The following is a 72,089-nucleotide window of genomic DNA, read 5'->3' as shown; positions in this document are numbered from 1 at the left end:
TGTTAGGGAAAACATATGTCTGTAAGCCTGCAGAACTTGTCTGCAGTCCTGTTGCTGCTGGTCAGTGAGGCTGCCAGCTCAGGCCCGTCCATCAACTGAACCATCATCAGGGTTCTGAGTCAACAGGTCTGGGAGAGGGTCACTCTCTTCCTCCTGTCACTCATCTGTAGCCATGAGCAAGCCCATGTCTGCCCTGTCAACATATGCCTTCAGTCTGTTTACATGGAGCACCCTGTGGGGGCTCCTATGGGTGCCAAGGTCCACCAAGTAGGTAACCTCTCCCTTTTTCTCAACAATGGTGTGGGGTCCAGACCATTTGTCCTGGAGTGCTGCTGGGGCCACTGGCTCCAACACCCACACCTCTGTCCTGGCTGATACTCAGTCAGCACAGCCTTTTGGTCATGCCAAGCTTTCTGGAGTTCTTGGCTGGCCTCAAGGTTTTTGGAAGCCTTCTCCATGTATTCAGCCATCCTGGAGCGGAGACCAAGTACATAGTCCACTATGTCTTAGGCTTTTTGAGAGGTAACTCCCATCCTTCCCTCACAAGACATAGGGGTCCCCTTACAGGGTGCCCAAACAAAAGCTGAAAAGGGCTGTAGCCAACCCCCTTTTGTGGGACCTCTCTGTAAGCAAACAGAAGGCAGGGTAAAAGGATGTCCCATCTCCGCCTAAGCTTTTCAGGTAACCCTTGTATCATCCCTTTGAGGGTCTTGTTGAACCTTTCAACAAGCCCATTGCACTGTGGATGGTAGGGTGTAGTGAATTTATAATTAACACCACACTCCTTCCACATAGCAGTCAAATATCCTGACATGAAGTTTGCACCTCTGTCAGAGACAACCTCCTTTGGAAAGCCCACTCTGGAGAAAACTCCAAGTAGGGCTTTTGCCACAACAGAAGCTGTTGTGGTCCTCAGGGGAATATCTTCTGGATACCTGGTGGCATGATCCACTACCACCAGTATAAATCTGTGCCCAGATGCTGTTTGGGGGTCCATTGGGCCAACATTGTCTATCCCCACTCTTTCAAAGGGTACCCCCACCGCAGGTAGTGGTATGAGGGGGGCCTTTGTTGTGCCTCCTGATTTGCCACTGGCTTGGCAGGTCACACAGGAGCGACAAAACTCCTTGGCATCTTCTGACATATGGGGCCAGTGAAAGTGAGGGACAAGCCTGTCCCAAGTCTTGTTCTGGCCTAGATGTCCTGCTAAGGGAATATCATGGGCTAAGGTAAGAAGGAAACCCCTAAATGTCAGAGGTATGACCAACCTCCTGGAAGCACCAGGCTTGGGGTCTCTAGCTTCTGAATAAAGGAGCCCATCATCCCAATACACTTTATGGGTACCTTGAGCATTCCCAGCAGCCTCAGCAGCAGCCTACTGTCTGAGGGGTTCAAGAGAAGGACAAGTTAGCTGAGCCTGCCCCAGATCTGCCCTTGAGGGTCCCCCTGTCCCACGAAACTCAACCTGATCAGGTTCAAGCTCTTCTAGGACAGTTTCCTCTTGGATCACAGAATCATCCTCCTGGGAGGGCTGATCCTCAACCTGAGGGAGGGGGAAGGCACTGCCTTAACCCTCTTGCTCTTTCTCTTGGGTTGTGTCTGGTCTATAGTTTCAAGATCCATCACTGGTTCAGGTAAGCACTTTTTGGCCTATGACCTGGTCACAGCAAGGACATGTGCTGAAATACCTAGCATCTCTACATGAGTCCTATACTCCACTTCTGACCATAGTGAGTTCTCTAGAGCATTGCCCAAAAGACATTCAACTGGGAGGTCTGCACTTACCACAACTCTTTTGAGGCCAGTTACCCCTCTCCAGGAGAAATTAACAACTGCCACACTATGTGTAGTAGTGACATTGCTAGCATTGGTCACTAGGTAATTATCACCCAGTAAAATCTGTTCAGGGTCCACAAAGTTAGGTGTCACCATAGTGACACTGGCACATGTGTCCCTGTAAGCTTGAGACACTTTGTCATTTATTAAAGGAGTCTGGCCGTACTTGCCCAAAGTATTGGGACTCACAGTAGTGGACATAGCCATGTCCACATCACAGATCAGAACAGCCTGAGTTGGTTCCCTGACTAGGCCAGGATCCACCTCAGAACCCAGGGTTAACCGCACTATAGCCTTGGGTTGGGTACTACCACTGCTGACTGTACTAGGGGGTGCCTGTGCCTTAGGGGCTGCAGTGGTAGGGGCTGTACCTTTCTTGATGCACTCACTAAACCAGTGAGAGGCAGGTTTACAATAATTACACCAAGGTTTCTTGGGACCTTCTTTCTTCTTTTTCTTGAAATTTTGGGACCCCCCCTCCCTCAATAGAAGTATTTTGGGGGCCTGAAGAAGACTTCTGGTCTTTTTGTTTTTGATCTCCACCCTTTTGGTCTGCCTTTTTCTGGTCACCACCTTGGTTCTGGGGGCTCTGCTTAACCCTGGTTATGACCCATTTGTCTGCCTTCTTTCCCAATTCTTGGGGAGAGGTCAGATCTGAGTCAATCAGGTGTTGGTGCAACAAATGGTTCTGACAATTATTAAGAATTTGTTCTCTCATTATTAAATTGTACAATCCTGTATAGTCTTTACCTTTACTTCCCAGTAACTAACCTTCCAGAGCCTTAGTGGCACAATCAACAAAGTCAGTCCAGTACTGTGTCTTCTGGGTGTCTCTGTACATTAACCTGTACTGTTCAGTGGTTAAGCCAAACCCATCAATTAGAGCATTCTTCAGGACAGTGTAGTTTTTAGCATCCTCATGACTAACAGTGAGGAGCTTGTCTCTTCCTTTTTCTGAAAAGGAAAGCCACAAGATTGCTGCCCACTGACCTTGGGGAACCTGCTGTACCATGCAGGCACTCTCCAAAGCAGTTATCCACTTGTGGATGTCATCCCCATCTTTGTAGGGGGGCACAATCTTACTCAGGTTTCTATTGTCATAGGACCTGTCTTTATCCTTGGGGATATTGCTGCCACCAGTGGAATCTAATCCACTTAACTTTTGCTCCCTTGCTAAAGCAAGTTTAGTTTGGGCCAGGGCTGTTTCCTCTTTCTCTATCTGAAGTTGGGCAGCTCTCATCCTAGCCTCATGTTCTCTTCTCTGGGGGGAAGTCATTCTCCTTTGAGAACCCCTTGAGGCATTAGAGAGGAGAGACTCCCTGGAAGGAGACCTTTCCCTTCTATTGCCTGGGTTAAACCTACTGTTAGGTCTGGGAAGGCGTGACCCCTCTCCATCCCCATGTAAGCTTAGGTTAGCCTGGCTAAGCCTCCTGACTTGGGCCTGGCTATCATCTTCATCTGATTCTTCCTCTTCCTCCTCCTCCTCCTCTACTTCTGGGGTTAAGGGGTCATCTTCTGTGGAGGGGACACCATCACCTGAATGATCTGGGGGGCCTGGTTTAGAGGCCTTCTGAAGATCACCTGCCTCTAGGACTTCTATCAGGTGCTGGCTGGTAGGGTTGGAACCCTGTTTCAACTTCCTTGCGGTACACAGTGACCTCATCTCTCGGAAGTTGAGCATCTCATATCTGGAAGGTGCCTTGGGAAGGTCACCTACCACAGGTAGAGAACCAGAGGGTTCACCTGTGCCAGACATGTCTAGTGAGGTGTGGTGTGTGCACCTACCTGAACTGAGTGTTTACCTACTAAACCTCCCTAGGAGTTGTAGTCAGGGTGTGCTAGGCCCTTTCCTCTAAAACAACTAAGTTCAACTTAAGTATTTTAAGCTTTGTTTTATGTACCTATGGTACCTAATGTGATCTTTCAAATGATATAAAAGATTACAATGGTAAAACAACAGCAAGCTCAAATCCCACCCCCTGCACACCAATGTGAGAAGTTGGCCTGGTATATGATGTTCACTATTCTAGTGAGCCCCTTGCACCAGTCCAAACAACCCTTATGGTGATGGTTGTAATCCATGCTATCCTAGTGGTAGCATGGACAAAAGCAGTCTTAGGCTAAACTCAAGAGGGCATGTGAAGCCAGCAGTTTTACCATATGCAAACCTTTTAATACCAAATGAAAGGACACCACACAGGTTATATATTCAAAATATATATGTATTTATTTCTAAATAAATCCCCTTAACTCTTTATGAGCACAGGAACACAAGCGTATAACAAGAAACTTAATATAGCATACAAAAGTTGCAAACATGGATAGGCCCTGGTGGCCCCTACAACCATATACTAAAATAGTGGTATAAGAACCACTTCATTAACAATGGTAAGGCCTAGGCCCTTGGGAATCGCTGGGGCGTCATTGGACTAACAGGAGTTAGGGAGCAGGACGCCCACAGGATGCGGGTGCAGTGTCTAAATGCACACGCGTGCACCTATAGAAGTCAATGGGTGCGTAAAGTTAGAAAGTTGCAGATTTGGAAGTCTTCCGACTGGACTAGAACTTAACCACTTAAAAATAGGACACTAGGGATGTAAATCTCTACAGGAGCACCGCAGTACTCGCGTTACCTCACCCACAGGAAGCGGGTGCATAGCTGTCAAAGTGTGTCGGGTTTCGTCGTGGAGTTCGATGGAGCCTTGGCGAAAAGATGCTGCAGGCGACCAGGAGAGAAGAGTCCGGTTGTATCAAAGGGTGGATCAAAGATGTAGAGTACCTGAAAGCAGAGGGGACAGAGTCTGGGTCACTAGCCAGTGACCAGGAAGGAACCAGTAAGGAACCAAGCGATGTTGGGTTGCAATCAGGAGATGTTGTGAAACTTGTCTCCGCTGCCACGTGGACCAGGAGGTGTCGACAATGACCAGGTGGTGGACACAGACTGTCACACGAAGGCTCTCGCTGTCAGCGGTGTCGGTTCTCGATTCGGAGTCAACAGGCCTTGGCAAATGCAACCCACGCAGGAATCGAAGATGGCTTCTGGATCAGATCAGCAAGGTCTGATGGGCTGCTCCTTTTCAGGGGAGCAAGGGACAGTCTGGAGCAACCAGACCAGCGTTGAAAATTTGAAGGTTCATCGTCACAGAGGCCACGAGCCAATGGGCAAGTGACCGGACAGACGCGTCAAGCAGGAAAATGCAAAAGGGCCCCACGCAGCACTCGGTGAGTGTGGAGAGGTGATCAACGGTGCAAAAGCTGCTCAGGGCTAGCGCTTCTTAATGTAAATGTAAATGTAAATGTAAATGTCATGGTACTTATAGAGCACACTGTCACCAGACGGTCACCTTGCGGTGTCGCCTATGCGGTTTCCTGGCGCTGATACTCATACCGCTGTGGAACCCCTCCTGGCTTTACCTGTGAAGTGTCCACTCCTGGGCACCCCCAGGGTGAAGCCAGGCATCCTTAACGCTGTTGGGGCCGGTGTGGAGGCTAAGCAAGCTATTGCCCAGAGTTGCAGTGTGGGGCCCGTGATTAGAATAGGCACCGAGGCGAGAATTAACAGGTCCGAGGAAATTGAGCCCAAGACCCCGCCGAGGCGGAAATTGAACCCTGGTCCCTGGCCAGAACTCTGCATCAGGGTCTGCCGCTCTAACCATTGAGCCACACTCCTCCACTCAATCCCCAATGCACAGCTTCGAGGGTGCCTCAGGAGCTGCACAGAAAGCACTTCGCTGGCTTTCCAAGATGGCCAGTCCCACGTCTCACGTCGCCTCCACGGGTCTCAGCTTTGCTGTGGCTGTGGATCGGGCTGTTGGATGTCTGGAAGTCCGGTTCTTGTCAGGCTCTGTTGTTCGAGCTCCGGCGGGAGCAACGATAAAGCAAACCGTTGAGCGCTTGATGGTGCCTGCTTGCACAGGGTGGTCACTCCTTGACCCCAAGGGAGATTCTTCAGTCTTCTACGTCGAGTAGGATGTCGAAGGGTCCAGAGTTCAGTTTCAAAGTTTCAGTCAGGATTATCTAAAGTCTATGGACACAGCTCCTACTTTTATTCCAAATCAAGGGGCTGGATTACCTGCTAGGTCCCTCCTATGGGTGGGGCCCAGGAAGGGGGTGGCTACACCCCTTTCCCTTTGTCCAGTTTCGCACCAGAGCTGGGGCTAGAGTGCCCCAGCACCGGTTTGAACTGGGCTATGCATGGGACACCTTGTGTGCCCCAGGCAGTGTCAGGTTTCGTTCAGCCCTCCCTGCCCCAATCCACTATCTCCTGTCTGGGGTGGTGCTAGCACCTCCATGTGACAGGAAACCTATTGTCCAGGCCTCCCCTGCCAGAGTTTCGGTAAGCAGCAGGAGGCCAGACTTGTGTCTGTGGCAGCAGCATCCATTTTGTGATGCTGAGGCTCTGGTTAACTTTAACCGGGATTAAGGTTAGTAACATGTCTTCTCCCTCTAGAAGGGTGGAATGCTACCCCCGTCGCCAGAACTGGTGAGGGGGTAGTATTCTAGAGCGTATGACACCTTACACGACATGTTTTGATGAAGCCAAACCAAAGATAGCATCTAACACTGAGGATTATAATGCCCTTAAGAGTATATGGTATGGCAATATCCCAGAACAGCTATAAGGTCATGGATCCGAAAGCTGCAGACAGGCTCAGCTCATGCAAGAGCACCATCTCACATAAACCCAAGCACTCTGCCTCCAGGATTGTTGAGGCCGGCCATAGGTGTGACTTATAGGTGTATATCTGTCCAGATATAAGGTTAGACATAGGTATACTATATCTAAGCAAGGGGTGATTACACGACCTTGCCCCAGCTGAGTGATCAGCCAGTTGTGTCAGTTTGGATTGCCAGCCATTGGTGGCAAAAGATATGCTGCAGCCCCTGGTAGGCCTTGGATGCACCTATGCCCTGGGTACCTGTAGTACTCTGTACAGGAGCTCAAAAGGTGACCCAATCCCAATTAGTGATGTACCTAAAGTACATGGTTGTGAATTTAGAGAGAGAACAGCAGGGCTGTGGGTCTGATTAGCAGGCCCACAGCCACATTAAGTCGAAAACCAGTGAAGCAAAAGGCAGAAAGAAATGGGGTGACCATAGGATAGCAGACCCTACTCTCCTACACATCATCCCTAAGCAAATTATGTTTTTGAATGACACTGTCCAACAGATGTCTTATCTTGGGTTAGCCAAGATAAAACCTTGAACAATCCGTCTATACCTACACCTACATCTGTTAGTGATAACACTTCAGAAGGGGGAGTCGACGTACATACTATTTTGCATCACAACAGAACAGATCCAGATTGGAATAAATGGTTGATCTGGCCCACAGACACAAACAACTGTAAAGATAGATTCCTGAATAAAACAAAGGGGTTCACATTCATTAGGCCAGAACCAAGATATGTTCAAAGACAGCATCCAGGAATAGTAACAACATACAGTGTAGGGAAACTTTGCCTTGATTGGATACATATATCTACACTTAAGGATGTAAAGCAACACATATCTTTACTTAAAGATGGCGCTGATCTTAGGGAATTGTTGCTAGGACCAAGAACATCACCTCATAAACATTTTATATATGCCGGTATCTTTGCTGCTTATAATGAAGCATGGAAAATTAAGCAAGCAGAGACTACAGAACGAATACGAGAAATTGATCGTATTAATTTTGAGAAATCTCTCTCAGTGGTTGACAATGGGTTAACGACTCAGTGGTCCAGGATATATTCTTTATGTAGCATAGTGTTTTCTGCCATAGACATCATGGAACAGGACTTGGTCATATTGCAACATGGGTAGTCGCAATTACGTTCTATCATGCTATTAGGCTGGACGTTGCAAAATCTTCATTCAGGCTATGTGCCGTGACATTTAATCAATACTACGTCACTGTTTTCAGAATTCAATCTCACTGATAAACAGATCAAATTGGCACAAAGGAGAGCAGACAATACGGTGCTGAGCATTGAAAAACTGGAAAGATTGTCATTTACTGTCGCTGAAAAGCCAGTTATGGAATGCATTATACATGGAACAATCACTCTGCCTGTTACAATTTTCTATTTTCAATATTGCCTACAACATATACCAGCAGGCACATATAAAAGGTTGGGTAAAGAATACATCAAGACATCCTGGGAATTGCCGTACACATACAGATGTTGGAGTGGGGGTAGTGAAGTGTTTCTTAGCGGGGAAAATTGTGAAAATCTACCAAGCGGTTCTCTCCTATGTCAGGGTATAAACTTACACGGGGCCTCCAATAGTTCCTCTAAAAACTTATCCTGCCACCTGCAAGTTTCACCAGCCGCGGTGATTGATCCAATTTTTAGACAACTCTCAAATGGGAGTTACCTTACGTTGAATGATCGCAGCTGCTGCGGCATGCTGCCAGGTTTACCATATCTAGTAACTGTGTCAGCCAGGGTCACTTGCTGTATGCAAGTATTGTTTCCTAAAACCAAGACAGCCGGGAATCGCCACTTTGGCCTTACTGAACATCTCTACTATACAAATTGATACAATAAATTGATACAATAAAAATGCTGTAGTTGTAAATACATATCAACTACCATTTGTTGTGTTTGAAACATTTTATTGAATAATAAAACCTAATAAACATAAGCTGATTATTAAAGCAAAACAAAACATCAGTTGCCATACACATAAGAGACAAAAGTAGTACATAAAAATCAACATACTGTAACACAGCAAAGTTATGTAGAGCACAATTCCTAATTTCGGGCAATCTTTAAAGCAGAATGAAAGCCATTCTTTTTAAAAAAAAATGTGGGACTGACCTCGGCCAAAGAAACCTATGATCTGCAAGTCGCAAGGACTTCTGCAGAGTTACATGCCCTCTTAACTACAAATTGCCCAATACATTTCTCAGAAATGTTAAGTCGTATCTTAAACATGTCTGATACGAGTGGTATTCTAAATGTATTGAAGACCATATTTTCTGGACTGTTAGCACCTTTTGAAGCAGTCCTAGTAATATTTCCAAACTTTGTGCACTCTGTGTTTGGCGGATTGCCTCTCATTTTGGGACTCGCTGTAGGAATACTATTTTTGCTCCTATTGCTGCGATATGGCAAGTCATTTCACAAACGACACATAGTTCTCCATGGAGACAACTCTACTAGCAATTAAGTGCCGTGAGCGCATCGTCTAAATGTTGGGACTACCTCGTCTAAGAGATATAAATACCACATGGTTTCTGTCATTCAGGCCAATTTGGCAAGATTGCATCCTACCTGTTCTACGCTGCCTGCTATGCGGAGAAGAATGAGTGTTAGACACGTCTCACACTCCCATCAGTCAGCCCAACGGATGTTGATACTCTGCTTGAACCAGTAACGGCCCATGCACTGTGTTGTCCCCAGCGGCTACTGATTCTGATGACGGCATTCATTGAGATCTCAAAGACGCAAAATGCTACTACTGTAATTCATGAATTTTTATCTTGTGTTCTGATTAACTTGGACATATTATATTTATCAATCTGTAACTTAGAAGATGTTTTTCTTTTATAAAACCGAATAAAGTTTGTTGATAATAATCACTAGGGGATTCATTTACAGGGTAGCATGGTATCCCTCACAATAACTCCAGGAGTCACAGTCCACACAATGTACATGCTTTGTTCCCCCTACTTCTAACCTTACATATACCCCAATCACCTGCCCAAACCTCTCCCTGCTGATGTCAATGTGGTCCTCCGTTATCCCACAGACCATATTTTTGGCCCCTTTGAAACTGCCCATGCAATAAAAATGCTGCAGTTGTAAATACATATCAACTACCATTTGTTGCGTTTGAAACATTTTATTGAATAATAAAACCTAATAAAGATAAGCTGATTATTAAAGCAAAACAAAACATCAGTTGCCATACACATAGGAGACAAAAGTAGTACATAAAAATCAACATACTGTAACACAGCAAAGTTATGTAGAGCACAATTCCTAATTTCGGGCAATCTTTAAAGTTCAACAATAGAAACGTTCATAAAGAACAGGAAAGGAAACAAAGAAGGTAGGATACAGTGATTTCATAATGTAATGCTTCCTACATATAGAAAAACAAATACTAATTATTTTGCTTAGGCAATAAAGTCCTCACATTAAAATACTAAGAGAAATATATTGAACAATGAACATTTCATATGTAATTAGAATTCAATTTGAATATTGTATCCTCCTAAGCATTATTTGACTTATGATTACAACCTGAATGCTTTCTGAAAAGGAACCACCTCATGGGGTTCAAAATCACATATTTTCCAACAATATGATTCAAATGATAAACTTGAATTTCAATTCAATTTATTGATTTAGGCCATTTTGGAGATCAACAATTTGAAATATATAAAACATCCATACACTTTTGTAAAATTGTCTCCTAAACTTGAATTCCATCCACTTTTGATTAAACACTTCCCATTCCAGCAAGCATCACAAGACCACTTGTTGTTATCTTCCCAATTAGTGATAATGTTTCGGCTGGCAACAACAATAAATATATTTAGGATTTTACCTCCGAAAGCAAAAACATGCCATTTCTGAATCATGGTGCACAATAAAATGTAGGAACACAAGGGCATATTTTGGTGTAGCATTCATTAAGGTTTGACCAGGCTTGAAAATAGAATTCCTGATTTTTTGGACATTTAAATGTCATATTTTAAAAGAGTTCTAACAGACCCAGCACGAGCTCACCGAAAAATGGAAGATGACTGAATTGTACTTAGAGAAAATGTGCTGATAAGTAATCTATTGATGTAAAATACAGTGGTCAGGCAATGCTTGTAGATCTAATCTATTCAGATTTTAACTCCATAGTTTGTTCAATAAATTGACTGAGCATAATACTTGAAGGTCCATCTCTCAGATCAGTTCTAGTACAGTTTTAGTTGCGATAACACTAATAGAGATCATTGATAAATAGATTTTAAAAGCCATGGGTGGAATTGATCCTTGTTCTAAATCTAGATTATTGTCTGCAATAGAAACCAGTACAAACAGATCAAATCTAAAATCATTGAATATGTTTATTATAGTGGTTTGGAGTAAACCCAGAAGACACACATTGTTCCTGAAACTCAGAAAATGTATCTAAAGATTATGATTACATCCTATTTTATGTCCAGAGACTGCTTTAGCTGATTTCCTGTTTAAGTGACATTTGCAATTATATTTAACAAAACATTAACGCTGGATGTCAGAAATTCTGTCTTTAAATATTGTGTAAGAGTTGTGTGTGATGGTTTTTATTTGATCTGAAGCAACACTAACACTAAATAGGTACATGCACCGGTTATCATCCAACTAACATTATTAGCAAACTTAATTTGGAGGGAATTGAGAAAAATGGCCTCATGTTTTATTGTTAAAAAAATCCACTGGTTCAGTAATTCACAGAGTTTGCAAATGCTAAACCCCTTTTTGAAATGTAGTAAGCCCATTTAACAATTCAGAATTTGGAAGTGTAAATATTTGTTCCTGTTAGTTCCCCTTTTAATATTGTCATGAAATGTACCTATTCTTTTTGTCAAGCATATTGAAATATCTTTATCAAAATATTTGGGGGCATTCTAAAAAGTGTTTTCACTCTCTAACTTGAAGCTTCCTAAGAAAAATACTGCCGCCAGTTCCTGGTTTCTCTTAGATCATTTAGCTTTCTCACTAAAACAAGCACAATATTGATTTGAGAGAGGTGGTTATTGTAGTCATACACACTGGGGTTAGTTTAGAAAAGACCAATTCCTTAATCTTTAGAAATATTACTTGGAAAAGTGTATGTTCAATCATTTACTGATAAAGAATATGATAGAATTAACAGACTTCTCTTCTAGATAAATCCAGGTTTGAGAAGTTATTTAATGCGATTATCAACTTTCTGTCTTTTTAACACATTTTGTCAGTGCACAGAGTATTTTCCCTACATAGATCACAACATTTCATGCAATGGTCTGTGCTTGAACGAACAATGAAGGTGTTAAAATGCATTTCTACCACAATCAAGAAACCCTTGGGTCTATGACGATTACTGTTGCAAATGAAGACCTAGCTAAGATGAAATATCCCTTTAAAAGGATGATTTCCCTCACCCACCATAGTTGGCACGCTTCCTTATTGGGAATCTCTTTACACCATGAAACAACCCACTCACTGAGAGGGAGGAGTTCAGGCATATTTTGTTATAGAGAAAGGTATACTAAATATCACAATAATGAGCTCAGGGTAGTGGGGGCAGCAGAGTGAAAGTTAAAAGTTAAAACTTGCTAAAGGGTATGTGGTTTCCATTATTTGTACACCCCTGGGCCAGGATTAAAAACAAGAACACTGTAGGAGAAATATATATGCACTGTTAGAGTCAATAAGAGGTCAACATGTTTCAGCCTATTAACCCTCCAAAGAGGTGTTTGCGGTATTCTTCAGGACTTAATCAAAAGTTGTGCCGCTCAATGTACTCAATCAATAACAAGCATTGTCATAGCCAATAGGTCTCGCCTTTGGGACCTTATAAGTTTTTAGCCATGCAGATTCAGTAACAATGTGAAATAATTACCATTAAAAAAAGAAGACTATAAACTAACTAAGCTAGACGTGACTTTATAACTGGTTAATCAAACGTTTCTGGGGGTTTAGTATATATAAACAACTCCTTTTTTCGATGGTGTGTCATATACAATTGATGCTCTAAATTTTGGTAAGAGTACACAATGTCAAAAAATTCAATACTGCTTTTATATCAATTTACCTTTGAAAGCTTGAAGTGAAAGACAATTCTAAGTGGCATTTGGTTATGAGTAGGCGCTAATGACTATTTCCGGATGACAATGTAATTAGCATTTTTTTAATAAGATGTGTTAAAAGTATCGGTAGGGAAAATGGCTATTTTGGCCAAAGGCTGCCCTTTCTATATGCATGCTAGTTTTAATTTGTAAACAGAATCACAATTTGTTATGTGGTACACTGTAATGTTAGATGAATCTGTTTTACCCTTCTGATAAGCAAGGGATGACGATGAACCGTTTTTTCGTCCCTGGTTTTAAATGGATTCAGGTTGGAACAGACGAGCTGTTGGTTGACCTTACCTCAGAAAATGGTTGTTTCCCGCATGCTGCTTTCATGTGACTTAAATCCTTTCAGTGGAAGAGGCGGCTGCATGCCTGCAGATATGGCCAGATCAGTAATTTGCTGTTTCGGTTCTCCAGTGGGGCTAGAATAGAAGCTGTTAAGGGCAGGGGCTTAGGTTCCCATTGGTGCAGCAGGTGCAGTGGCACCAGGTCCCAGATGCCTTAAAGGCCCACTGAACCTTGATAACTGCTGTTTGTCACAGTTCAAACAGAGGCCTGAGGGGCCCACAGAACAATGATTATTGCTGTTTTCCACAGTCCAAAAAAACGGCATAAGTCACATTTCCTTTCTTGCCTTGGGGCCCAAGGCACACTGGCTAGGCCACTGGTTAAGGATGCAGTGGGGAAGAAGTGGCGAGACAAGTGGATTATCTAAACAGCTCGACGATGACTTCATGCCTGGGTATTAAAGTATTCATTACAATTAAAAACTTAAGCAGGAATAGATAACATAATATAGGAAGGCCTATGTACAAATGCAGCTTGATTAGCGGCTGCCTTTATCTTCTGACTTATCACCTCTCCTAATTTACAGTTTTATATTAGATGCAGACTTAAATCGTGACCTATGAATATGTTTATCTATCTTTAGGTTCAAATGACCCATCTTTTCCATATGCAAGTATCAGACAGGTCGGAAACGCCTAATGGCTTTGAACTTGATAAAGCCACATTAATCACTGGTCTTGCAAAGCAAATGTCAGCATTAGGCACGCAGAGGTGTATTCTACGTAATCTCATTATGTTCAGGGTACGGGAGAGTATTTAGGGCATAAAGCACTTTGACAAAAACATTTCTGCCACCATAGAAATTCAATCTTCCTTGTCCTACCCTAGTATACAAGTAGTACCACATTCTTTGTATACCTGAATTAAATAGGCACACAAAATAGTACCGTATTTAAAGGCCCAGTTCAGAATTACATGGAAGGTGCACTGTCCCAGACTACACAACGGTGCAGTTTTCAGTGGGTGCTATCATCCCACACAGGGGGAGCACACCAGATTATGCTGGAAAAAACATGTGGTGCCCCAACGCAGGCGCAGTTGTAAACCACCAGTCTGCTTACATAGTAAAGCGTCTGGCAGCTATGAGATGAGGTGGCACGTTTCCCCTGCAGGTGGTTGGGGTCTGTCACCATCCTGTCAGGTGGGGGGTATACAATCAGTGCGCCTCCTGACGGCTTGTTTGCCTTTTCGCCCGTGTCAATAATACCGCGCAGTCCTTGGAGGAGTAGTCAATTTGTATTCCTGAAAGACACTTGTGTTTCTCGGATGTGTAATCCCCAGATGATGCCTGAACTGTTTCGCAATGGGCTATTTGTACATGGTATTGAATTGTATGGTCTTATGAGGACTGTTAATAATAAAAAAAAGATTTAGTGGAGTGTTTATTGCCCTCTATGTCACTCTATTTCTAAGCACCTAATACAGCTGGTACAGTGGTTACTGTCATCTGCTCACCTACATTATGCTTAATATAAATAGTGCACAATTTAGGCGTTTGTGTCTGCCTACAACGTGGACCTGATACGAATAGCAGTACCTACAAGGTGGATGGTACAATTCAAAAAGAGTCTAAGATACTCCAGCACAGATGACTTTGCATCAACATTACGGGGCATCAGTCTTGATGGCAAGCCAACTTAAAACGTATCAGTATTGTATACATTATTATCAGAGACTATACTTGCCTGTTGGATACAACTTTACAACGGAATTGTATTAATTTTTGTACAGTTGTGTGTATACAGTAAAACAACCTACCCACCATAAATGATCTGTCTATTCATCTTTTTGAGATCTGGAGTAGCATGCTACTCGCCGAAAAGCACTTCAACACTTCATCAGGTAGCAAGCGCTATATAAATGCAAAACCTTCTCTCTTCTGTCCCCCCACTATCTTTTTTAACCCAACTAACAGACCAACATTTCCAGCTCTCAAATACATTTTATATTTCCCTATACTAATTCACCACTAATCATTTTCGGATCCTGGAGTAGCGTGCTACTCGCCGAAAAAACGCTTCAAAATTCGTCTGGGGTAGTAAGCGTTATATAAATCTAAATAAATTACAATTACTGTTTACATCGGGCTGCACTAACACGAGGATAAAAGTAGGGTGGGGCTTAGAGTTTATCTGCCCAGAACGAGCATACTACAGAAAGTCTGTGAACAGTCTATATGTTGTGCGCCTGGCATAGAAAAACACAGCATACAATATTTATCGAACCGTCTATTGGCTCATTCAAGGCTTCTATTTTTAATACAATTCATGTTTGCAAGCACAAGGATAGGAAAAAAGCTTTCTAAATACACAAAAGAAAATTGGATGCGTTTGAAAAACGTTCCGGCCCACACCCATCTCCCATATACCAGGAAGGATACACTGTGAATGCAATATCTTCTGTGGAAATGTGCGCCTTTACAGGAGTTACATTTGAATTATAAAAAACATACCTCCTCCCAAAAAGAAAATGTTACTGGGGCAACTGGAAAGTAAATGTAAAGGAATAAATTGGTACTGTATCAATACTGATGGCATTTTGGACAAACCGGGGTTAAATATTTCAGAAGGCAACAATTTGATGAACCAGGCTACCAAGGCTACCAAGGCCTCCAGCTCTGGGTCGGATTCCTGGAATGATGCACACGCCGCAGGGAACAGATGCAAGGGGCATGCATCGTTCTCGTAAACTACCTTGACCTATATGGTGCAAAAATCTAGGCTCTTTCATTATTTGGTATTAAAACGCATAGATATAGAAGACAGACCCCATGCTCTGGACCTCAAAAGAATGGATTCTAAGGCATTCTGAAATTTTTTGTGCAAGGAGGGATTTAAAATGTACTATGTCGCCTGCAAAAGGTCAGATGGCATGGCATGCATGATTTGGTTCCCATAATTCTTTGCAAGAAGGAGCTCTGGACTGGTCAGTTCATCTCTCCAAGCTATCACAGAATACATTTCTCCTTGGTTAATGCTTAGAAACTGGCCGACCAGGTCCTCGCAGAACAACGCATGCAGCCTGGCTCAGGCGAGACCTAAAAATGGTGTACGAACCAATATAAGTATAAAGAAGGGTTTTGATATACAAAACCATCCAGGGATCATATTAATCTACATAGAGTGGTGAATTCACTGGTGGTGCCTAAAAGAATACATACATAGGAAATATAAGAATGGTTTGAAAACATCTAGGGCAGACATTTGAACAACTGTGCTAGCATTACATTTCAAAGCTATTCAGTCCAGGACATAGAAACCCGTCCAAACGGGGCACAACCATATACTGTATAGTCAATGTCTGTTATTCTTAGTGTAGGGGAAAAATTAAATAATTTATAGACAACAAGATTCACCTTATTAACAATATACTGTAGAAAGGTTAATCCGCTGACGTCGGGAAATGTGCCTCAACTCACCGTGGCATGCGGCTCATGGTGACTCTCCGCCCTAATAAAGAATTATAGGAAGGTGAGCATGGTAAGAAAATAAGTCTTCTGGAAAGCTGTAACAGTTCTAGGCATTTCAGAACAAGTGTAAAGATAAAATGTGCCCATGTAGATTAAAAACCGTCCACATACTCATAGGCTGTGAAGTCCCTAATACGTTCTCCGAGCATGTATTCAGATGTCACTAAGGTTTATCGAGACAAGCGGGCAGCGTAATGGTGGTTAACACTAGGGGGAGACACGCCAAGACCGTGGAGGCAGTCGTGTGTCTGCCTTGAAGTTTGTGTATCAATGCATTTGATGGCTCGTGCCTCATAATAGGCTTGTGTTGCGGCAGCACAGGGTAAACAAAGGCAGAACCTAGTGTAGTAACTTCCAAAGGAAACATGTGGTGTTGTGGGGGGAAAAGAGACACTTAGAGCTAGTTGGCCTAACACACAAGTACAGCGTGCTTAGATTCCAGAAGCAACTGCCCCATTAAAATATGCAGCGGTAAGGCACATGATAACACTGCTTAGTTTAAACATAGATGCAGCATTCTTCAAGTTGAAAACTGCGGACGTGTTTGATGTGCACTGCAATAACAAAGCTGCGATGCAGTGGAGGAAATGGGCTCAAAATAGTTGACCTCAGCATGGGTGCAGCGTGCTTTGTTTTCAAGACACAACACCTGCCACATGTGCACTGAGAACTTTCCTACGACATGAGAGAGTGTGCTTTGACATTTCCATATCCTTAATATGAATGCAGCATTCTGTACGTTTTCATAAAAAGGAAAAAAAGAAAAGACACGCTCAATGCACAAAAGATTCAAGTTAAAGAAAAAGGTAGGTTCAGGGACCCATTCCTGTATAAAGGGAACACGCTGCCTCGGTGCAGAAAAAATTAAAGATATAACAAACATAGGGTCAGAGACCCATACCTGTATACGGGGAGCCAGCAATCCGTTATACCACAGCAGATGGAGGACGGTGCCCAGAGTAATTGCTGTTGCTTGAATAGAGGATCTGGGGCTAGCTAAAGCCGAATTTGGTGTGTGGCTTCTCACTCAGGTTGTATAATCGCATTACTCTGATGCAGTCACGTGACCACGAGTACTTGGGAAATGTAGTCTCATGTCGGCAGCATGAATGTGAATGAACGCGCACTAAATGCTGAAGGGTTTCTTGCCTCTGTCAAACACAGACGCTTCTTAACGTGGAATAGAATCACTAAAGACGGGCCTCCATCGAAGTTAAATGCAAATACCACGATGTGATGGTATGTGTTTTTAAAGGGTCAGCGCCGTATACCTAAGGGCAGAAGACCCATTAGGAAAATCAGCACACCCAAAAACCAGATTGCTCATAGTAGAAATGAGTGATGGGTGAGTAAACCATGTCCCTTGTACTACGCATGTATCCTGTTGCAAGTGGTCAGCCCCATATGTTTAAGGGTATAGAGATGTCAGTGCACCTGAATCTGAGTGCCCAATCTTGTATGGATAAGTGTAGGATGTTTTGCCCATGTCCAAGGGACAGTCTGTTACAGGTATCTGGTGGTGGTAATCTTCTGAGCTTATGAGAGGACAGTAAAAAATATATATCTATGAAAATATAGAAAAGAACAGGCAGTGTCCCTCGCACATATTCTAAGGCACCTGGTTATCAGGAGGCATAGTTCTATATGGTTAGCCATACGTATTCTCTTGTATGTTAGGTGACCGGTGGCACATCACCACACACCCTGAAAAATTGCTCATGTGGAAAAGGTCAAGTCTAATGGGGCCGCCTCCGTCAGAGAAGGGACAACTCCCTTGTTCCTATTGCAACCAATGGAAATTTGGTACTCTCCTACATGGACAAGGGTAAATGGTGTTCAGGCCCGGTCCTATCCCAATCACTGCTTTTGTTCCCATGGTTTGCCTGTGCCAAGTGGGATTTCAGTTATATGTGTGTATCAACGATATTTTGGTCATCTGGCGAGGTGAAGATCAATCTATCACTACCTTCGGGAAATCGATTTGCAAGAACTAAGAGTGTGGCATGCCAATGACTGCTTCTACAACAACTTCAAGAAAATATTGTCCTATCTTATATTCCCTATTAACTGGCACAAACAGAATTTTCCTAAAGTAAACAATTGGTTTAATAAGGAATTCAGACTAATACGTAGATATCTTGGTACAGCACTTTGCACAAAGGACATCTAGAAATCAGTCTGGGTCGAGAGAGGTACAAAAGGGCCCACGCTCGGGCTAAGAAAGAATGGAAGGAAGAAAGATTGCAGGAACTCAAATTGGCTTGCTCTCTTAAGAACTCCACCAGGTTTTGGGCACTTGTTTTGGGCATTTCTAAAGTGGAGGGGAGAGAGGTCTCTGCTTCACCTTTGCAAAATAACATTTATCCCCAGACCTTGGTTGATCATTTCTACAATCTTTATTCAGTAACTCCGTTTAATGAGCCGGACACTGTGCTGGGGACTATGTAAACAGACAACTCTATAGCTATACCTGGCTCTTTCCTTGACCTGGCCGACATCCTCAGCTCTGGATGCAATAACCAGAGGTAGGGCTCCAGGATTAGTCAGCATTCCAGCTTATATCCTTCTGCTAGAAATTCGGAGCACTGAATTATTTTGATGCTGTGTTTCCTTATGGCGCTTGAAACCATCTCTACCGCTGAATCTTTTCTGACATTTAGAGCACTGATAATTTTTTTCCCCAGTGTGGATTCTCATATGTTTAGTGAGAGTAGATTTACAGCTGAAACATATTTGGCATTCGGAGCACTGATAAGGTTTTTCCCCAGTGTGGGTCCTTGTATGTTTAGTGAGTTTGCTTTTTTCACTGAAACATTTCTGGCATTTAGAGCACTGATAAGCTTTTTCCCCAGTGTGGGTTCTTATATGCTGAGTGAGACTGCTTTTTTCACTGAAACATTTGTGGCGTTCAGAGCACTGATATGGTTTTTCCCCAGTGTGGGTTCTTATATGCTGAGTGAGACTGCTTTTTTCACTGAAACATTTGTGGCGTTCAGAGCACTGATATGGTTTTTCCCCAGTGTGGGTTCTTATATGCTGAGTGAGACTGCTTTTTTCACTGAAACATTTGTCGCATTCAATGCACTGATAAGGTTTTTCCCCAGTGTGGGTCCTTGTATGTTTAGTGAGTTTGCTTTTTTCACTGAAACATTTCTGGCATTCAGAGCACTGATAAGGTTTTTCCCCAGTGTGGAATCGCATATGTGCAATTAGAAGTGATTTAAGTTTGAAATCTTTTGGGCATTCAGAGCACTGATAAGGTTTTTCCCCAGTGTGGAATCTCACATGTGCAGTTAGATGTGATTTAAGTTTGAAATCTTTTGGGCATTCAGAGCACTGATATGGTTTTTCCCCAGTGTGGGTTCTCATATGCTGAGTGAGACTGAGTTTGTTTCTGAAACATTTCTGACATTCAGAGCATGGATAAGGTGTTTCCCCAGTGTGGGTTATTGTATGTCGAAAAAGACTTCCTTTGTCACTGAAACATTTCTGGCATTCAGAGCACAGATAAGGTTTTTCCCCAGTGTGGGTTTTTATATGCAGAGCAAGATGGCATTTTTCACTGAAACATTTCTGGCATTCAGAGCACTGATAAGGTTTTTCCCCAGTGTGGGTTCTGGTATGCCGAGTGAGCCAGCTTTTTTCACTGAAACATTTGTGGCATTCAGTGCACTGATAAAGTTTTTTCCCAGCGTGGATCTTTGTATGCCGTGTGAGACTACTTTTTACAATGAAACATTTCTGGCATTCAGAGCACTGATAAGGTTGTTCCACAGAATGGGTTATTGCATGTCGAGAAAGACTTTGTTTGTTACAAAACCTTTCTTGGCATTCAGAGCACTGATAAGGTTTTTCCCCAGTGTGGAATCTCACATGTGCAGTTAGAAGTGATTTAAGTTTGAAATGTTTTGGGCATTCAGAGCACTGATAAGGGTTTTTACCACAGTGGATTCTTGTATGTTCAGTGAGTCTGGTTTTGTAACTGAAACATTTCTGGCATTCAGAGCACTGAAAAGGTTTCTCTCCAGTGTGGATTCTTCTATGATGAGTGAGACTGTTTTTGTAAATGAAACATTTCTGGCAATCGGTGCACTGATAAGGTTTATCCCCAGTGTGGATTCTTCTACGCCGAGTGAGAATGTATTTGTCAATGAAACATTTCTGGCAATCCGTGCACTGATAAGGTTTTTCCCCAGAGTGGGTCCTTGTATGATGAGTGAGTCCTCTTTTGTCACTGAAACATTTCTGGCATTCAGCGCACTGGTAAGGTTTTTCAACAGAGTGGGTTAATACATGTTGAGAAAGACTTTGTTTGTTACAAAACCTTTTCTGGCATTCAGAGCACTGATATGGGTTTTCCCCAGAGTGGATTCTCATATGTTCAGTGAAATAAGATTTACGGCTGAAACGTTTTTGGCATTCAGAGCACTGGTAAGGTTTTTCCACAGAGTGGGTTAATGCATGTCGAAGTAGACTCGGTTTGATACTAAACCTTTTCTGGCATTCAGAGCACTGATAAGGTTTTTCCCCAGTGTGGATTCTCATATGCTCAGTGAGATAAGATTTACGGCAGAAACGTTTTTGGCATTCAGAGCACTGAGAGAGGTTTTTCACAGTGTGCATTCTCTCAAATTTAATGAGATGAGATTTATGGCTGAATCTTTTTTGGCACGGGTAACTTTTTTCCCCAACTTAGGTTATTTTGCTTTGATTGAGGCGGGTTTGAACACTGAATTTGTTCTCACAGCCCGTCTTTTTATAAGGTGTATTCATAAAGTTAATATCTCTACATTTAGTTTTCTCTTGCTTATATGCCACGGTGAGAGTGAACCTGATGTTAGATTCGGGCTTGCTTAGATAATGTTCAGCATTTATCGCTAAAAGAAATTGTGTGTAATCTTTTTAACACTTGAATTGAGCAAAATATGTCTGGAAGCAGCCCTGTAACATTTGTCAAAATGTTTCTAGCAGATAATAGTCTTTTGGTTATAGCCTCTCCGGCAGCAACTTATTTTGTACCTGAAGTTTTTCTCACATCTATTTGTATAGGTTCTTAGCAATGCAGTAATAAGGTGTTAGTCTGATATTTAATAATTAAACTGATAAGTACCTTTTTGCACTGACGTAATGGCAGTAACTGAGAACATTAGAACATGCACAGTACTATTGTAGATTATCAGTCGCAGAACATCAGTTCCTTCTACCCTCTCTATGTTTGGTGTAAGGTTAAGGTTTGTAGTGCTGTAGACGAGGATTTATTTACATTAGCTATAGCACAACGGGGCTCATTTAATCAGTTTTTACAAATCACTCCTGCACAACAGATAATGTTTAAGCGATTTACATAGAATTACAGAACAGTACACAATAAAAAGGAAACAATCTGAGATGGTCATGAACACAATAACGTGTCGAATTTTTAAGGTTTTCGTAAGAGTGAGCAGAGTGGGTCGAGGTGTAATATCCCGAGGCAGATAGTCTCAAACTTGTGTAACTGGTTAAAAATGCTTGTTGAATAAAGGTGATTTTCCAATCTTTTGGTTGGTAGCATGTCAGCTTCGGAGTCTTCTTTCAGTGTTTTCTTTGATGGTCTGCAGAAGAAACCTTTTGTTATAACTTTCTTTTATGCCGTGTGTGCTTCCTCTCTGGAATGACATGATGCTTTATGAACGTTATTCCGTCATGCTGAGACAATTTGTCTTTCTGATAATATTTCAGATGAGGATGCTGTGATTGGTCGTTCTGGGATTATTTCTGATGCTGTATACACAGATATGACTTTGCTCTGGGTTAATGAAATGCAAAATTAGAGACTTCACTTACAGGTATAGTACTTTCCTCAGCTCTCACTTCCTCGCCACACTGAGATTTTGGAAATTGTGTTTAAACTTAGAATACTAGATGTCCATCAGTTTTTCAAAATAATCCTTCTTATGGCACTAACATTCAGTTGCCTGGTGCTAAATCTTGCTTTCTTCGTCCGTAATTTCAATCACCTATAGTATTAAAATTAGATAGTCAATACATGTAAATTTCCCCCAAAAATAATTTCCAAGCCATATCAATGCAGAATTGCAGAATTTTGAAAATGTTGAGCTGTTCTACAGACAGAGAAGAGTGTAGAATGGTAGCCTGAGAGTACTTGAATGTAGGAGTGAGGATTTTTAGAATTTTCAACATTTTATTAAGCTCACCTAAAGGATACATGTACCTTATGGACTTGTAATATAGAATCCCAAAGGCAGAAATTAAAGTCATATGGATTGGCACCAAACAGACATTTAAAAAAGAATACTATTAATTAATTTTTAATGTAGATTTCTGGGACAGGAATTTCCCCTCCACGGGAATATTCCCCTGCCCTGAGTTACCACCTACTGACTTTTCAATCAATCAATCAATCAATCAATCAATCAATCACGGCATTTGTATAGCGCACTACTCACCCGGAGGGTCTCAAGGCGCTTAGGGGAGGGGGGGTCTGCTGCTGCTCGAACAGCCAGGTCTTGAGCTTCTTCCTGAAGGCGAGGTGGTCCTGGGTCAGGCGGAGGTGGGTCGGGAGGGAGTTCCAAGTCTTGGCGGTGAGGTAGGAGAAGGACCTTCCCCCTGTGGTGGCTCTTTGGATGCGGGGGACGGCGGCGAGGGCGTGGCCGGTCGATCGAAGCTGGCGTTTGGGAGCGTAGAAGTTGAGGCGGCTGTTGAGGTATCCTGGGCCTTGGTTGTGCAGGGCTTGGTGTGCGTGGGTGAGGAGACGGAAGGTGATTCTCTTGTTGACCGGGAGCCAGTGCAGGTCTCTCAGGTGTCCGGAGATGTGGTTGCGACGGGGGATGTCCAGGATGAGTCGTGATGAGGTGTTCTGGATCCACTGTAGTCTCTTCTGGAGTTTGGCGGTGATTCCGGCATAGAGGGCGTTGCCGTAGTCCAGTCGGCTGGTGACGAGGGCCTGGGTGACCGTCTTCCTGGCCTCGGTGGGGATCCACCGGAAGATCTTGCGTAGCATGCGTAGGATGTTGAAGCATGACGAGGAGACGGCGTTGACTTGTCTGGTCATGGAGAGGGAGGAGTCCAGGATGAAGCCTAGGTTGCGTGCGTGGTCTGTAGGTTTGGGTGCGCTGCCCAGGGCGGGGGGCGACCAGGAGTCGTCCCAGGCGGAGGGTGAGGATCCCAGGATGAGGACTTCCGTCTTGTCAGAGTTCAGTTTCAGGCGGCTGTTCTTCATCCATTCGGCTACCTCTTTCATCCCTTCGTGAAGGTTGGCTCTGGCGGTGGCGGGGTCGTTTGTGAGGGAGAGGATCAGCTGGGTGTCGTCGGCGTAGAAGATGATGTTGAGGTTGTGCTGGCGTGCGATGGCTGCGAGGGGGCTCATGTAGACGTTGAAGAGGGTCGGGCTGAGCGAGGAGCCTTGGGGAACGCCGCAGATGACTTCGGTGGCTTCTGATCTGAACGGGGGGAGGCGGACTCTCTGTGTCCTTCCGGCGAGGAAGGAGGTGATCCACTCCAGTGCCTTCTCCTGGATTCCGACGTTGCTGAGGCGCTGTACTAGGGTACGGTGGCAGACAGTGTCGAAGGCCACGGAGAGGTCTAGGAGGATGAGGGCCGCTGTTTCTCCGTTGTCGAGCAGGGCTCGGATGTCATCGGTTGCTGCGATCAGGGCGGTCTCGGTGCTATGGTTGGCCCGGAAGCTGGATTGCGAGAGGTCGAGGGATCCGTTTGTCTCGAGGAAGGCGGCCAGCTGCTTTTTGACGGTCTTCTCGATGACTTTTGCGGGGAACGGGAGCAGCGAGATGGGTCGGTAGTTCTTGAGGTCGGTGGGGTCGGCTGATGGCTTCTTTAGTAGGGTGCTGAGTTCGGTGTGCTTCCAGCTCTCTGGGAAGGTAGCGGTGTTGAAGGAGGTGTTGATGATGTCCCGCAGGTGGGGTGCGATGACAGCGTCGGCCTTGTTGAAGACGTGGTGAGGGCAAGGGTCGGTCGGCGATCCAGAGTGGATGGAGTTAATCGTCCGGATGGTGTCTTCGGTGCTGATCGGGGTCCAGGCGCGGAGGGTGGTGGTGGGGGGAGGTGGTTCCGTCGTGGCGTGCGTCGGTTGAGTGCTGAAGCTGTTGTGTATGTCCGCGATCTTGTTGTGGAAGTAGGAGGCGAGGGAGTTGCAGAGGTCTTGCGAATGGGTGCTGTCGTTGTTTCCGGCGTTGGGGTTGGAGAGCTCTTTAACGATGTTAAAGAGTTCCTTGCTGTTGTGTGCGTTGTTGTCCAGACGTTCCTTAAATGCAGTTTTCTTGGTGGTGCGGATCAGTTGGTGGTGTTTTCGGGTGGCGAGCTTGAGGGCAGTCATGTTGTCCGGTGTTGGGTCTCTGCGCCAGGCTTTCTCCAGGGCTCTGCAGTCCTTCTTGGAGCTCTTGAGTTCGTCGGTGAACCATGGGGCTTTCTTGCTGCCGGGTCTGCTAGTCGGGGTCCTCAGAGGGGCGAGGTCTTCTGCGCAGTCGCTGATCCACTTGGTGAGGTTGGTGGCCGCTTGGCTGGGGTTCGTTGCGCTGGTGGGTGGGTTCTTGCTTAGGGAAGTTGCGAGCTGGTCGGCTGTGATCTTGTTCCAGCTCCTGCGTGGAACCTGTTGCTGTTGGTGGTGGATCGTGGTTCTTTTGAAGCTGAAGTGGACGCAGCTGTGGTCCGTCCAGTGGAGTCCGGTGGCATGGCTGAAGGCGATGTCCTTGCTGGATGAGAAGACGGGGTCGAGCGTGTGGCCGGCGTAGTGGGTGGAGGTGGTCACCAGTTGCTTGAGTCCGAGGTTAGCGAGGTTTTCCAGCAGGGCGGTGGTGTTGCGGTCGTTGTTGTTTTCCAGGTGGAAGTTGAGGTCCCCGAGGAGGATGTAGTCAGCGGAGGGGAGAGCATGCGGGCTGACGAAGTCGGCGATGTCCTCGCTGAATTGTGTGCGTGGTCCTGGGGGTCTGTAGATGAGGGTGCCTCTGAGGGTGGTCTTGGGGTTGATGTGGATCTGGAAGTGCAGGTGCTCGGCGGGTGCGAGGGTGTCGTCGGTGTTGGTCGTGATGTGGATGGTGTTCCTGTGGATGATGGAGGTGCCTCCTCCTGTCTGGTTAACGCGGTCCCTTCGGATGATCTTGTAGCCGTCCGGGATGGCGATGGCGATGTCGGGCGCTGAGGAGGCGTTCATCCAGGTTTCCGTGATGAAGGCGACGTCTGGGGCTGTGTTGTCGAGCAGGTTCCAGAGCTCGACGGCATGTCTGTGGACGGAGCGGGTGTTCAGTAGGATGCACTTCAGGTAGCTGCTGCTGTTTTTGAGTTTGGCCTCTGCCGCACGCAAATCTATTGTGTGTTGTGAGGACTATGCCTAGACCTATCCCTCAACTATGTCCAGAGTATGAATCAAGGGTAATGAAGGGTAATGAAATTAGGGCGTACTTTCATGTGTTCATTTTCTTCCACCTGATTATCAGTTGTTAGGTTTTTCTGAACCTGGATGAACCGGGTGCAGAAAAACAGGACACCATTTTTTCCAGACAGAAAAATTAGACTGAAAAGACCCACAAGACTCTGGGTGCAGCAGAAGCAGCCAAGACCTATGCTATGTTTTTTACTAACTGAGGGAAACACACAATTCTTCCCTCAGTTAGAAAATGCTTTCCTCTTCCCTCCCCTGCTTCACCCATCTCCCCCCCAACCAACCACATGCATATATATACCACCTGCTTAAAATAAGTGGTAAATAAACGCAGAAAAACACTATGAAATAGTGAATGGCATGTGGTTTGACAGGCAAAATAATCTGTTCCTTGTGGCAAATCCCCAGTCCATGGCGTCAAACTTGTAACTGCACGTTACTGGGAAAAATCTACCACAAAACAATTACATGAGATTTTTCTGCCACCCCAGTTCTGTGCAACTTCTAACAAGGGACTATGAAAGGTCTTGGACCAGTCCTGTGACCTGGAGGGTCACACCAAGAGTGCCCTTATTTAAGACAGAGGACTGTCATTGGTTTAACAGCTAGAGCGGTGGTGGCAATGCACCCTGTTGTAAGGCTCAATAGCCTGATGAGATCTTTGCATCATGGTCAGTGGAGTGGCTTCCTACTGACACACCCATGGAATGCTCCATTTCTATGCATGTGCCCAGACTTTGCGCTAACATCAAGTGTGTGTTTAGGGTGTTGGTGCGCGTAAAATAAATGCACTGTGAGAGTGCGACAGAGTAAACAGCATCTCCTGCCTGCCAGTTGTGTATGCATGTGGGACCATCTATCCCTTTTTTATACCCTAGTTCAGAGTCCCCTGTTACCAAGGAATAAAGTGCTCTACAAAGTACTCAGGTGCCTGCTGTGACACCAGGGATAGTGTCAGCCTATCTAAGTTGAGGGGACATCACCTGAAGGCTGAATTACTTAATGGAGAAGCTGTGTACCTGTCCTGAAGAGCCTAGAAGTCTGCCTAGAAGCCTGCCTGCCTGGTAAGAAAGGGAAGGGAGGACAAGGCTGTCCTGGAAGAAGCAAGGTCCGACACATCCTCGTTATCTGTAGTGTGGGCCGGAAAGCCATCCAGCAGGACCAGCTAGTCTGAGGGACTTCCCCCCCCCCACCCCACCAAGACTCTCCCAACAGTTCAAGGCAAAAAATAAAACTCTACGACAAAGTGATTGTTGAGGCCCAGTTGGAAGATTGTGTGCTGCCAACGGCGTTTTCAAGGTTGCATTTGCCAAATTCCTAACACAACAGGGTCTGAATCTACTGGCTTCCTGGAGAGCCTGTGTTGGGCTTTTAGCTGCTGAATTTCTGACTACTCTGTGTCAGAGGCCCATGAGGGACTACAACTACTCCAGTGTCGAACACCCTGTCTGAGCTTATGCCTGTGGTCCAGCCGGCCACAGTGTGGGCTCAATTGCTGACGGTCGGGCCTCCAGAGGGCCTGCACTTACCGACAGGCCAGGTGTGACTGCTACCTTGGGACTGCTGATCTTCAGGCAAAGGCAAAGAAAAGACAGAGTGGGTGCCCTACTGAATGCAGCCCTACATCCAGGACAAAAGCGCACCACAAAAGCCTGCTGGTGGGTCACTGCTCTCTCGAGTCTTCGGGCGTGCCATTCAAGTGTCGGGAAACAGGAAAGAGACGCAGACAAGACTGACTCATCCTGTGAAAGGGTAAGACACTTACAACAGAGCATATACGCATTGGGGTGACTGGAGTGACAGAACTGACCCTATACTATATTCATGATACTCCTAAATGCCCCTAGAGGGGAAGAGGGGATCAGAACCGGACACACCTGTCTGCAGCTCATGGTAGTCTGGCATGCCTGCACTATCTTTTCACCCAGAGTGTCCATAAAGATGATTTTAGAGCCGCTACGCACATAGCAGGGGGAATCTCAGACCGTTCGCTGGTGGAGGTGCAACTCGATGGTCTGGCTGTGGACTTCATGCTACCCCCAAGGGTTGATCCGTGATATTTAAAAGACAAGACGTTCAAAGCTCATATGAGAGATGGAGCAGACTTCTATTTTAATGAGAACGGGCGGCCTGTTGAATCAGCTTGCGTGCTATAGGATGAATTCAAGCCAGTGATCCTCGAGGACACTGACAACAAGGGGACGGAAATACTGGGAGAGACTTCCTGAAAGACCTGACCATGCCAATGCTAACGAACGAGGACCGAGACGCACTAGACCAAGTCCTGACAGTAGACTAAATCAATAAGACAATAGGAACCTTGCAAGCAGGGCAAGCGACGGGGCCTGATGAGCTCCCGTTAGAATTATATAAAAGCATGATGGATAATATCAGGGAGTACCTCCAGAGTAGGTTTCAGACTGCCTGAAAATAAGGGTGTCTCCCGGAGCACCAAAGAACGTCTGAGGTGGCGGTCATCCCAACAAGCATTAGAAATGCAATAGGTCTCGGATTTATTTGAGTTAGAGCTAATGGCATTGTAAATGGCAAAGTCTTTTAGCCATGTGTTATGGAGTGTATGCATGTGGTGTGTAGTGGAATTATGTGGGTTGGATTGGAATTGTAGCAATGGTGGCATGCTGCGCTTTAGATGAATATGTTTAAAAGTAAAGTGCACCATACTGCGATTGCTACAATAGTTAATTGTGGATGCGTTAACAATTGATGTGTGCACTGATGCCTGGTGGTGTGTGTGCCTGTCGAAATTGTGCACTGATGGCTGGTGGTGTGTGTGCTTGGTGGAAGCGTGCACTGCCGGCTGGAGGTGTGTGTGCTTGGTGGAAGCGTGCACTGATCTCTGGTGTTGTGTGCCTGGTGGAAGCCTGCACTGACAGCTGATGGTGTTTGTGCCCGGTAAAAGTGTGCAGTGACGGCTGGTGGTGTGTGTGTGTGGTTGCGTGTGTGGTGGTGAGTGTGTGGTGGTGAGTGTGTGGTGGTGTGTGTGGTCTTATGTGTGTGGTCTTATGTATGTGGTTTTATGTGTGTGGTCTTATGTGTGTGGTCTTATGTGTGTGGTCTTATGTGAGTGGTCTTATGTGAGTGGTCTTATGTGTGTGGTCTTATGTGTGTGGTCTTATGTGTGTGGTCTTTTCCTGCGCACTCACTCTTACTCTGCAGTCATTCTGCACTCACTCTCATTCTGCACTCACTCTGCACTCACTCTCACTCTGCACTCATTCTGCACTCACTCTCACTCTGCACTCACTCTCACTCTGCACTCACTCTCACTCTGCACTCACTCTCACTCTGCACTCACTCTCACTCTGCACTAACTCTCACTCTGCACTCACTCTCACTCTGCCGCACTCACTCACACTCTGCCGCACTCACTCACACTCTGCCGCACTCACTCACACTCTGCCGCACTCACTCACACTCTGCCGCACTCACTCACACTCTGATGCACTCACTCACACTCTGCCGCACTCACTCACACTCTGCCGCACTCACTCACACTCTGCCGCACTCACTCACACTCTGCCGCACTCACTCACACGCTCCCCTCAACACGCTGCCCTCAACACGCTGCCCTCAACACGCTGCCCTCAACACACTGCCCTCAACACACTGCCCTCAACACTTTGCATGCCTTCAACACGCTGCCCTCAACACGCTGCCCTCAACATGCTGCCCTCAACAGGCTAGGGCGCTCGACCTCGGACCTGGGGATCTGGGTTCGAGTCTCGGTAACGACGCCAAAACCTCCTGTGATTCTGGGCAAATCACTTAATCTCCCCATGCCTAAAATGAATGTGTGTCCGTCCTCATGTAACGTAACTGGTGCTATGTAAAGCGCTCTGATACCTGATTCGGTTCGGGTCTAGTTCGCGCTATATAAAACTCTGCAAAAACAAAAAAAAAACACGCTGCCCTCAACACGCTGCCCTCAACATATTGCCCTCCCCACGCTGCCCACAACACGCTGCCCTCTGCACGCCCTCAACACTCTGCCCTCTGCACGCCCTCAACACTCTGCACTCACACACACTCTGCACGCCCTCAACACGCTGCCCTCAACACTCTGCCCTCAACACACGCTGCCCTCAACACACGCTGCCCTCAACACACGCTGCCCTCAACACGCTGCCCTCAACACACGCTGCCCTCAACACAGGCTGCCCTCAACACGCTGCCCTCAACACTCTGCCCTCAACACTCTGCCCTCAACACTCTGCACGCCTTCAACACGCTGCCCTGAACACGCTGCCCTCAACACGCTGCCCTCAACACGCTGCCCTCACACACACTCTGCACGCCCTCAACACGCTGCCCTCGACACTCTGCCCTCAACACGCTGCCCTCAACACGCTGCCCTCAACACTCTGCACGCCCTCAACACGCTGCCCTCAACACGCTGCCCTCAACACGCTGCCCTCAACACGCTGCCCTCTGCATGCCCTCAACACTCTGCCCTCAACGCTCTGCCCTCAACGCTCTGCCCTCAACGCTCTGCCCTCAACGCTCTGCCCTCAACACTCTGCCCTCAAGTCTCTCTGCCCCTGCCCCAGCCCAGCGCCCCTCTGTGTCTGCAAGAACCATGCCCTAGAAGTTGACTGACCCTGCCCCAGCCCAGCGCCCCTCTGTGTCGCAAGAACCATGCCCTGGGAGCAGACTGACCCTGCCCAAGCCCAGCGTAGACACAGAGAAGAGGCTGACAGGGAGAGCTCCGTGCTCTAAATACATATTTGGAATTTTTGCAGTTTGCCAACTCCAGCTGGAAAGCAAGCGCCGGCTCCAAGTGCTCTTGTTATTCAGTTCATAGACAGCTAAGCGGCCACATTTGCGGACATAAATCATGGGAATGAAATGTATCCAGTCTCTCAATTAAAAGTTTTAAATATAATTTAAATATAATATACGAGTCTATCTCTCAGTACCCCTGCCTACTCGATCTCATAACAGATATGAGTATGCCCGATACGAGAGCAACTCGCAACAAAAACAGAAGCCGCAAAAAAAAAAAAAGAAACATAATCGTAAACCGCCGGCGAGTGGTGCACGCGCGCGCCACTGCCACCATATGTCTTGAATTATCTCCGCCGTGACGGCTGAGATAATTGAAGATATATGGCCTTCTGGTGCGCGTAACAGACACCAATAGGCCATAGGCGGAGCTACTCGACCGCCTATGGCCTATTGCGTGTTCTGTTTCTAAAGCACACGCACACGAAGGCCAATAGCAATGCACGTAGCAAAAAAAAGCACGAAAAACCACAAGCAGCCTGGAATTCGGTAGGTACGTTTTCGGAAGCCCTGAGAAAAGGACTCTTAGGCCACACCCACTGCTGACGCAGTGGGACGGTAGGCCAGAGCCCTAAAAAGGACGAACCAGCAACTGAGTGTGGGTCTTATAGGCCTATCTCCCCGCTTAATATTGAGACTAAGGTCCTTGGGAACGCCCTGGCGATCTGCCTGCGGACAGTAATTGCAACAGTGGTTCATCCTGATCAATCGGGCTTTATGCCACACCAGGGAACGCGCTTAAATCTCCGACACCTTAATGGAGTACCAAATGCAATAGGGGATTCCTTTGCTGAACCAGTGGCGCTGCTGTTAAGCTCTTGTATGTGGCCCCTCTAGCGAGCATGCGCCTCAATAATACAGTCTACCGAGTCTTTGCCATCCGACAGGGATGTTCCTTGTCTCCTATGCTCTTCACACATGTTTAGGTTCACCAGGACCTCTCATATGGGGTAATCCAGTTGATCAGGAGTGGGATGTGAGAATCTCCGTCTACTCAGACGTTTTGTTATATGACACGTAGCCAGCCTTCTCGAGTGAACGAATCCTACACATTTTTCACATACTTGGAGATTATTCAGGATATAATATTAACTGGAAGAAGTCCTTAATATTCCTGCTGGTGGCAGGGACCCTGCGGCTGCACTCTAGGTGCACAGTTAGGGTGGCACAACATAGCTTTAAATATTTGGTTGTGTTCATTACAAGAGAGCACAGGCAGGAACATACTCCCGAAATTAGACAGTATTCGCTGGGATGCCCCACACTTGCGGGCGCTCCCGCTCTCCTTACGGGGCAGGGTGGCCCTATTTAAAGTGAGGACCCTCCAGGGTCTCCTGTACATTGTGCAAAAAATGTCCTTTAAGATCCCACCAGACATTTTTTTTTAAAAGGTAGTCTGAGAACTCCGCCTCCTGTTGAGGGATGGTGGCACGTCACACTGAGTAAGTTGCAGAGGGGAGTTTATTAAGGTGGACTGGCGGTCCGGAGCATTCTCAAGTATTACTGGGCCACGCAGTTGGTGGCAGTCTACAACTGGGTTTTTGCGGACCGTGAGGATCCTGCTTACCGGGTAGATAGATTGTCCATGAGCATGAGAGGTTACCCCACCCCGGTGCTGTATCGAAGAAAGTATGAGTGCACTCTACCTACTCATACCCAAACAGTGGTAAGGGTGTGTAGAGAGGCTACCAAGTGTTTAGGCTGAGAAGGTAAGCTGACTGAAATGACTCCACTGTATGATGGTGATCTCTTAAGTACAGTGGGAGGATTGCAGGGCTTCACAAAATGGGGATTGATTAGCTTAGAAGGCCGGGCGATGTGTGGAGGGGACAGGCGCTTGTGTCCTTCACGATCCTACAACAAAAGTAAGAATTAGGTGACTAAAAACGATTCTGACATTTGCAGTTGGGTCACGCTCTGCAAGGTCACATCTGGGAAGGGGGATGTTGCCTGATGCATCTCCACTGGAGGACCAGCTGCTAACTAATCCCCAACCAAAAAAGCAATCTCAACCATCTATAGGAAGTTGATCTATAATTCTCTGGATCCCTTGGGGATGTTTCAGGCGGCCATTCACCAACTTTTGTGTTTTTCAACAACAAGCTTCCAAAGCTGGAGTTTGTTTTTAAAAACTAATAACTAATCACCCTCACACCCTTGGAACTTTCTCCCTGATTAATTTACTCCCAGGAAGTGGGATTCATTTAAAAACAAATTCTCATCACGACTGCTAGGTATTCCCTGGTGGTCCTGAATAAGAGAAAAATACATCAGACAGCTTGATCTAGAGAGGAATGGTCGACCGATGTATTTACATGGATGCCACTCAAGTAAGGCTGGACACATGACAATCCACCTGCCTTGCACTAGGACAGGCAGACCATCCGTTTGTTGGACAGGATACTCCACCATGCTTGTGAAGGAGTACCCTGATCACCAAACTCTAAATCAAGACCTTTATCTTGTCTGTGCTATGCATGTATCTCTAGGTCCGCTTCATTATGTGCATCAGTCTTTCTATGATGTACCTGTTATTGCGGCGTGTGTGTTTAGTACAGGTTTAATCTTACGGTGTGTGTGTGTGGGTTTATTTGAACCCTGTGGTTTAATCTGCACTTGTTGCTTATGTGGTGTTATGTGGTGTTGTCACAACCTTTTAATTATAACAAGCATTTGCAATGCAATAGGTCTCGCATTAGGAAGGTTTGAGCTATTGGTATTGTAAATGACACATTTTTTATTCATGTGTTGGTTTTGAAAATAGCGAAATTAAAAGCTTTGTCATTTACAAAGCCAATAGTTTTAACTTTCGCAAATGTGACACCTATAGCATTTGTAATGCAAGACGTGGCTGCACAGATGCCAAACAATACGTCCACAATTGTCCACATCTGGATCTGGATGTGGAGATCCCTGAGGTGTTATGTGTAAGGGCTCTTCAATTATTAACTGTGGAGACGAAGGTGGAGGTGGGGAGGGTTGTGAGGCAGGATAAACATGGCTAGTAGTCATGTCCTACTTCTTTAAGGGAATCTTATCAGAAGTGTCCTCTCCAGGATGCTTGTGTTTCTCTGGATTTATGTCCAGTATCAGGATTAATTAAAATGTTTTTTTGTTTGGGATCCAATTTGGCTTTAAGAATGTCTAAAATTGGTTCTGGAGGCTCGAGAACATTGTCCTCGGATTTCGGCTAGTCTTTAGAATGTTTCAGCTCAGAAGCGAGATGGTGTTTCGAAGCGGAGAGTTTCGGCTCCAAACCAGATTTGTCCTGGAGCCTGATGATTTTGGATCCAAAGGTAATTTCTTCTGACTCGATCAGGAGCTGGAAGGATTGATGGTTTGTTTTGGTGCCGAGCCGAGGGACGTGACGTTGGAAACATTGTCTCAGTGCCGACTTTGGCCAGAAGGCAGAGGTGGTGCTGTAGCCTTATGAGTTTTTGAAGAGGATTTAGGGGGCAAGGGGTCTTCGGTACTCACGGCACCAGGTCCCAAAGGCACATCTTGGGACTCCAGATAGATTTCAAGCTGGGAATAGGACTCTGGAATCGAGTGAGCCTCTTCTTCAACAGAGGACGCTTCTATCTCTTCTAGGTCAGATTCTTCTGCAAAGATATCCAGAGTGTGTTGAATGCTTTGGCACTGCCTCTCTCGTCATCGATCCTGATGATCGGTAGAGTCCTCCTGGACCGAAATGACTTACAAGCATCGCAGTCTTCCTCCTTGTGCTCCGGAGAGAGGCACAAGTTACAAACTTGATGTAGGTCAGTGCGAGGGTACTTGGCGTGGTACCAAGGAAAGAAATGGAATGGAGTCCGTTCCATTTGTAGAAGGCTGGCCCTACGTAGCCCGACGGTTGCCCACAAGGTTTTCTATCGATAATGGAGTGTTGATTGATCTGAAATGCGAAGAAAAAAGAAATGCATACTGAAACAATACGGTCGAGGGTAGAGTGGACTGCGCACTGAGGGGAACCCGAAGAACGGTTTCAGAGCGCAGCAATACTCACCCGAACCTGTTGGGGGTAAAAAACAATCTAACAATGGAGTCAATGCCCATGTGCACTATCACTGAAAGGAGGAGTCACCTTACCTCGTGACTGGAAAGACTTATTCAAAGAAAAGCAACTTGCAAACATCCGGATCCAACACAAGATGACAGAAGTATGCAAAGCATGTGCATCTGCAGCACACATGCCTCGAACATAGGATTAATGGCCCCAAATCCCTGCCGTTGTATCTTGTCATGTTGTGGCTGAGTGTGCCATAAGATGTGACAGGCTATAGTGCTTGGTGTGATTTGGTCATTTTTGACAAGGTGGAGTGCTGAATGGTTAGGCAATTTTTGATTTTCTTTGTTTTTGGGATTGTGTGATATAGCGTGTTACCTACCGTATGATGTAAGTAAATAAATTACATTGCTAATATACCATAAGGATGTGGGGTGAGTGTTATTCGGACCGAAGCCTTGCAGATTATATGCAGAATAACAGGTCTGGGAGGTCACTACTGACTAGAGCAGGTTAGCAGCTGCACAGGCCTTGGGCATTGATCCTATTGAGGATAATATGTGACGGGCACTGGTGACTGGAGCTGGCTATCAACAACGCTGGCCTCTGGTATTCATTACAGGCAGGGTAACAATGCATGTCACAGGAACTGGTTGGCAGTAGAGTTAACCTCTGGTTTTGAATATTTTCAGGATTTAAGGTACAGGGGTCACTACTGACTGGAGTTACTTAGCAGGATAATAGGTCTCAGGGGGCCAATACTGACTGAAGCTGGTTAGTATGATCACTAGTCCCAAGGTGCTACTAATGACTCAAGTTGGCTAGAATGATAACAAGTCCCAGGGGCCAGTACTAACAGGCGCTGTCTAGTAGGCTTACATACAGGCCCAAGGGGCCACTACTGACTGGAGCTGGCTAAAAGAATAACAGGCCCAAGTGTGGTGGGGTGCGAGTGGCACCAGTGACCGGAGTTGGCTAGAAGCATTGAGAACCTTTGGTATTGATTAAATACAGGATTCCAGGTCACAGATGGCACTACTGAATACAGCTGGCTAGCAGCAGTGGTGGCCTCTAGGAAGAAGGAATTGAGAAAGCATAACTGGATATACTGGTTTCTTTCATACCGATAATTGTTTACACATCATACACATCACTGTCACAACGTGCATTGATATATTACATTACCAAATTACAATATTCTTCTATTAATTTGATGTGTCTGTTCGCCTTAATATGCCGGCAAAGTTACATGATTCTATTGGGGCCCAGAACCATTTTATTTAGTGATGTCCATCTGCACACTTTCCTGCATCTTGTAGTAAATTGAACATTGACAAACAGAAGTGTTATTTCCAGAAACAGTGAATTCTGCAGCTTGTCTGTGTATCTTTTATCTGCACCTCACGGACTCTGCACCTCACAGACTCCTCACATTCCTCTCGAGAGAAGATCCTTCCTCCTACTCATTAGTGTTGTTTCAGTAACTGTTTCTATCACATGTTCATGTTTTATTGACTTGTATTAGGAGAAAAGTGTATAAAATACATTGTGTAGCATTAGCATTATATACTCCAACTTGCTTTAGGGTGGATGCTCTCGTCCATTGCAAAGACAATTGTCACTTGTTAGTTTGCTTAGCCTTTTGCTATTTTTGCATTAAATGTATGATAGATGTGTTGGCCTCCAGGTGTGTTGTGTTTTATTTTACATATCATAAGAGATGACGAGGAAAATGGCAGTCCAGAATACACATTTTTCATATAATCAACTCACAGAATACTGTTCTGGAGGTTCAGTCCCACAGACATTATCTCTAACTGAACGCTGGCACCCTAGGAAGCATGTGCTTTTCAAACCAGGTGCCGTCTGATGCGGCGTCTTCGCTATTGGATAAGTCAATATGTCCTGAATTTTAGGAGGTTTACCGTAACTAGTGCACTCTGTTAGACAGTGCTCACCTGTGGTAGTAAGATGTTAATAGGCACCTTATCACCTATGCACGGTGCAGGGCTTTTAGTTACAGAGCTCCTCACGCTGTGAAGATTAGGTCACATTTACCTGTTTTCCCATATTTGGTCCTGATGAAATGCCAACAGATTGCTCCATGACTACACAAGGCATGAAAAACGTTGACCTGAAGTATAGACCCCAGCTTAACAGCAGGTACATAGGTGAACGACACTGTCACACAGTGATAGGGGCCATTAGTTCCTCGATTTCTCTGCCACTGTTTTCAATCTCAAAATGGACCAGGAAGATCACATTAACCGCATCGATGCTGATGACGGAACCGCTCCGTCATCAGCTGCGGTGTCGCTGTGCTGATGACGGAGCGGTTCCGTCATCAGCACAGCTCACCCGAGGCAGGTGACGGAGCGCTTCCGTCACCAGCGTGTGAGCGCTGCGCAGCGAAGGGGTTAACTATATTGTGGCAACTGGTCGATAGTTGATCTCATATTCAGACTTCACCAATCTCACATCTTATGACACAACATCCTCTGTCCTACTATGCTCATCCGGCATACTTAATAAAAGATGTGCGACAAAGTGCCCTCTAGTGGTGCCCGCCAAGCATTGTAGCGCCGGCCTGGTGAGGAGTATAGCCCAATGATGAAGCATATCACCTTCAGGTGAGTGAACGCAACTTGTCTTAAAAGCACATGCTTCCTAGGGTATCTGCGTTCAGTTACAGATAATGTCGCTGGGACTGAACCTCCGGAACAGTATACTGTGATTTGATTGAGCTTTATTTTAACAAATGTACATAGCAGATATTGGCGCTTGCTTGTTTCACAAAGATGATCCGATAGCTGCCTCGGAGCGCACGTCTTACAGACGAGTATGGGGTTATCATGTTGCTGCTACAAGCTCCTTACCTGTGAGAGTTATCGGGATCGATGCAGGGGGCAGACCCAAACCAGCCACACGTGGAGATCAATGACAAATACTGAAGAATTAACAGAGCTTCCAAGCTGGTGACCATTACCTAATTGACCTTGAAAATAAAAGACACGTTTTTAGTATTCTGGTGACTCATGACCATAAAAAACAAAGGTTATAAATTCAATACTGTGTCAAATACTTAAAAAATGGAACTGGATGTGCTGAATCGGATGTTGTCCCAGGTCATGCGTGACACATTCCACCACTATTGCTTATGGGACTTGTAGTTTTGTTTTTCTCATTAAAAGGATGGGCTCTAAAGTCCCAGTGTTCTAAGCGATGTTGGTTAAAATCAGAGGCCTGACGGAGGATGAAGCATGACACGGCTCTGCTTAGCAGTGAGATGACTGACAGTTCCCCAGCCCTTCCATTCTTTGACCTACAGAGGCTCGTTGGCAAATTCATATTTTTTTTGCAACGACAAAGAAACTTTATTGCAGCTTCTGTCAACTGAAGAGATAAAACCCCTGGGCGTGTTTAATGAACTGCTAACAAACATGAACAATCAAGAACATGAGTTTCTGGAAAACTATCGAGCACCCAATCAGAATCAGCCGCCCTTCACACCCAGGAAATCCTACTCTATGGCAGGGTGCTGCCTGCCACAATATATTGAGGGTTACTTCCAACATAATCTGATTTATACATATATACTCCAGGGTGCTGCCAGCTATCGGGTCTGCACACAGCAGTCTGGAGCCACTCAGGAAGGAGGTAAGCTCTTCATTTCATCTTAAGCCCTTAGGTTACATTCACAGCCTGATGGGTCCGGAGAACTTTATCCATGCTCTAACTGCACCGAGCAGATAGACGTAGCCCATCATAGGCTGTGTTGAGTGCTGGGTGATGCCTGGCATCTTATTATCGTTGGCGGGAGGATGAAGCTCTGATAAGAGCTATTACAAGAAGAGCAGAGAAACGGGGCCACAGATCGCCAAAGAGTGACAACTGCCCAGAAGCTGAAGAAAGAACTCTGAAACAGCAAACCTACACTCTGGAGATTCTCCAGGATAAGCAAATGATGGTAATGGAATGCAAACTGCAGCATTAAGGTCACACACTACAACATCATTCCCTTTAAACCAAAGGTAACAGCCTACAAGAAAAAACTAAACAAAAAGCAACAAAACTGGGGGCGTGGCTAAGGCGGCGAACATGGCGGACGCAGCCTAGGTGAGCTCCGTCCCGCCGACCAGTTATCCTGCGATAATCCTTCGTCTCCTCAACCCTGAGACACCCAAAAGCAACATATTGGGCCGTCGGAACTTGCTGTGGTGCTCCGATCGCAGTTTGAGCGCTGTCGCCGACTGCTGGACAGAGGCTTGGGCTCCGAGGCGGGGGCGGCCTGCTGCCACGCGCAAAGCCGGGACCTAGAGTTTGAGGCTGCGGGACGGGAGTGAGGCACGGCCGGTGTGGCGGAGGAGCGGTGCCTGGCCCAGCACTTCCGGAGCCTCGGCGTGACACTACGAGGGACTAGTGCAGAGGCGGACGGCGCGGCTACGGGGGGCCCGCTCTTCGGTGCCGGCTAGGAGGAAGGTTCCGACGGCAGCTGGACGTGCCCCGTTCGGTGGTCGAGTCGGACCGGGGGGACGCGGCTGGCTTGTGGGGCAGCGGTGCACCCCTTCCTTGATATTGCTCCCCCCCCTGCCTCTTACTTGATCCCGGCAGCTGATCCCGGCGCTCACTGAGGGGGGGGCGAGACGCCGGCGCTCCCTACGCAGCATACTGGGGCCTCTAACCCCCTGACTCACAGACACTGAGAAGCCAATGTAGAGACTCTCCTCAGGTGGGGGGCCGAGAAGCAGCCTATTGGTCGTAGTGTGGTGCCCGCGAGTGGCGGCGAGCTGGTGTGTGGCGATCGGGGTGAGCTACCCCCGCAGACGTCTACATCCCGTGACCCGGGACCACGGTGGCGGCCCTCGAAGCTGTGGTTAAGGGGCCCCTATGGTAAAACCGGTGAGAAGGTGTGGTCCAAGCTGCCCGGCCCGGATGGTGACCCATCTACCGGATTTGGTTTGGAGAAGGGAACGAACCCATTGAGGTGTCACTAGGACGCGGAGGTGCTACGACGCTAACAGAGGCACTACCAGACCTAGGGGTGGACACTTATTCCTTGATCTCTCCTTCTGTAACGCCCTGGACCTGGTATCTATATTTTCTGGCGACCATGACGAGGGGCAACAACAGTGGACTCACATCGAAGCAAGGCCCGATAGACAAATTCACGGGGCCACCTGGGGGTGCCGTGGCGGCCGGGGGACCGTCTACGTCCGTCCCCGATAATCCGCTCTCATGGCGACGATAACTCAGTCCCGGGACATGTTAGATGCTAAAATAGGGGCGGTCGGAGCCGACGTTACATTACTGCGACAGGATCTGCGCAACGCTGTTGCTCGCATTACTGAGACCGAAACAAGGCTTACTGGAGTGGAAGACGATGTCGCGACTCTTAAAAAGAAGCTGGCCAGCATGGAGGGGATCCAGAACGGCTTTGCTCTGAGGGCTGAGGATGCAGAAGGGCGTGCTCGGAGGAACAATCTACGCTTTGTGGGATTTCCGGAGGACTGTGAGAAGGGCGACATGGAGGCCTTCCTGACCAGCTGGCTGGAGGGATGGATCCCTCCGGAGTCCCTATCGCGCTGTTTTATCATAGAACGTGCGCACCGAGCACTGACCCAGAAGCCGCCGGTGGGGGAACGCCCTCGACCAGTGATAGCCAAGCTGCTCAACTATCACGACCGCGACACGATCCTGCGACAAGCACGCCTGAAGGAACCTCTACCGTTTGAAAAGCAAAAAATCCTGATCTTTCCAGACTACACCAAGCTAGTACAGCGACAACGCCAATCCTTCACTGAGGCCAAGGCGCGACTGAGGGGCCTGAAAATCCAGTATGCTCTGCTATATCCGGCCCGCCTGCGGGTGGTGTTTCAGTCCAAAACCCAATTCTTTAACACCCCAGAAGAAGTCTTCGCCTGGACGGACGAGACGTTCCGGATCAGGGTGCACACTCCCCCAGGTCGGGATTCGGACACATCCTCCACTACTGGGCCCCCTCGGACCCCACGGCGGTCGCGTAGCAGAAGTAACTGGAGATCTCGTCCAAAGAAACATCCCCCTTCGGAGACTGAGGCGGCGGGGGCCGCAGAGGCTCCAGACTCACAAGATCCGACATCCTAGGCACCGCGATGGGTGGTGATCTTTCAAACAGGACCCCGGGAGGCGAACACGCTCTTCCTGAACATGGACAACTTATGCGAGATGCAGCTCAAGTCTTCAGCTATACAAGTAACTTTGTGGTTTGGGGATCCGGGTGGGGGGACGACATAGGGAGGGCAGGCTCAATCCCTCTGTTCGGAAGGGTTAGTTAGTGGGTTAACTGCAGTTATGGGGATCCATTGGTGGGGTGGGCGGTCTGTCTCATGTTGGGGGCAGAAGCCAAGCTACACCGCGACAGGTACTTCATCGTTCCTTGAGGTATGGGGTGGGGGGGGGGGAGTTCTGGGAAGTTAGTAGATGTTGGGTTGGGTGCTGACTACACGGTTATGCGATACTGCACAGTGTCTTTTTTGGTCCTATGGAGGCGAGATGGCTGTGTGTGGCCTCTAATACAGGAGATGTCTGATCTTCTACACATGAATGGCGGTTGAGACATCCGAATCAGACCTACAGAGGGCGTCTATGCGTGTTATGAGCTGGAATGTGCGGGGGATGCTAGACAGGATTAAAAGAGGGGCAGTCCTATGACAGGGGAAAAGGGATAGGGCTGACATGTTGCTATTGCAAGAAACCCACCTCATGGGTTCCAAGACCCTTAGCCTGCAGAGGTATGGCTACCAACAGGTGTTTCATGCGGGGTTTGTGAGGGGGTCCCGGGGGGTGGCTATCCTGGTGCATCGCAGGCTGTCCTACACTCATGAAACTCAGTGGATGGATACACAGGGCAGGTATGTGTTCCGTCAGGGCAAGATAGGCACTGAGCAGATAGTCTTTGGGAGTGTTTACGCTCCGCCCCCACTGCAGGGTGCCCTTATAGAAAAGTTATTTGGCGTATGGGCTGAGATCCCTAATGTTATGGCAGTAATAGGCGGGGACTGGAACGATGTGATGAATGCGCGAATGGACAGACATAGGCTGGGGGGTGAGGTGCTATCGGACACACCTACTAAACTGGAGGGCATGGTGAGAGGAATGGGATGGGTGGACGCATGGCGGCACCAACACACCCAACACCGTGAATACACATACGTCTCAGCAGTACACAAGTCCTTCTCTAGGATTGATTACTTATTTGTCCCCCACGCCTGGGTTGGAAGGGTGGATGCCACAGCAATACTGCCACGAGGCCTATCGGACCACTCTCCGGTAGTGCTTGACCTACTTCTCGATCGGAGAAGGCAGCCTTTCCGTTGGCGCCTCTCCACATGGTACTTACAGCAAGAACCCTATCAGTCCCACATGAGGGAGGCTATTGATCACTACTGGAGCGATAACGATCACCCCGACGTGAATGCCATGACCCTCTGGGAGGCTCTGAAACCCACGCTTCGCGGGGTAGATGTTGCTTGGTGCGCGGCCGCCCGCAAGACACGTAGGGAAGACCTGGTTGAAGCGGCAGACCAAGTTAGAGATCAGGAGAACAGGTGCGGTGCTGGCGGGGGAGAGGAAGATATACGGCAACTTCTGCTGATGCAGCAGTCATACGCCTCCTTGCAGCTCGACGAGGCTCGACAGTTGTGGCTAGCGACTCAGAGTAGGATCTACCAATGGGGCGACAAATCTAGCTCGATGCTCTATAGACTCTGTCAGAGCACTTTTCACGCACAGTCCCTACCATGTCTACGAGATGAGTCCGGAGAGCCTATGACGGCCCCGACGGACCTAGCGGCCAGCTTTGCACGATATTATGAGGCTCAATACGCCCCCGGGAGCTCCTCTCGTCAAGCGACGTCGATAAGTTCCTGGCTGATCTCCCGCCACGGTCGATCTCGGATGATGAGCGGGCTAGACTTGAACTTCCCTTGTCGGCGGAGGAACTGAGTACGGCCCTCGGGAATTGAATACAGGCAAAGCCCCCGGGCCCAACGGATTCCCCTGCGAATTCTTTAAAAAGTTCCACCTTCAATTGGGTCCATACTATAGCAGAGCACTAGAAGCGGCCAGAGAGTGTGGCTGACTCCCGAGAGACTGGCAACACGGTGAAATTGTGGTCTTCTGCAAACCAGGAAGGCCTCCAGACCTGCCCGAGTCTTATAGGCCAATCTCATTATTAAATACCGAAGCTAAAATCTTGGCGAAGGCGCTAGCCAATCGCCTTCTTCCATACATCACTGAACTCGTCCACCCAGACCAGGCCGGATTTATGCCTCATAGGCAAACGCGATATAACATTCGGCGCGCGCAGGTGGCGATGGAGGCGGCCCGAGCAGCCGGGATTCCCGCGGCCCTTCTATTGGCCGACATAGATAGAGCCTTCGACTCAGTGAGCTGGGTCTACCTTCGTGCGCTGTTGTCCCGCCTGAACTTGGGGCCCCACTTCCTATCCTATCTACAACTATTGTACAAGGACCTCACGGCGTCGGTGAGAGTGGCTGGGGCAGTGTCTGATTCCTTTCCTATAGGTAGAGGCACCAGACAGGGATGCCCCCTATCACCATATCTCTTTGCCCTGGCCATGGAACCATTGGCGGCGTGGGTCCGAATAGACGCACAGATGTGGGGCATCGAGTGGAGTGCGGGACCCTCCGACAGAATTGCACTCTATGCGGACGATGTTCTATTTTTCCTTACGGACTTGAATAGATCTGGGCCGCGGGTCCTTGACATTATGCGGATTTTCTGAGAGGTATCGGGCCTCCACCTGAACCTGCGCAAATCGGTGCTGTGGGTGCTGGGGGAGCGACGAGATTTAGGGTCCTGGGCCGGGGCATTGCAGGAAGCGACGGGAGGCATTAAATACTTGGGGATATTTTTGACAGACTTGCGCGGGGTCTCCTGGACGCGCAATGTAGTGCCCGTTTGGGAGCGTATCCGCTCGGATATGACTACGTGGTCCCGTATGCCTCTGAACATATATGGCCGCTAGGCCATATTTAAAATGGTGGCCCTCCCGCGTCTCATATATCAGCTACAAAACCACCCGTACCCTATATCACCGCAGTGGTTCAGGCAGGTAAATTCGGCGCTTAGTAATTTCTTCTGGGCTGGGGGAGTGGCAAGAGTGGCACTCCGTACGTGCTTTCTTTCCACGTACTGTGGCGGTCTGGCAACATCAGATATCCTGTCCTACTATCAGGCCTCACATCTGCTGATACTGAATGAATGGTGGTATGGGGATCGAAGTGATCCTGCCTACGCCCTGGAGCGATACCTGATGGACCCTGATACGCTACACACCATATTGTATTCGGCTGTTAAGAAAAAGAGGCTTCCAGTGGTCACTCAAATAGTATTTCAGATATGGCGCGGTGCACTCCGTCGAATGGGATGGTGGAATAAGCTGACGAGAGAGACCCCATTGTGGCAGAATGGGCAGCTGCCGGAGTTGTTGTCCTTGCAGGGCTTCCGTGGCTGGGACGCGATCGGCATCTCGGCCGTTGGCCACGTGGTCAAGGGCACGACCCTTAAATCCTTCCAAGAGCTGCGAAAGGAGTATGACATGCCCCAGACCCAGTTTTTTAGATACCTACAGCTCCGTCACGCCATTGCTCCTGCCCTGAGGGACCTTGACTCGTTGCCCGAGTTTAGCCCCCTGGAGGCTAAGGTATTCATGGGGGAATTAGAAAGCAAAAAGATATCAGCCATCTACCAAACACTAGTCACCCATTGCTCAACTTCCCTGGACAATCTGCGGGCTAAGTGGGAAAACTATCTGGGTGCATTTGAGGAGGAGGACTGGAGCGAGGCGCTCGAGGCTCCTAGAGGGGCGGCCATTGCGGTACGGCTGCGTTTCATTCAGTTCAAATATCTCCACAGGGCCTACTATACCAGGGAATGACTGTGGAAGGCAGGCTTGATTGCGTCCCCTGATTGTCTGAGGTGTGGCAGAGAGATGGGCACATTCCTGCATACAGTTTGGGTGTGTGATGGTCTACGGAGGTTCTGGACGGGAGTGTGGGACTGCTTGTCGGAGGTGCTGGGCTGGGATCTACCCCGCACACCGCAGCTAGGCCTCCTCCATATCCTAGAACAGGTGGGAGGAAATCTGTACAAACGTCACTTGTTGTTGTTGGGTCTCATGGTGGCCAAGAGGGGCGTGGCCCGTGCCTGGAAAGACCCCAGAGCCCCCCTATTGGGTGTGTGGAAAAGGGGACTTAACTTTTATATGGTACTGGACGCCCGATCTTCGAGGCCAGGGGATGCCCCCGGAAACACTATAAAATTTGGAAGAGGTGGGCAGAGTACAGAGGACTATGGCTGGAGCCGCCAGCACACGAAGAACCTGATGAAAGACAGTTGGACGTTGAGCCTGTGGGATGAGGAATACACACTAATTGTATTTTGCAATGCTTTTGCTTCTGGACTGTTTAGACGCTGTCCAGGGGGTGGGAAGGGGGAGTTCTGGGTGGGGGAAGTGGGGGGATGGGGGAGGGGGGACTTAGGGTCATTTCTTACACTTAAATGACTGATTGAATTGTTTGCGATGCGATTATTGCTTTTATGCTTGCAGCCTTTCCGGATTTTCGGGACGCTGTATGTCTTCTGTAACTTTTCAACAGCACAAAAAAATTTTGTTCTTAAAAAAAAGCAAAAAAAACTAGAAAATGCATTTCCAAATGCTGCAAAAGAGAAACTGTTAATACAAATGAACAATATTAAACTTTGTTGGTACCTTAGTAATGTGCTTACTTCTGGGCTTCTCTCCATCTTCAGGAATAACACTCTGAAAGGAGAAATTACTGCAGTGAGTCTCAGAGTCTTCAGTAATACTGGTCTCAGTCACGAAGATTGTGGTGTTCTCTTATTTTGCTTTATAGATCCACCAGTCATGCCATCGCTATTAGCAGACACGCTACTGTCAGCAGCATCACAACTTCAGGCAGACCAGCAATGCGGATCTCACCACTCACATTAGTTGAACAGACTCGTCTCTGCTACATACATCCACTCTGTTCTCAAATTTGCTTGAGGCTGTCAAAATTACAAAGAGCTGCAATATATACGCTACACTTTCCTGACTACCTTGTTTCTAAAAGTTGTGACATTCAAGCGTGATTCTTGGTTCATCTGCAAGCTGAATATTTTTAGAGGTTCAATTGCCACACATTACTCGTCCCATATTCCAATTTGTCCACAGGGTGCTTCAACCCAGATAGGTTATCAACTGCCTGTTTTGCAGATAATTTCAGATCGTTTCTGTAAGAAACTGAATAATTTTTTACGGTAGATGAGGAACAATCACAACAGTTGTCAGAATTAACTTTCAAAGCCATTCAATTAACCTAGGATCGACCCCCTGGTACCTAAGCACGGAACAGGCAGGCTTAACTTAAGGTAATATGTAAAATATTTATGCCGAAACCAAAAAAGGAAAAGTCAAAATTCAAAACAATAAAAAACCCAAACCAAAATAGAAAAATAAAGTAAAATATATTACACAAAATGACACTAAAATTACAAAATCCAATAAGGGGAATGAGATGTGAACTGTAACGCTGTAAGAATCACAAGGTGCCAATGGATGAGGGGCCCGGGCATGGATTAGTCTCTCTGGAGCTGACTGCCAAGTCAGAGGAAACCGAAGGCCACGGCTTGCAAGCACATAGTTCAGGAATTAGCCGCAGTGGTCCAAGAAGACATCTAGTGCTCCAGGCTCAGATAGGCCTGCTGGCCTACAGGGGGATTCAAGGCAGGTTTGTGCGCAAAGTGCTTAGAGTATTGAGAAAAAAGCAGCAGACGCCCAACAGGGCAATAGCAGACGGTCAAAGGCAGCAAGGCCCGGACGAGACTGAAAGGGAGTGACACCTCTGGCCCTCACTATCATGCAACAGCGTAGTGGAGCTCAGCGGGAGGACAACCCGGTGACAGCCACCCACTGGGGCAGGGACCCCCACGACAATGCAGGCTGGTCTGGTGATGTGGTAATGTAATCAGCGAGAAGCAATAAGGATCAGAATCTAAAAGAGATGCTGACCAAGCTCCCGATGACCGGCAGTGGAGAAGGGAGGCTCTCCCCTAGACACAAATCAGCCAAGATGCGGACACCTCTGAAGCCCCAATTACCCACGCCTTTTTAGAGTTGCTATTCGGTGCATTACGAGGCGACTTGCAGACGCTGAAAAGGGAAATAGCGAGGGAGATGAAGAAGATAACTGATTGAGGCCACACGTCCCCCAACGGCATCAACGTCCCCCTTATGACAGGGCAGACGTTGGGAACTCAGGGGGTAGAGGGATCACAGGGCCCCAGATACAGGCCAAAGCTGGTGCACTCACTATGGCACACTATTTCCCAGCCCACACTGAAAATTCTCACTCTCAATGCGAGAGGTCTCAACAATCCCAATAAAAAGAGGTCCATCCTTTCCTACCTGGATAACATGGAGGCAGATGTGTGCCTCCTCCAGGAGACACAGCTCCTCTCCAAAGATTGGCATAGAATGAGGTCACAACTCTTTCCCCAGCAAATCTTTTCATCTACCCTGGATAAGAAGGCGGGTGGCTATTTTAGTAGCCAAACGTTTTAAGGGGACAATGGGAGAAAAGGTGACCGAAATCAAAGAGGTTGATGGAGCAGGGCCATCGATAGTGTAGATGTTGGTATGAGTATTTTAGATGCGAAATTGTGTCGCAAACCGCAAGTTACTGCTCCCGCAATCACCCTTCACCCGATATACGATCAATCCAGGGGCTGCCTCAATTGCCTATAGATGGGAACGGGTACTCCCCTCACCCCCTATACCAATAACCATTTCAAATACCAACCCCACCAGGGATGGTGCTAATAGGGTAAACAGGCCCAGGGGATCGAATCAGAACAGGTTCTCTAGTACCTCGTGCATTAATGTTCCTGCCGCCCCAAGTATGAATGGCTAATCAGGATGTCCTGAGTCTGCCGCCCGCTGCTTGCCTTTATGTGTTGGTACTGGCAGGAGTAAATTGTGAATGTCTAGTCCTAAAATTAAGTATCAATTGAAAATGGACTATAAAGTGTTTAGCTGCTGTCTTAAAAGAGAGGCCTATATCTAATGCACTGTTGTTTAAAAATAATGACCATGCCTAAAGGTGGTTTTTTGATTGTAATTGTATATATTGCATAAAAATAGTGTACACAACTGAATCTATGACACATTTTTTATACCTTTTCCAGTGTTTTCCCTTTTTAGGGCTCGGCCTACGTCACTACGAAGTGGGGCGGAGCTCCGAGCTCCTATTGTTGAAGAAAAAAAAAAGAAAAAAAGGTTTCTTTAGGGCTCGGGAAAGAAACATTCCTTAGTGCGCGGGTTTTTTTTATGGCATCTGCATAGTGATTCGTCTTCGCTGTACTGTGCTGTCTTTTTAGTAGCCTTGACGCGATAGGCTATATGTAATTTACGTCCGCCATGTTTGGCATTTTCTCTGCGGTTTCGCACACGGCCGTCCATAAATATCAATTAGGAGCTGTCACGGAGGTGCTGTAATGGAATCCAGATGCTGTGTGCGCGTTCACCATTCTGCAGTGCGTTTTGGTGGCGCGCGCCATGCATTATTTTGTTGCTCCTTTCATCTCAGGTTTACTCGGCTAATTTCAATGTTTGAATAGCTGAAATGCTTTTACCGAAATTTAAAATGTTTGTTTGGAATAAAAGGTTTACAGTTTTCAGCTAGCTTGCACCTCCTTGTTTGAACACGGAATGTAAAGCGAGTTTGTTTTAGAGCACTGATAGCCCTGTGAGGTGATACTTCAGGGTCGACGTGGTGGGTGCTTCGGGCTGGCTTGCCAGTTTGTTTATTTAAGCGGCTGACATGGTAAGTGGAATAAAGAGGGAAGAACACGGTACCAGCTGTATATTTGACTGTCACTCTTAGCTGCGATAAAAATAAGTGGGAAAGTGCAATTTCGGATGATATTGAGCATTCACTCATTTCAAAGAAGCCCTCACTCACCACCCTGGGTGGTGACATGCTTCATCATCGGGCCCACCAGGAGAAGACGAATGCCTCCCTGGTGTGCTACAACGCCAGATTACTGCGGAGCTGGTTTTGTGACAATAATGTGAAAAAATGTGATATTTAAAATTGTCAAAGAACTGTACCAGAAAGAAAAAATGTTATTCTGTGGTCAGTCTGACAAGGTTAAAAATATGTGTCGGGAAATCTGCCAAATAATGTATTGGTTATTTCCACTATTAAAGTGGGGTCGACATGTTTCAGCCCTTATGTGTAGGATTTACCGGGCTTTCATCAGGACCAATGTAATGTGTACCTCGGCGGTGTGGGCGCGCTAAGGTCCACCCTACCAGAGGACGTGAAAGTTAAAAATGGTCGTGTAAAATAAAGTGCAAAAAAACCACCAAGTAGTGAAAATCGCCTCTGATTCAGAGGGACCTGTGTGGTTTGTATAAAAAACGATCCACTCCCCATAGGTCTCGGGAGGTGGGTGGGGCGACAATGGCACACCGCCCGCTACGCCCAGCACCCGTTTGGCACCTAGCGCTCCCTGCAACCGGACCTCGTGGATCTAGCTTAGCGCGCCCACACCGCCGAGGTACACATTACATTGGTCCTGATGAAAGCCCGGTAAATCCTACACATAAGGGCTGAAACATGTCGACCTCACTTTAATAGTGGAAATAACCAATACATTATTTGGCAGATTTCCCGACACATATTTTTAACCTTGTCAGACTGACCACAGAATAACATTTTTTCATTCTGGTACAGTTCTTTGACAATTTTAAATATCACATTTTTTCACATTATTGTCACAAAACCAGCTCCGCAGTAATCTGGCGTTGTAGCACACCAGGGAGGCATTCGGCTTCTCCTGGTGGGCCCGATGATGAAGCATGTCACCACCCAGGGTGGTGAGTGAGGGCTTCTTTGAAAACCTATAACGACTTCCAATGTGTAGTGTATAGGGCTATATCAATCTTTGAACATGTGCTATTAATTTAATTTTGTTGACACTCTCTTGTTGTTTGACGAGTTAAGCCTGGGGGACTGAGGGTGCCCCTTTCCCTCTCTCTCTTATTGTTAAGACTCATTCACTCATTTCAACAATTATGCATTTAAAAACATTTTGTAGTGGTATTTTATTCTGTATAATATAATCTGAGCCTCTCTGAGTCACCCGATTTCCTACATGATATTTCTTCACGCCTAAAGCTGCCGTGCGTGAAGGACTCTGTCGACACAGTTCAGCTACTTATTTAAGAAAAAGAAAGGTTTGTTATTTGCTCAACGATGTGTCAGTTAATATGCGTCTGACTATGCAGGAGTTCCCAGGAGCACCTGACGGGTGGCGAGTTTAGTAAGAGGTAAAGAGTGCGCTTTTCATGCCCTACTTCGGGTTCACAGTGTGAGTTTGGGCGGCTGCGACACCAGCTAAATATAAATGTGGCGCAGTCCTACTGGGCACCATGCTGTATGTCAGTCTATGAGGGAAGGCGCCGTTCTGCTCTGTGCTGTGGTGAAGGATAGGGTAGTGCAGAGTGCAGAGTGGTAGTGCAGAGTGCATAGTGGTAGTGCAGAGTGAGAGTGCGAGTGGTAGTGCAGAGTGCAGAGTGGTAGTGCAGAGTGCAGAGTGGTAGTGCAGAGTGAGAGTGCGAGTGGTAGTGCAGAGTGCAGAGTGGTAGTGCAGAGTGCAGAGTGCGAGTGGTAGTGCAGAGTACAGAGTGGTAGTGCAGAGTGCAGAGTGAGAGTGCAGAGTGCAGTTTGGTAGTGCAGAGTGGTAGTGCAGAGTGGTAGTGCAGAGTGCAGAGTGGTAGTGCAGAGTGCAGAGTGGTAGTGCAGAGTGGTAGTGCAGAGTGGTAGTGCAGAGTGCAGAGTGGTAGTGCAGAGTGGTAGTGCAGAGTGGTAGTGCAGAGTGCAGAGTGAGAGTGCAGATTGAGAGTGCGAGTGGTAGTGCAGAGTACAGATTGGTAGTGCAGAGTGCAGAGTGGTAGTGCAGAGTGCAGAGTGGTAGTGCAGAGTGGTAGTGCAGAGTGCAGAGTGGTAGTGCAGAGTGCAGAGTGGTAGTGCAGAGTGGTGGTGCAGAGTGCAGAGTGGTAGTGCAGAGTGGTAGTGCAGAGTGGTAGTGCAGAGTGGTAGTGCAGAGTGCAGAGTGGTAGTGCAGAGTGCAGAGTGGTAGTGCAGAGTGCAGAGTGGTAGTGCAGAGTGCAGAGTGGTAGTGCAGAGTGGTAGTGCAGAGTGGTAGTGCAGAGTGCAGAGTGGTAGTGCAGAGTGCAGGGTGGTAGTGCAGAGTGCAGAGTGGTAGTGCAGAGTGCAGAGTGGTAGTGCAGAGTGGTAGTGCAGAGTGCAGAGTGAGAATGCAGATTGAGAGTGCGAGAGGTAGTGCAGAGTGCAGATTGGTAGTGCAGAGTGCAGATTGGTAGTGCAGAGTGCAGAGTGGTAGTGCAGAGTGGTAGTGCAGAGTGGTATTGCAGAGTGGTAGTGCAGAGTGGTAGTGCAGAGCGGTAGTGCAGAGTGCAGAGTGGTAATGCAGAGTGCAGAGTGGTAGTGCAGAGTGGTAGTGCAGAGTGGTAGTGCAGAGTGGTAGTGCAGGGTGGTACTGCAGAGTGCAGAGTGGTAGTGCAGAGTGCAGAGTGGTAGTGCAGAGTGCAGAGTGGTGGTGCAGAGTGCAGAGTGGTAGTGCAGAGTGCAGAGTGCAGTTTGAGAGTGCAGAGTGGTAGTGCAGAGTGCAGAGTGGTAGTGCAGAGTGGTAGTGCAGAGTGGTAGTGCAGAGTGCAGATTGAGAATGCAGAGTTCAGATTGGTAGTGCAGAGTGCGAGTGGTAGTGCAGAGTGCAGATTGAGAGTGCAGAGTGGTAGTGCAGAGTGCAGAGTGGTAGTGCAGAGCGCAGAGTGGTAGTGCAGAGCGCAGACTGGTAGTGCAGAGTGCAGAGCGCAGAGTGGTAGTGCAGAGCGCAGAGTGGTAGTGCAGAGCGCAGAGATGTAGTGCAGAGCGCAGAGTGGTAGTGCAGAGCGCAGAGTGGTAGTGCAGAGCGCAGATTGAGAGTGCGAGTGGTAGTGCAGAGTGCAGATTGAGAGTGCAGAGTGCAGATTGGTAGTGCAGAGTGCAGATTGGTAGTGCAGAGTGCAGATTGAGAGTCCAGAGTGCAGATTGGTAGTGCAGAGTGCAGATTGGTAGTGCAGAGTGCAGATTGGTAGTGCAGAGTGCAGATTGGTAGTGCAGAGTGCAGATTGGTAGTGCAGAGTGCAGATTGGTAGTGCAGAGCGCAGAGTGGTAGTGCAGAGTGCAGAGTGGTAGTGCAGAGTGGTAGTGCAGAGTGCAGAGTGGTAGTGCAGAGTGCAGAGTGGTAGTGCAGAGTGGTAGTGCAGAGTGCAGAGTGGTAGTGCAGAGTGCAGAGTGGTAGTGCAGAGTGCAGATTGGTAGTGCAGAGTGCAGAGTGTTAGTGCAGAGTGCAGATTGGTAGAAGTATTACGGGCAGCAGTACCACTACCACCAATGCTACTGCTACCAGTACCACCACCACCAGTACTCCCGCTACCAGTACCACCACCACCAGTACCACCACTACCAGTACTACCACCAGCAGTACTACCACCAACAGTACTACAACTACCAGTATCACCACCTCCAGTAATACCACTACTACCACTACCAGTACCACCACCACCAGTACTACCAGTACCACCACTACCAGTACTACCAGTACCACCACCACCAGTACTACCACTACCAGTACCACCACCACCACCAGTACTACCAGTACTACCACCATCAGTATTACCAGTACTACCACCACCAGTACTACCACTACTACAGCCACCAGTACTACCACTACTACAGGCACCAGTACTACCACTACCACCACCAACAGTACTACCACCATCACCAGTACTACCAGTAGCAGTACTACCACAACCAGTACCACTACCACCACCAGTACTACCACCACCACCAGTACCACCACCACCAGTACTACCACTACCAGTATTACGGGCAGCAGTACCACCACCACCAATGCTACTGCTACCAGTACCACCACCACTACTCCCGCTACCAGTACCACCACCACCAGTACCACCACTACCAGTACTACCACCAAAAGTACCACCATTACCAGTACCACCACCTCCAGTACTACCACTACTACCACTACCAGTACCACCACCAGTACTACCAGTACCACCACCACCAGTACTACCACTACCAGTACCACCACCACCAGTACTACCACTACCAGTACCACCACCATCACCAGTACTACCACTATCAGTACTACCAGTACTACCACCACCAGTACTACCACTACTACAGCCACCAGTACTACCACTACTACAGCCACCAGTACTACCACTACCACCACCAACAGTACTAACACCACCGCCAGTACTACCAGTACCACCACCACCAGTACTACCACTACCACCACCACCACATTAACACACTCCATAACACTTAGCAAAAATACATTACCATTTACAATGCCATTAGCTCAAACTCAAATAAATCCGAGCCCGATTGCATTTCTAATGTTTGTTTTGTTTTGTTGCAAATGACGGTCTCCTGATGAAGGCAGTAGCCGAAACACACGTAGTGTTCCAACTCACCGCATTGCCAACTTCAATAGCCCTTTAACCAACTTGTCATTTGATATTGATTTAAGTTTTTTTCTGTATGGTTTTTCTTTATTTGATGTTGATCACATTGAGTTTAAAATGATATCAAATATATTTAAATGAAGGAAAATTAGGAAAAAACAAATAAACAGAATATATTTTTATAAAAATTAGTTAGCTATTGTCTGCTTTTTCATGTTGTTGTGTACATTGTGTTGATACAGAAGTCCACCTTGTTATGTTATGTAAAAATTCTTATACCGCGCACGTTCACCGAAACGGTTTCTTGGCGCTCATAACAAACACAGCGGGCAAGGGCCAATGATTACTCGAAGGCAGCTTTGAAAAGGAAAGTCTTTAATGTCTTGCGGAAACATTCATAGGAGGGGCAGTGACGGAAGGAGGGGGGAGGGAGTTCCAAAAGGAGGGGCCTAGGAAGGAAAAACGTAGACCGCCGTGTTTTTTACGGTGGAATTTGGGGATGCACAGAAGATTATCGGAAGAAGAGCGTAAGCTACGTGTTGGTAGATACCGCTTTAAATTGGAGGAGATAAAAGCAGGTGCCAAATTGTAGAGGGCTTTAAAGATAGTGCATCCGAGTTTAAAGGTGCACCGTTTGGCCACCGGAAGCCAGTGAAGGCTCCTCAGCAGTGGAGAGACGTGTTGGTGCTTGGGCTGGCGGAACACCAGGCGGGCAGCCTGGTTTTGTATCAGTTAGAGCCTCTGAAGCTGGTAAGCGGGAATCCCCACATATAAGATGTTTGCAAAGTCAACCCTGGAGATGACTAAAGCCAAGATGGCTAAAATGAGTGCCTCTCTGGTGAGAAATCGACAGATCTTGCGTATCCTGCGCAGATGGAAGAAGCAGGATGATGTAACTGCCGAGATCTGCGATTTCATAGACAGATCACCAGAGATGACTACTCCGAGGCTTTTCACAGAGCTGACAGGGCGGGGGGGGCGCCAAGAGAGAGGGGCCAGTAGTTGTCATTCCACGGATTGGCTGGTCCACCCACCAGGACAAGTTCCGCCTTAGTGGGATTTAACTTGAGCTGGCTGTGGGCCATCCAATCGGAGATGTAAAGCATGGTGGTTTGAAAGTTGGTGAGAGAAGAGGGAGAAGAATCAAGAGGGAAAATCAGCTGCAGATCATCTGCATAATTATAAATTGTTGCAGAGGAGTGCCGAAGAGAAACCATAAGGGGTTGCATATATAAATTAAAAAGAAGAGGGGATAGGGCCGAGCCCTGAGGGACTCCGCAGGAGAGGGAAAAAAGAGGAGCAGAGAAGGTGGAGAGGTGAACTGCTTGAGAGCGCCCATCGAGGAAAGAAGGGACCCAATCAAGGGCAACACCCTGGATGCCGGCGTTAGTGACACGATCGATCAATATAGAGTGATCGACCGTGTCAAAAGCCGCCGACAGATCTAACAGGACGAGGGCTTGGGAGATGTTATTATCCGCCCCCGTTCTTAGAGTATCCATGACGGCCGCAATGACCGCCTCAGTAGAATGAAGAGGGCGAAAGCCAGCCTGTTGAGGGTCCAAAAAAGATGAGCTCTCAACGAAACACCGAGTCACATGGGTCTCTAAGATCTTTCCCAGGTATGGGAGTAGAGAAATAGGCCTATAGTTACTCAGAACCACGGGGTCTGCATTGGCTTTCTTTAAGATTGGCAACACCACTGCCTGTTTGAAGGAGTCTGGAACTACTCCTGTGGCTAACGAGGTGTTAAGAAGAGCCAGGGCGGGGTCAGGGCAGGTCAAGAAAATTTCTTTGAGGATATGGGGGGGGGGGGGGCAGCAATCGTTGGGAGACCCGGAACTGACTTTGTGCAGGAGGCTCTGGAACTCAGTGATGGAGATAGGGGGGAAAGTGTCCAGTTGCTGGGAGTTTTTAAGGGGTAATGAGAATGAGTGGGACGAAGTGGGTGAAGAAATATTATTTTTAATGGTGGAAATGTTATCCTGAAAGTAGGTGTTAAGCTCATCACACAGAGCCTGAGTGGGCACCTTATAGGAAATGGTGTATAAGACATAATCTGTTTGCTACAGTTCCCTTTTCTCAAATGAATACTGGCAGGAGTACCTACTTTAAAGAGGGATCAACATGAGTCATGGGGCCAGCTACGCATTAAATGTGCAGACTGGCTATCAAGGCATAGAAGCTTCCATGTATCCGCAATAAAGGATATTATTATGGCACGCAGGGTTTGGTGAGTCAGTGCATCGACAAAAAATATCGAAGGGGACAGTATTCTAATTAACTTTCGCAGACCTTCTTTGGTGAGACACCTACTAAGGGGTTGCAAATTCATAACACCTAATAGCACTAACATATGCGCACCACCCCTAGGTTATTTCTACAAACCAAGTCATGCTCCTTTCACCAACAATTCCTCTTGAATTACTACCTCTAATAGGTTTCAGGCCTTGTCTGGATTAGAGACACAAGACTGATATCAACTTTTGGGGAAAATACCGATCCTGCTATTAGGTTACCTCATGCCCTGCCAGTAATTGAGTGTACTATTCCCACAACCCACTTATCCCCCTATACAAACGAAGGCCTCAGCAAGTTAAGACATCCGTATCTTAAGCTGGAATGTTGCAAGGTTGAACTCTAAAATTCAACAGCCAGATTGGGTACAACTTATTAAAGACCAAGATATCCTTTTATTTCAGGAAACATGGGCCACACAAGAATTGCATATTGAGGGGTTTGAATGCCATAATATTCTAGCAACAACCCCCAAGCAGGGGGGGGGCTTTATCAATCTGGGTCAATATTAAGACAGGGGGATGCATAAAAACTGTACATACAGATAACAATAATTTTCTAGGCATATTATTTAATAGAGGAATTTCCTTTTGGATAATTTATTTTTATAACAACGATTTTCATTCTGTTCCATATATGCATTTTATAAATGTGATTAATTTTATTGCATCTATTGGAAAATCCAAAGACTCTTTCAAGTCAGTAGGAATCTGTCTGGGGGCGATTTTAATGCTAAGCTATCTTACTCATGGTCAAGCGAATATTCACACAGCAGCAGACAAACATGCAATAGGGGTAGAGAGCTAATGGACCATTTGAACACCCTTAACTTAATTAATGTTATAGAAATTGATGCAACGACAAAAGATAATGCCCCCCCTGAACCGACATTCAGAGGGAGGGGCTGCTCATCTGCAATTGATAATGTTTTTCATCTCCCCCGCTTTTGAAGCAAACTTGCTTAAAGCCAAAATTATGGCCACAATCTTTGGGGACCATATCCCAATACAAATAACGTTACGGATGTCTCCAGTTCCAACGCCTCAGACAGAATGTGGTGCTGGAGATCTATCACCATCCACAGATAACCGCAGACTGGTATGTGGAGGCATTAATAACGCAGAACGATTCAGTTCTATGGTTAGTGGAAACATGAATCTTATTAACATCTGTTTAGAGGCCCTGTTGCACACCCAGTGGCTATCAGAACCTTTCCCAAACTCAGTGGAGCCATTAAACCCTTGCTGTCTAAACCCATTTGTACAGTACTGCGTGAACCTAGATGGTTCAATTAGGAGTGCTCAATTGCCAACAGGAAGCTCCGCAAGGCCCTATCTCAAAGCCCTAGGTGTAATGATTTGGTCAAGTCCTTACAGTTGACATATAAGCAGGCTATTGCTAATAGGAAGGAACAGTTCTTAGATGAGTACTGGGATGCGCTCATTAATGCTGCCAGCTTAAATAATGGGAATATATTTTGGACTACCATTAAAGAGTTAAGATCAATGGGACAACCGTTCACTCCCATCAGATGCAACATAATGAGCACTACCTGGGAAAGTCACTTTTCCACTATTTACCAAGAGCCTGCTTTTTAATCTGACCCTTTTATTAACAGGGTGCCACCTGGAGTCTCACTATCAATAAACGAGGTTGAGGAGGCTATACGTCAGAGTGTGGGCAATAAAACTCCAGGCTCTGATGGGATGCCCATCGATGTTATGTAACATGCATTTACAATGCAACGGTCTCGCCTTATCAAAAGTTAGAGCTATTGGCATTGTAAATGACAAATTTTTTATTTATGTGTTGGTTTTGAAAACAGATACATAAATGGCATTGTCATTTACAATGCCAATAGCTTAATCTCTTGCAAATGCGCGAACTATTTCATTTCCAATGAGCGAGCAACACACACACAGAGCGAGCAACACACACACACACAGAGCGAGCAACACACACACAGAGCGAGGCACACACACACAGAGAGCGCACATCGTAGGCAGCTACTGCCTTGGACTTTTCCTCAGTTTTAACAGGGACAGCTAAGAAGAAGACAGTCTAAGTTAAGCAAAAAAAAATGAAATTACAAACAGAACAGATGAAATAAGTTGAACAGATTTCGTAAAGATGAACGGACTAAGCAGCCAAGTTCACAAAACCCGCTTGAGATAATTAGTTTAACGTTACTTCAACAGTATTCCCTTTACCAACTGTCGTTTTTGAAGTGCAAGCAAGGCTCTATGTACCTTTTTCCAGGTCATCTGCTGAGCTACTAAACCAGGCTAAATATACAAATTTTAGTCATAGGGTAGTTCACCTAAATGCATGTTTGCAGTATCATACATGATCACCAAACTGCTGCTAAGATGTTCACACCTGTTACTGCACGAGCCCCTCTGAGGAGGTAGCCCTTTGGTTTCTCTAGGTCCAAGACTGGCTGCCTTGGTATCGAACTGAGCCCAGGCAGGGGTCAGCCACACAAGAGCCATCCTCCTTGACCATGTGCTCCATCACCAGAGCGAAATGAAATATCCACACACACACATGCAAGAACAGGCAGTAAAGCAGTTTACACTAAAAATAAAATCAAACAGAAAAAAAATGACGTGGGTTTATGCCGGGCACGTTCCCGGGGAGTGTAACTTGGATTACTTTCATTCTTTACAACTTCCCCCAAGGGCGCTATATAAAACCACTCAACGGACTACAAATATAATTCGCATTCCTGCTCGTAAGAAGCTCCTCGCAGCCCAGGAATAAAGCACTAGCAAACGCCCCGGATACTTAATCACTTCCCTCCTACCTCCCTAAACAAATGGAAAAAATATCCACTAACGAAACAGTGCAGGAACGTTAAAGAATTCTGTGCGCCTGCCCAGGAAGCGCTAACTGCAAACACAACAATGATGGACAGAATGTGGATCAATGTCACACATTCACCCCAGTCCAAAGATCTGGGCCCAAATCCATCGTTTTTCCACTCCACACCACCCTGGGTTAGACAATGGCGATATGCAAATCAGCGCTGACCCTGTGCCCCATGGGAACAGTCCAGTCCGAACTACAAAAGCCATGTCCTTCCCAGAACGGAAACAAGCATCCGAGGACCGGCCCGGTTTCGAGGTAACACCTCTCTTCAGCCCGGCTAGCTTGATTCCAGTGGTGTGGAGTGCCTGGGACTCACGTCTGAGCATCCCCAGTACACTTAGAGCGGTAACTGCAAACACAACAATGATGGACAGAATGTGGATCAATGTCACACATTCACCCCAGTCCAAAGATCTGGGCCCAAATCCATCGTTTTTCCACTCCACACAACCCTGGGTTAGACAATGGCGATATGCAAATCAGCGCTGACCCTGTGCCCCATGGGAACAGTCCAGTCCGAACTACAAAAGCCATGTCCTTCCCAGAACGGAAACAAGCATCCGAGGACCGGCCCGGTTTCGAGGTAACACCTCTCTTCAGCCCGGCTAGCTTGATTCCAGTGGTGTGGAGTGCCTGGGACTCACGTCTGAGCATCCCCAGTACACTTAGAGCGGTAACTGCAAACACAACAATGATGGACAGAATGTGGATCAATGTCACACATTCACCCCAGTCCAAAGATCTGGGCCCAAATCCATCGTTTTTCCACTCCACACCACCCTGGGTTAGACAATGGCGATATGCAAATCAGCGCTGACCCTGTGCCCCATGGGAACAGTCCAGTCCGAACTACAAAAGCCATGTCCTTCCCAGAACGGAAACAAGCATCCGAGGACCGGCCCGGTTTCGAGGTAACACCTCTCTTCAGCCCGGCTAGCTTGATTCCAGTGGTGTGGAGTGCCTGGGACTCACGTCTGAGCATCCCCGGTACACTTAGAGCGGTAACTGCAAACACAACAATGATGGACAGAATGTGGATCAATGTCACACATTCACCCCAGTCCAAAGATCTGGGCCCAAATCCATCGTTTTTCCACTCCACACCACCCTGGGTTAGACAATGGCGATATGCAAATCAGCGCTGACCCTGTGCCCCATGGGAACAGTCCAGTCCGAACTACAAAAGCCATGTCCATCCCAGAACGGAAACAAGCATCCGAGGACTGGCCCGGTTTCGAGGTAACACCTCTCTTCAGCCCGGCTAGCTTGATTCCAGTGGTGTGGAGTGCCTGGGACTCACGTCTGAGCATCCCCAGTACACTTAGAGCGGTAACTACAAACACAACAATGATGGACAGAATGTGGATCAATGTCACACATTCACCCCAGTCCAAAGATCTGGGCCCAAATCCATCGTTTTTCCACTCCACACCACCCTGGGTTAGACAATGGCGATATGCAAATCAGCGCTCACCCTGTGCCCCATGGGAACAGTCCAGTCCGAACTACAACGGAAACAAGCATCCGAGCCCAGGAAGCGCGGCATGTTCCGGTACTCCCTTACACATGCGGTCCAACTCTAATCTACAATTAAAGGCTGTACGTTGCCTACAAAACCCTGCACGGAGGTTGACAGACAATTATCACGTTTCTCCACAAAATAAACCCTTCAGCGATCTCTTTTCCCCACAAATCCCCCGAAGGCCCGTTCACTCGGCCACCAGCTCTTACCTTCCTTCTTGGCCTTCGGTGCCTTGTTGGGGGTGAAAGAGAGACGCACGGGGTCTACCAGCTAATATCACAGGGACTCGCTCAAAGAACTCTCGCGAGATCACTAATCCAATCGCAAACGTTGCAACACAATTAACATTCCTGACGTAATTTTTTGTTGAGGCTTGACATGCACGCTGGTGAACATTTCAAAAGCGGATATCCAGAGACCTATCCAGCCGAGCCTTGTCATTAATATGAATAAAAGACAACTAAAATATTGCCAAGTTGCTATGTTGGGTTTGACTTCCGACATTTTATTTATTATTCACAGAAAAAGTCAAACCGTTTTTCTACGATATACGAGGAGGAGAATATAACATATTTGGGGAGTGCGGAATGTTCTGTGTTACGTGTCTAGCCTTAAAAACTCATGTACTAGCCAAGCAATGGAATAAACATATCAAGTAAAATAAAAAAAACAAGCGTAAACACGAAGGAACTAAGCCCCGTCCTTTTTAGATTGGGGGGCGTGTTTTTTTGATTGACTGAAGACGTCACAGAAAGAAAGAACCGAAAAAACATGCCCCCCCAATCCGAAAAAGACGGGGCTTATATTGACAGACAAACCTCTTCTCCAGTGGCTGGCTGCCCTTTAGGAAGCAAGCCAATGGAGAAGAGGGGCGGGTTTAAGCCCCACTACTAGAAAACATAAAATCTCGCCAGCGAGACTAGGCAAGCGCAGCCTACGCTAGCCGAGACCTAAAAATGGCATCAATGTTGTGCATTGGCATGCTGAAGGCACCATCTATGCATGTTCCATACTCCATACTCCTGAGGCGTGAGCCGGGAGCTTTGCTAGCGCTGCATTAATAATTTCACTGCTCATACATATTTGTGCTTCTAACTGTGTGGGGACTTAATTGCTTTTATCTTCTACCTCTTTGCGCCCTATTTTAAAGCTGATTGCACTGTTGCTGCCCTCGGGGATCCACTGGTCGGGGCAAGGGAGGGAGTGTGTTCGCCATCTTGGGGGAGGAACAACGAGGTCCCAGACTAGTGTTTGCTGACTCGCCTGCCTGGCCACCTCCGGGGCCTAAGGCACGTCTGTCTGCACCCGTCCGCGCCGGGCCGTCGCCAGGATACCTGCCCTTTTCACTGCTGCTCGCATTGTGTATGCGCGTGATGAGCTATTGGCGTGGGAAGTTAAGTGTCCCTCTCTTGTCTGGGCTCCAAGCGAGGATGCTTTTCACTGCAAGTACTGTGCCTGCCATTTTCCATCTAAGGATTCCTATTCCCGTCTGGGAGATGGTATTGATCTAAAGTTTTTGAGTCTGGACTGTAGATCTCTTGCCAAACATCACGGTGAGGTTTTCGATCTCCTAACAGAGGAGGCTCCGGATGTTCTATTCCTGACCGAGACATGGCTTACGCCTGACTCGGTGGCTGAATCCTGGTTGGCCCTTCCTTCGGGATATAGGTTATATAGTATTTGCAGAGAGGCCAGCAGAGGGGGGGGGGCCATTGCAATCATTGCAAAGGAAGTCTACAATTGTTCCCTGAGCAAGGAGAACATCGCTGGCTGTGAAAGCGCTCTGTTTAAAATCACACTGAATTATAATTTCACTATGACCGGCCTCCTCATTTACCGCCCTCCAGGTCAATCTTGTCCCTTTAGAGAAGATCTTCTCAACAAAGTCGCGCAATATGCATGCAGGACGGCAAATTTCACTATACTTTGGGACCTCAACCTCCATCTTCATAATTGCGTGACGGCTGAGATCTCCAGCTTTTTGGCGAAACAGGAGGCCTATCAGATGATCCAACAGGTTCAAACAGGTACTTATGTGGCTGGTCACCTGCTGGACCCTATCTTTTCCAACTTAAGCCCTTTTACGATTCTACCGCCCGTTCCGCAGGCATGGACCGACCATTTCTTGGTCCCTTTTAACATGCGACTTCAGGTAAAAGGTGACTTGATCTGCCCAGCTCCTGTTCTAAAGTGCCCTTGGCACAAGCTTGACTCTGGCTGTCTCTCAACATGGCTGTTGAGCCATAGGCCCCAGTTGCCGCCGGATATGGAAACAGCAAATTCCTCCTTTAATGAGTGGATAACCTCAGGCCTGGATAGTTGTATTACGGCGAGGCTGGGAGGGAAATTTTGTGGGCCATCGAACCCTTGTTTTAGTGACTCATTAGTCACGGCCAAAAAGGGCTGCAAGCAGTTGGAATATGCCTGGAGGCCTCCTATGACCAGGGGGCAAAAATGAAATATCGTGCCGCAATTAATCGGTATCATAAGCTTATTCAGCAAGCTCGAGCCAAGTTTGTGGCCGATAAAATTCTGGCCAGTACTAACCCTGCTAAAACGATCTTCGCTGTGCTGAAGAGCATGAAGAGCGGAGGCACCACGGGGACTTCTTCGATCTCCTCCGATCAGCAGTGTACTGAGTTGGCCCTGTACTTTGTGAATAAAGTCGATAAGATTTATCAGGGTTTACCCACCCCTATTTCGCCCCAGGTGGTGGGGGACCCGGTGACTTTTGGTTTCATGGGGGTTAACACCCTGTCATCTTTTCCTCCGCTGTCTCAGCAGGAGTTTGAGGCTCTCTGCTCAAAGATCAAATCAGGCTCACCAGCGGATCCACTGACGCCTGCTCACTTTCGTCAGTTCCATTTTCTTCTTTTTCCGCTGAACCTCAACCTGGTTAATATCTCTTTAACCTCAGCGTCTGCTCCAAACATGCCAAGGTTATTCCTCGTTGGACCCTGCAGAGTCAGCTAACTATCGCCCGATCTCCCAACTGCCATTCTTGGCAAAGGTGGCAGAATCGCATGTGAATTCCATTTTATACAAGTTTGCGGAGCAGAATGCCATCTTTGACCCATCCCAACATGGCTTCCGTGCCCGCCATAGAACTAAGTCTGCATTATTGGTAGTCACGGAGGCCATTCGGGCGAACCTGGATGTCGGAGACTCAGCGGCCTTGGTCCTTTTGGACCTAAGTGCCGATTTCGACACCGTCTCCCATGCGATACTCTTAAACCGCCTGCAGGAAATTGTCATCAGGGACATGGCTCTGGAGTGGCTACGGTCTTTTCTGGAGGGATGGTCCTTCCAAGTTCACGTCCCTCCTTTCCATTCTCAAGAGCTCGCCTTGCGCCAGGGTGTACTTCAGGGTTCAGTGTTAAGCCCACGTCCAGCCACTGGCTGTGTTGGCGAAGGGAAGGGGTTTGTCACTGGTATCATACGCTGATGATACTCAGCTAGTGATCGCTTTTTCCAAGAAAAGCTGTACCAACTTGATCAAATTTAAAGAGGACCTCTCTGTGATTGTGGACTGGATGGCGATGAACTGCTTACAGCTTAACGCCAGCAAGTCCGAGATCTTGCTGTTTGGGAAAGATCAGGGGCTGTGGTCCGAGATTTATTGGCCGGACCGCCTGAAACCTGCCACCTCGCCCAAGGAGACAGTGAAAAACCTAGGCATTTGGTTTGACAATGGCCTAACATTTGACACCCAATCCAAAGCAGTGGATGGGGCTTATTTTGGGCTTCTGAGGGGCCTGAAACCGTTGTTGGGCTTTTTCCCTCCTAAAGTTCACCAAATCATCCTTCAGTCGACAATTTTGTCTAGACTGGATTACGGGAACTGCCTATACCTGGGTGCGAACAAGGCTAGCGTCAAGCGTCTTCAAAGGGCACAGAATGCAGCTGCCTGCATGCTGATGGCCCTTCCGCACACTTGCTCGGTTTCCCATGTACTTCAGAAACTTCACTGGTTACCGGTAGAAAAGCACATTCAATTCAAGGCGCTTTGTTTGGCGCATAAGATCTTGTTGCCTCAGGCACTGGCAGGACTGACGGGGCTGCTAGAGTTCTATGCGCCACGACGTCCTTTAAGATCTGCCGCCTTAGCTCTGGTGTGCACCCCGCATGTCTGGAAAGCCAGAGAGGGTGGCCGTTCCTTTCGCAGCCTGGCCGCGCAAATTTGGAATTCACTCCCTGTGTTCATCAGAGTGATCCGGAATCATCTTGCATTCCGGAAGGCCATAAAGACCTGGCTCTTTCCGGCTTAAAGCTTTTTGTATCTGGTTCTTGTCCTGGAGTCTGTGGTCTGCGCTGGGACGCCCCGTCGCTGGGGTAGCCATGTGCACTATAAATCTGATAAATAAATAAAATAAAATAAAATAAATAAATGTTTGTAATTCTGAAGAGATATGATATTATTCTATTCTGACTCGTGTTGCAGGCGAGCCCTAGTACGAGTCTACACTACCTGTTTATTGCTCATTTTAAACTAATAAAGAGATTCAATTGAAGGACTCTGACTCTGAAAATGCATCTCTGCCACGGACGAGACCTCTCTGGTTGTTTATTTGGAAGCAGGAGCAAATCTTGCAACAATACCTGAACTCCCGACAGTCATCTTCAAAAGTCTGAGTATAAAACAAGCTTGCAAAAACTATTTTCTTTACAGGTGCTTGTTGTTGTCCTAGATATTCATGTATGCATGCGTATCTGCGGTGACTGTCCTTAAGTGGAATTTTGTTAACAAGTTTCAAGTTTATTTATTTATGATAACGGAACTCAATTGAGGTCCACATAATAATTCAATAAACAGAAAAAGGCAGTAGAATTCCATAAAAAAAAAAAAAGTACATGATATCAATTTGTCAATATAGCGGCAAGAAACATTTAAAATAATGAAACAATTTAAAGCAAAACATTTCATTTGGCGGGTTAAACATTGCTTCAATAAAATCAGAGGCTGTAAAGATACCCATTTGAAGACACATGGGTCTTAACCATTTGCGTCTAAAAACCATGAGTGCCGGACAGACAAAAATGACATGATACACGTCCTGGGAGTTTAAATTACAAAAATCGCAAATATCGGAGCGGCCATACCATTTAGACAAATGACAATTCAAAGGAAGTAAATTATGCCTTAGCAATAGGGTAAATCGCCGGACTCCATGGGGGAGATTCCAGGATATATATAGCTGAGGTCTTTTCATTTGACAAAAGCTATTGGTAAGAAACATTCTTCTCTTCAATTTACTTGCCCCTCAGTCTACTCTATAGCCTAGCTCCCAAGAAGCCGACTTTAATATCGACTTCAATTGAACTGCGGATAGTGAGAAAAGATCTAATTCATCTAACTGTAATAATACAACTGCCTGTCGAAAGTTCCTTACAATTGAGGAATAAACATTAAAGGTACCCAAAAGTTCATTTTTTATGAGATGTCTCAACATACCCGGCATTCCTTTAGCTAGGTTAAAAACCCAACGCACCACACTCGCAACTGCCTGGGCCCAGGAACTACGTAAGCCGAATTCCAGTCTCAGAGAGGATGTAGAATTCGCAGTACTTACAGAGGTGAGGTTGCGTAATATTTTTCCTTCAGTACAATCCCAAAAATTCCAACTTGTCATATCCACTGTTTCTAGTCCATATGTGAGGGATGCGGGGATTTTTGCTCGGAATACCTCGAGCAATATGGAGAAGTGCCTTCTGCCTGTCGCCTTATAGAGAGAAACAAGGCTCTTCCCTTGAACAAGAGCTTTCCTGCTATTGTTCTCAATATGGGCTGTGTCGCTTAAACTACTCGTGACAACTTTTCCGAGGAAAGGATAAGATTTCACTACTTCTAGTCTTTCACCCCCAACAGACCAGTGGTAATTGTCATATTTGGATTTTTTCCTTCCCCGGAAACACATTATTTTACTTTTTGAAATGTTTATTTTTAGGAAATGGGTCTCAGCGTATGTATTTAGGGCATATAAGCGACCATTCAAGCCTTTGGGGTAAGGTCCAAAATTAAAATATCATCCGCATACATTAGGCATACTATTGGAGTTCCCCCTAAAACTGGAGCAATGCCATTGCTGGATAGCAATAAGGCCTGGGGGAGATCAGCTATGTATAATGAGAACAGCAGGGGAGCCAATAAGCAACCTTGTTTAAGTCCATTAATCGTGGGAATAACCCTGGATAGACCTCTCACCCCTCCCATTAATACTCTGCACCAAGTGTCTGTATGTAGAGCAATAACTAACCTTAACAAACTTGAGGGCATCCCTAGATCAAATAGCTTACTCCACAGCAGAGATCTGTCCACCTTATCAAAGGCCGTAGAGAAGTCAATAAAAGCCCCATATACACCTCCTCCACGGACTTTGATATATTTTTCTGTCAAAACCTGAAGTGCGGTAAGGTTGTCTAGGGTACCATGTTGTTTTCTGAAGCCGGTCTGCTCAAGTGGTAGTATTTCTGTCGAGGATACCCAGTCATTTAGTGAATTAAGTAAACATTTAGCGAAAACCTTACCGATGGCATCTAGGAGGGCAATTTGTCGGTAGTTTTGAGGTAAATCTCTTGCCCCCTTTTTAAAGATGGGGACCAATAAACTTCCTTTCCAAGAATGTAAACTATTCAAAAGTGTACTCAAAGCGAGCTCTGGCTGATGCTGGCGCATCCACGGAGCCATTGTTGAATGAACAGGTTATGTTTAAGTAAAGCACATTCAAATATTCTCCCTGTAGATGTGCGTGCATCAGTGGTAGGAGCGATTTTTGATGAGATTTGTTAAAGCAAGTGCCATTTGAAGATGCAAGTAGTGCATGCGTGCACTTGCAGCACGTTAGAATGTCAGCGTGCGTGTGTGCACAGTCAGGTCTTTTTGGAAGCACATGCTTGTGATTGTGGCGCACCCTTGCTTGCTCCCGCAAGGCGGATGCCGCCACAAGCACGAGTATGTGCTTCCAAAAAGAGCAGAGCACAGGCTAAAGGTCCTCCTATGCAGCACATGCGCACTGCGTATGCGAGACCTAAAAATGGCATCCAGTATGGTACCCTTTACAAGGGTGCTTGTGTTTATCAGTTGTTTAAGTTGTATGGCCTACATGTCATGAATTAATCTAACTGCTGTGGTATTATCAGGTTCATCCAGATGGAAGTTAAAGTCCCCCAATAATGTAATGGAGCTCTTGCTGGCCACCATGTCTGCTATTAAGCTGGGAAATTCCTCTAGGAATGGAGTGGGGGGTCCTGGGGGTCTATAGAGCAGTGTGCCTGAAAACGAGTTTTCAATTCAATTCAAAGATAGCTTTATTCGGTATTTTGACAAAAAACCATAAAAGCAGACATAAATGCATAATACAAACATGAACACATTGACTAGCTTTCTCATTAAAAACTCGTTATCAAAATAGACATATCATATTGACAAAGCAAATGAAAAATTCTTAAAATTCATAGGAAAATTGTAAAATTCATTAAAAAGATCGTAAAATTCATACTTTAACCAGGGATACATGTTTCATTTGAATTACTGTGTATTATTTGATGTTATTATGGACAAGATAATACTCGTTTATGCTCGGACTCCTAGTCATTACACATGGTCCCTCTACATTTTATGGCGAAAGTCAGAAATTTTATCGCCGTCACAATGGTAAGTTCATCTTGCCACAAGTACAGTCTGAGCAGGGCAGGTTTGCAATTTCTCAAACCCCATGTCTTTAGCAATGGTAGCAAGTATTTTTTTCTCCCCCACTGATAGTACTTGCAAAAAAGAATGCAGTGTATGTTTGACTGGGTGGATGAGTCGTCGCACGGGCATTTTATCAAATTCACAGACCAATCATTCGGAACAGGGAACGTTGTTAACCTAAAAAAAGATTCCGTCCTCATTCGTGTCAGAAGCATTCTATGATAGCACGAATAGGTTGGCGCCAGATATGGATGAAGGCCCAGGTCGTGGAGAATATGACGATGGGCAACGATAGTAGACTTATTCCCATCTAAGTAATATCTCCTCTCCTCCAGTAAATCAAGGCATGCCACTTTTAAAGCTTTTTTAGATATTTGTGAGCATAATGTTGGGTTTGAATAAAGATCTGGTTGGCCGATCGAGTTCAAGAATTTTTTAACATAGGCCAACCAAGGCTGCTTGCTACCAGCGGATTGGTTTAGGCAATCTTGAATTACTTCCCTGTTGAAAGTTGTGTCCTCACATGTCCAGATCTTGTACCACAGCATGACTGGCGCTATCTTTATCAAATCACTGATATGGGCTCTGTCAAGTTCGTTATGGCATATGGTGGTGGATGTGGAACGCGGGACTGATAAAAGATACCTCAGAAAGGTGTTTTCCACCGTTTGTATTTGGGTGCAATCTGCCAATCCCCAGATGCCTGCCCCATATACAGCGGTGGACACACATTTTGCTGCATAGATCTTAAGTAATATATCAACAGGTTTCCCACCCAGTCTTTTAGCAAATTGTTTAACCGCACCAATCGTACGAGAGAAGGCCAGGTTCCGGGAAGTGATTGCTGATGACCATGTACCTCTGTTATTAAAAATAATACCCAAATAAGAAAAAGTTTTAGTCATGGCTATCTTTGTGTTATTAACGAAGGTTTTACAGTCAGGAATGTTTTTTCTGGTAGTACATGACATTGTGAATGTTTTCCCCACATTTATTTTTAGACCTCTAGTACTCATAAAGTTTGAAAATCCCATTAAGGCCCTCTGAAGACCCAGCTGTGTGCGCGCCATAATCACCGCATCATCAGCGTATAATAGTAATGGGACTGAGAGGCCGTTTATTTTAGGGTAATCCACTTCCAGGTCACTTAAAAAGACTGCTACCTCATTAATATATAAATTAAAAAGGAATGGCGCAAGGATGCAGCCTTGTCGAACACCCTTTTCTATTGGGAATTTTCTAGTTCGCTCTCCATTTTTGCCAAATCTAACCGTTGCGCCTGCATCTTTGTACAATTCCTGTATAAAATTTAGAATGTTTTTTTCTATCCCCATTGTAGCCAAGGTTTTCCATAACATTCTGTGATCTAAGCAATCAAAGGCCGAGGTTAGGTCGACAAATGTTAGGAACAGGTTCCCTTTTTTTGCTCCAATATATTTGTTCATTATTAGGGCCAGGTTTAAACCCTGCTCTACAGTGCCTAGGCCGGTCTTAAAACCGTATTGGAATTTCGAGAGAATTCCATTTCTCTTGGACCAGGTTTGTAGTTTAGTTAACAGCACTCTACCTGCAACTTTCATCAGAGTGTCTAGCAGGGAAATGGGACGGTAGCATTTTGGGTCCTGCCTGTCCCCTTTTTTAAATATTGGAATAACTATTGCTTCGTGCCAAGTGTCGGGGAAACCTATTTTGCTATAAGCATTTATTACGTTTGCTAATAGGGGAGCCCACAGATCTACAGTCTCTTTAAACAAATCAATGGGAACTCCATCAGGTCCAGGGGCCTTTAAATTAGCACTCTGACAGATTGCCTGTTCCACCTCAAGAGGGGTAAACTCTACATTTAGTGGGAAATTACCACAAGTCAGTGCCTGATCCACCTGCCCAGTGTCCGGATCATCTTGTGGGGTCAGTATTAGTAAGTCTTTCCTATATAGGGAAGTAAAGTAATTAACCCACACATCTTCCGTTATGGCTATCTCCATGGAGTCAACCTTGCTATCCACAAAGAAGGGGGCGTTAATTTCTTTCCAAAAAGAAATATTGTCCCGTAAGGCACTTGCCTTTATCAGGGCTTCCCAGGCTGAATTTTTCAGTTCGTCCTGTCTACTTCGAAGGGTCTGCTTGTATGCTCGTCTGGCGACCTTAACTGAGCCACTGTCTTTTGGGACAGTCTTTAAAGCCTGTAGGAGGACTTTGTGTGCTTTAGTGCAGGAAGGATTGAACCAGCCAAATAATCTTGATTCTTCCCCTGTCTTTTGTTTTTTAGTTAGCTTATCATTTATTGTAGCAGTAATCCTATCATATGCCCCTATGATTAGCTGAGGATTAGTGCTAAGTTCTAAGCAGGTGGAAAAATGTTTCGATTCTTGCTGCACTAGGTCCTTCAGAAAATTTGTGGAGTCAATTTTCGCCCATTTTATGGCGTATCCATTTTTCCTAGCCAGCGACACCGAGCGACAATGAAGTATACTCGTGCCTGTTTTTTGACTCCCCGGCTTCCCTGCAGAGATGCTGGTGCTAATGGGAAAATGATCACTTAATGCCAGATCTTCTGTAACAAACCCCCCCACACAGCCTTGATACCTGTTGGACACTAAGATGTAGTCAGTTACGGTGCCTGCCCCTCGGCCAAAAAAGGTTGTCTGGAATGCTGCGGGTGGCTCACATAGTTCGTTGGCGAAGCCCAGATCCCAATCATGCATGAGATGATTTAGCATATTGCCCAGGATAGAGTGTTAAAATGTGTGGTGGGATCCCCTCTTAGATTGAAAATGCCACAATTTTTTGTGTGACTATTGGGACATAGGTGACAATTAAAGTCTCCTACTATGAGGAAGCAGTCTGCCTCCTGCCCACCTCTCTTGAGCATTGCAACAAGCTCAGCTATTAAGGCTTTAGGATCAACTTTTGGCGCATTATTATAGATGTTAGTCAGGAAAAGGGATCGCCCATTTATTTTAATTGCGAGGCCTTGTAACGAGCTGCCTACACCTACTTTAGGTCCGCTCGCCTCGTATGTGGTATTTTTTATATTACACAAATTAGAGGCGAAAATACACAGACCCCCCGAGCCTCTACCTCGATTACCCTGAATGGAGGGAATATAGAAGGTGCTAAAGCCCTCAATGTGGGTCTCCTCTAGATCCCAACACTCCTGTAGACAAATTATGTCCTGCTTTTCCATAAAAGTTAGAAATAGCTGGTCCCTTGATTTTTTGGCCAACCCTGCAATATTCCAGGATGTTATTTTTAAACTGGGTTTACCCTCGTTTTGTGAACGGGCTTCTTCCTGACTGGTTGACGATTCAGTGCCCTCTACCCTATGTTCTATCTCATTTTGGGTTTGTGTGGTATCCGGTAAACTTGGGTATACATTTAAGCAGTTAATTTTATCTTGGGTTAAGGATCCTTCCCCTGTTAAATCCCTACTAACTTGTTCTGGTGGTTGCTGGACTGGAAACGCTAATTCTCCAGCTGCATAGTCAAGTATGTTGTCCGTTGGCACGATGTTAGTGCTATGAAGCTGGGGAAGATCGTTGTAAATCTCAACTGGGGGGACTATATTTACTTCTACCCCTTTTATTAACGTTGTTGGTCAATCGACCATGTCTAAACAGTCATATCTGTTCCTTGTGGGGGCCCCCCTCCAGTAGTCAGGGTTTGGGTTTTCTCTTCTAGGAAACCAGGGACGAGCATCCCATCCTCTGGTCCAGTAGTTGTTACTGTTCCTATTTCTACTTCTATTGAAATGCCCCACCTGTGTCCAAGGCCAGTCCTGGGCTTCATCCCAGCTGGTAGAATCGCCATAGTTAGAAATATTTGAAGGCGGATAAAAGAAAGAGAGACGCTGTACGTCAATCCCCCCCCTTTTTTCTAGAGCTGGCCAGGAAGAAATGTAGTCAACTGTAGAGGGGTCATCACAGTTGACTATGACACAGTCGCCCTGTAAACTTTTTTTAGTATCACCAATCCAAAACACTCTTCTCACTGAGTTGATTCTACTGTGGTTTGATGACTGTAGGGGTCTATTTTGGCTCAGCCACTGCAATACTTTATTTCGCAGTGACCATGGGGGTTCGTCCGAACCATCTGTCAACTCAGGAACCCCTGTAAGGATGACAGTTTATGGGGTAGCCTCAGGAGGCAGGTGTATCGGGTGCCTGTACCTAATACCTTTCCTCTCGTTTGCCTGAGGTTGAGGAGGCTGGGCTTTATGTGTTACGTGTGAAGTCTCCTTCAACTTGACTGGCTGAGTATTTAATTCCTGTAGCGATTGCTGGGTCCTGGGGGCGGGGTACAAGTCAATTTGGAAAGCCCCGTCGCTGGATTGTGCCTGGGAGTAGATGTAGGACAAGCCGAACGAACTACAAGTACCAGCATGCCAAGGGACAAGTCAGCGGAGTCACGGGAC

The 72,089-nt window shown here is 46.6% G+C and overlaps 1 protein-coding gene and 1 non-coding gene across 2 annotated transcripts; both read right to left on the bottom strand.

Moving 5' to 3' along the window:
- Nucleotides 1–19,022: 19,022 nt before the first annotated feature.
- On the bottom strand, nucleotides 19,023–70,395 carry LOC144805904 (uncharacterized). Its single transcript, XM_078672379.1, has 2 exons — nucleotides 69,635–70,395; nucleotides 19,023–20,112 (listed from the first exon to the last, which is right to left on the bottom strand). Exons 1-2 carry the CDS (start codon nucleotides 70,393–70,395, stop codon nucleotides 19,023–19,025), a joined length of 1,851 nt encoding a protein of 616 aa, XP_078528505.1.
- LOC144805919 (small Cajal body-specific RNA 16) lies at nucleotides 57,919–58,097 on the bottom strand. Its single transcript, XR_013605627.1, has one exon.
- Nucleotides 70,396–72,089: the final 1,694 nt, after the last annotated feature.

This window comes from Lissotriton helveticus (genome assembly GCF_964261635.1).
Source record: "Lissotriton helveticus chromosome 1_1 unlocalized genomic scaffold, aLisHel1.1 SUPER_1_unloc_32, whole genome shotgun sequence".
NCBI classification, from domain to species: Eukaryota; Metazoa; Chordata; class Amphibia; order Caudata; family Salamandridae; genus Lissotriton; species Lissotriton helveticus.
This window is presented reverse-complemented; position numbering and strand designations above follow the sequence as displayed.

Bases quoted from the DNA above. Each gene is read 5' to 3' on its own strand.
- LOC144805904 (XM_078672379.1), bottom strand. From the start codon at position 70,395: ATGCTAAATCATCTCATGCATGATTGGGATCTGGGCTTCGCCAACGAA. The intron at 20,113-69,634 runs GTGGGTTAATTA...CAAATGTTTCAG, and splicing joins ATAGCCATAACGGAAGATGT to TGAAAAAAGCTGGCTCACTC.